We start from the raw sequence: 72,089 nt of genomic DNA on the forward strand, positions 1-72,089 counted from the left end.
TTTTACCACCTAAACCATGAGGTCTCATTTTGTATGGTAACGTTGATGTTGCTTCAAATCATAGAATCCCTATAGTGCCCAAGTAGGCCATTTGGCCCATCTGGTCTGTACCAACCCTCTGACAGAATAACTTACCCATGCCCTCTCCCCTGCCTTATCCCCGCAAACCCTTACATCTACCATGGTTAATCCATCTAATCTACAGATATTTGGATGCAATGGGATAATTTAACTTGGCCGAGCCACCTAAATGGCAAATCTTTGGACTGTGGGAGGAAACTGGAGCACCCAGATCCCTGGCGCTACGAGGTAGCAGTGCTAGCCATAGTGCCACTGTGATACAGCTTGTAAAGTATCTTGAAATCTAAGTATAGTGCATCTGATAGTTCCTCTTCATCAAGGTTGTCTGTTATTTGCTCAAAATCCTCCAATAAATTTGTCAAACATGATCTCCTTTCTAAAAACCAACCTATGTGACTATATTAAGATTTTCTAAGTGGCCACAATAACCACTTTTATAATAGATTCTAGCAATTTCCTGAGGATAGATGATAAATTGTTTGAAGTTTTCTGCTTTCTGTCTCTCCTTTTTTGAGTGTTGAAGAAATATTTGTAGAGGATGAAATCCTCATTTGCACACAGTCAGATAACTACAGGCATACCAATACACATTCTGTACTGCTCTACGTTCTCATGTAACACAACAGACCAATAAATGGGAGCAAGAGTGGACCATTTTGTTCCTTTTGTCCACTGATAATGATCTTACAGCCATGTTCCAACAATATTTCAAATGTAGAGAAAGAAAAAAAGACAATCAGTCATTCAGTCCTACTAAAATATTCTGCTTAGACCATAATAAGACCATAATACATAGGAGCAGAATTAGGCCAATCAGCCCATTGAGTCTGCTCCCCATTTAATCATAGCTGATATTTTTCTCATCCCCATTCGTCTGTCTTTTTCCCGATAATCCCTGATTCCCCTTTTCAGTCAAGAACCTATCTATCTCTGTCTTAAAGACACTCAGTGGCCTGATCACCACATTTTTAAATAGCAATCTCGAATAATTCTCAGTTTTCTGATTTGGCAAAGAATATCTCAAAAAAAGACTGATAAATCACCGCAACTGTGCAATATTGGTTAAATCACTTTCTTCTCATTCTTCCTTATATGAACAGATTATTGGCGGTGTTGTTCTTATTGTGTTCCTGGTTTTGCTGACAGTCATCCACTTTCTTCCTCAATGCATTCATAAGTCATATTATGAGTTTGAATATAGTCGTATGTGTCAAAAGAAGAGTGAAACAATGATCATGCTGGAATTGAAAGATAAAGCAACTCAAAATGCAAAGGAAGAGAGTGCCAAGGAGATCGATGACATGTTTTGCCCTGAACCAAAGAACGACGAGGAGCAAAGCCTCACGGAAATGGAAACTTGCACGTGATTAGAATGACATGGCTTCCCTGTGAAAGAACAGCAATCGTTCTTCTTGCTGTTTAAATCAACAATTTAACTGCTTTAATATATATTCCACTACACTGCTGCACTTGTTGGGAGGGCATACTCATAAGTTAAGTACTTCTTCCCCCAGACCTTTCAGAAGGTAAAGATTGGATGAATTCGAGCTGCAGAATGTTTCTTATGTACTCCTGGCATGAGGTGGATATGCCGGCGTTGGACTGGGGTAAACACAGTAAAAAGTCTGACAACACCAGGTTTAAGTCCAACCGATTTATTTGATAGTAAATTCACTAGCTTTCGAGGTTACCCTCTTCATCAGATTCACCTGATGAAGAGGGTAACCTCGAAAGCTAGTGAATTTACTATCAAATAAATCGGTTGGACTTAAACCTGGTGTTGTCAGACTTTTTACTCCTGGCATGAAGCCAGGAAAGCTAACGAAGCAAAATCCTGACCTTTCAATTGCAACTCTGCTCAGCAATGGAGGTGAAGGAGCTAATGGGGTATACCTTATGAGAAAAGTAATCGTGGTCAACAATCCCTGAAAAGAGGAATGAAGTCCGCCAGCTGTGTACCCAACATGTCCAACCAGGAGTAATGGGTATATGGTCAGAGAAAATTCCTCCTTACACCTGCTGCACACCCCCTCCCCCTCTCTTCCCCTCCCCCCTCCTCTCACCTTGCCCCCCCTCCCATTCCCCCCTCCTCTCCCTCCCCCTCCACCCTCCTCTCCTGTCCCCCCTCCTCCACCCTCCTATCCTCCCTCCTCCACCCTCCTGTCCCCCTTCCCCTCCATTCACCCTACCCTCCCTCCCCTCCCCTCCCCTCCCCCCCCCGCGACCGGTTGTCTATTACTGCACCAATATAGCCACTGATGCACATCAAGGATGCATTCTGACCCAGGGTGTACGTTCCTCTGGTATCACTGTTCCTGCACTGGCTGCACTGTTGTTCATGATGGGAAGCAGAGAATTATCCTGGTCAGGATGATGAAAATTCAATCATTCAGCTTTTTCTGTGCTCTGACTTCACCAGATTTATTAGCGAAATCGCAAATGGTCCGTTTTCTTTAAATTACCTGACTATTGCATCACAGCAAGTGTGTAATTTAGTCACCCGACAAACTCTGGAACATAGACCCTTAGATCGGTTTGTTGTGCCCTTATAGAAGCTGAAGCCCTAAATACTTTCTCTCCGTCATTACGGAAAAATGTGTCTTTATATCACGTGACTTTCAAAACACAACCGAAATTTGCTTCTCAGCACGATGTTGGAAATGTAAAATTACATTGCTTGTCCAAAACATCATAGAAATTCCATCTTTAAATTGAATGTTTCCCTATTGTATAAATGCATATGTTAATAACTTTGCTACACCATTGTAGACAATGCATTCTCGAATGCCCTGCTGCAGTGTTATATCATAAAATTAGCAACCGGTACTATTCGCCGAATGTATCCAAAACTTGCTTGCCAACAAGAGTGTCGGAAATGTAAATTTAGGTTTCTTGGCTGCAGTGCGAAATGCATTATATATTTGTTTATGGCTTGTTTACACCTTCATTATAAACGCAATTGCGCCAAAAGAAAAAATGTATTCTTAAATTCCAAATCTGTTCCATCGGATAAATTGTATTCTTGAGGCTGCTTCCATCAATACAAAAACTATAATTTTAAATAAACGATATGAAGCGTTATAAAAAATATGTAGCTAAGTTTCTTTTTCACTCCATGAAAGAAAAATATCTTTAAGCTCTTTGCCTGTATCATTGCATCATGATAGAAAACTTGCTCTCAAATTGCGCGCTGCCCAATGCTGAGCATCAAATGTGAACAAAGGACAAAGAAAATTACAGCACAGGAACAGGCTCTTGGGCCCTCCAAGCCTGCACCGAGTATGCTGCCCGACTGAACTAAAACCCCGTACTCTTCCGGGGACCGTATTCCTCTATTCCCATCCTATTCATCTATCTAACAAGACAACATTTAAATGTCACTATCATATCTGCTTCCACTAGTTCCCCTGGCAGCCAGTTCCTGGCACCCACCACCCTCTATGCAAAAATCTTGCCTTGTACATCTCCTTTAAACTTTGCACCCTGCACCTTAAAACTATGCCCCTTAATAATTGACTCCTCCACCCTGGGAAAAAGCTTCTGACTATCCACTCTGTCCATGCCTCTCACAATCTTGTAGACTTCTATCAGGTCATCCCTAACTTCCCACATTCCAGTGAGAACAAATCAAGTCTCTCCTCATTGCTAATGCCCTCCATACCAGGCAACATTCTGGTAAATCTTTTCTGTACCTTCTCCAAAGCCTCGATATCCTTCTGCCAGTGTGGTGACCAGAATTGAACAGTATATTCCAAGTACGGCCTAACTATGGTTCAATAAAGCTGCAACATGACTTGCCAATTTTTAAACTCACTGCCCCAGCCAATGAAGGCAAGCATGCCATGTGCCTTCTTGACTACCTTCTCTAGCTGCATTGCAACTTTCAGTAACCTGTGTACCTGTACACTGAGATCTCTCTGCCTATGAACACTCTTAAGGGTTCTGCCATTTACTGTATATTTCTTAACTTTATTAGACTTTCAAAAATGCATTACCTCACATTTGTCGGATTAAAATCCACCTGCCATCTCTCTGCCCAAGTCTCCAACCAATCTATATCCTGCTGTATTCTCCAATGGTCCTCATCGCTATCTGCAAATCCACCAACCTTTGTGTCATCCAGAAACTTACGAATCAAACCAGTTACATTTTCCTCCAAATTATTTATATATATTACAAACAGCAAAGGTGCCAGCACCAATCCCTGAGAAACATCACTTGTCACAGACCTCCATTCAGAAACACACCTTTCCACTGCTACCCTCTGTCTTCTATGAGCGAGCCACTTCTATATCCACTTTGCTAGCTCACCTCTGATCCCAAGTGACTTCATCTTCTGCACCAGTCTGCCATGAGGGACCTTGTCAATGGGCTTACTGAAGTCCATGTAGACAACATCCACTGCCCTACACTTATCAATCATCTTCTTCACTTCTTCAAAAAACTTGATCAAGTTCGAGACACAACCTCCCCTTCGCAAAACCATGTTGCCTCTCACTACTACATCCATTTATTTCCAAATGGGAATAAATCCTGTCTCGAGCCCTCCTTGCTCCTTGCTTAAGTTTCTTTCTCTCTGGAATTCTCTGCCCGTTGAAGTGGTGGAGGCTACCTCGCTAAATATTTTTAAGAAGCGGGTTGATGGGTTTTTGATAAGAGAGGGGATTAAGGGTTATGGGGAGAGGGCGGGAATGTGGAACTGAGCCACGACAGATCAGCCATGATCTTATTGAATGGCGGGGCAGGCTCGAAGGGCCAGATGGCCTACTCCTGCTCCTATTTCTTATGTTCTTATGTTCCTTATATTCCACACTTGCTTCATGTATTCCCAGCCTCCTAGCTTTGACAAATCATTCCTTTGCTCATGTCTGCGTGGGTTACCAACCACAGCCCAAACATGTGCAGGTTAGGTTGATTGGCCATGCTAAGAAATTGCCCCTTAGTGTCCAGGGATACTTAGGTTAGAGAGATTAGTGAGTATAATATGTAGGGATATGGGGGGTAGGGCCTGGGTGGGATTGTGTTCGGTGCAGACTCGATGGGCCGAAGGGCCTCTTTCTGCGCTGTAGGGTTCTATGATTCTATGATTCAATTCGTGTTGATCAACTATCAGACCCTGTTCACCTTTGCAACATTGGCCTGCTGTTTTTTAAAGCTATCAATATGTCGTATCTTCAAGTTCTCAGAAGCTATCATTGGCCAGAAATGTTAACCTTTTTCGAGCTGGAATTGTGCACATAATTTTCACACTTGTGTATATAATTTTCAGAATTCTAGGGTGTAGATACATGCAGGGCCTAATAAGAGCTTCAGCGTCCAGCTGTCTGTTCCTGGAGTTCAACAACCAACATACACCTCAGAGAAAAAAGGAAGTGTATTCATATATTGCCTTTCACAACCAAAGCACCGCACAGTGAAGGAAATAACACTGAGATGTAGCTATTGCTGTAATATAGAGTAATAATAGTCAGCAGGCTGTGTCCGAGTAAGTGAGTAGCTTAGAGGTAAGGAACTGATACCAGTGAATCTGCTGAGATGTGAACTGGCTACGTGATAAACTGAACATTGCAAAATCATTGCGTGACAAAGCTTGCAGTATTTAGTCAGTGGAAAATGTCCACTCGTCGGGTAAGCTCTCCCTGCAGAAAGTTGAATAAACGACCGGAACCTGTTCCCGAGTCTCTTCTGGTGGTGATTGAGTTGACCTGGGCTGCCATCCTGGAGTTTGCTTTCTGGCATCTGGAATCCTGGCCTACTTATATTTCTAGACCTATCCTTTAGTCCGTTAATTGCCCACTGAAAATATCCGTTAAAAGCAAACAACAAATTGTTTGTTTATCAATGATGCCCTCATCTCGTGAGAGAATTTTAAAGCCTTTACAGAAAGTTCCAAAACTACACACCAGGTCTACTTCACATGTAGTGCTGAGTTACTTCCAAACTACTGTCTGTGAGAAATTCCAATTTGGAGAATGATATATTTTTAAATTGCTGAGACTGTTAAGCACCACAATGGCAGTGAGCAGATGACCTATCAAATGAGTTGAAATCTGCAGAGCTTCACACAAAGCCACAATTCAATTTTCAGATGTAGGTATTTATAGAGCTGCAGAACTAAGTGTTATTAGTTACCCTGCAGTTGGCTATGCAGAGTCAAAACAGTTGGGCAGTAACCTCCTACCAACCGATACATAAAAGATTCTAACGATTGCATAATTATTTGATAGATGCTCACATCTGAAATCTGGAAACGATTTTGCCTACATGCAAAATTCGGTGTAGAAGTTGTCCATTCGGTCCCATGAATTTTCTCCACCTATTAATCACTGTGGTCTCTCTACATCCCAATTTAAATAATGGAGTGATGTTACCTACCTTCCAATTATTTGGAACTGTTCCAGAGTCTATGGAGTCTTGCAAGTTGACCACCAGTGCATCCATTATTTCAAAAAGTTCCAGACAGGGTAAATGCAAAAAGAATATTTCCGATAGTGGTGGTGTCTGGAACCAGGTGTCATAGTCTGAGGGTACATGTGTAACTGTTCAGGACAGAAATAAGGAGACATTTCTTCACCCAGAGAGTTGTAACCCTATGGAGTTCACTATGACAAAAATTGCTTGATGCCAAAATATTGAATGTTTCCAAGAATAAATTGGAAATATGGGGGAAAGCAGGAATAGGATATTGAGTTGGCTGATGAACCATAATTATAATGAATCGGGGAGCAGGCTCAAAGAGCCAAAAATCTTCCTCCTGCTTCTATTTTCTATGTTTCAATGGTTAGCTAATAGTGTGGTGGAAACAGGGATGCAATGGGGAGAAAACAGCATAGTGATATTGTCACTGGATCAGGAATGAAGAGATTCCAGGGTCAGAATGCCACTCCGGCAAGTGGAAATAAAAACCATGAAATCATTGTATATTGTTGCAAATACCCATCTGGTTCACTGCCAACCTTACTGCCACCATTGATTCCAGACCCATTACAATCTGTATGACTCTTAAATGGCCCAAAAAGCCATTCTGTTCAAGGTAAATTGGCCATGGGCCTTAAATGCTGGCCCAGCCAATGACACAGCACATGCAATGAATAAAAATAAATGCCTCTCCCAACTCTCATAGGCTGTGTGTACTATAGCTTAATCATTCGTATTTGGTACTTAAACATCCAGTAAACATCATCCGCCCATCCATCCATCCATCTGTTCAGGAATCCACTGGCCCATGGGTCCATCTGCCCACCCTGTGTTTTTCCATCCATCCGTCCCTCTGCCCCCCATCCATCCATCTATCCATCTGTCCGTTCATAGAAACATAGAAAATAGAAGCAGTATTAAGCATTCGGTCCTTCGAGCCTACTCCCCATTCATTTTGATCATGGCTGATCAAAAAATTCAACATCCTGATCTCCCCTTCCTCCTATTTCCCTTGATCCCTTTAGTCCCAAGAGCTAGAGCTTTCTCCTTCTTGAAATTACACAATTTTGTCCTCAGCTATGTTTTGTGGTAGTACATTCCACAGATTCATTGCTCTCTGGGTAAAGAAAATTCTCATCAGCTCAGTCCCAAAGGATTTACCCCTTATCCTCAAACTATTCCCTTTAGTTCTGGACTTCCCTGTCATTCGGTTCATTCTTTATGAATCTACCCTCACTAATCCTGTTACAATTTTTTAAGGTTCTCTGAAATCCCCTTTCGCTTTTCTAAACTCCAATAATATAGAGTCATAGAGGTTTGCAGCATAAAAACTGGTCTTTCAGCCCAACTTGTCAATGCCGCCCTTTTTCATTAAACCCCTAAGCTAATCCCAATTGCCTGCATTTGGCCCAAATTCCTCCACACCCATTTTACCCATGTAACTATGCTTTTTAAAAGATAAAATTGTACCTGCCTCTACTACTACCTCTGGCAGCTTGTTCCACCCTCTATGTATAAAAAATTGCCCCCCTGGACACTTTTGTATCTCTCCCCTCTCAACTTAAACCCATGCCGTCTAGTTTTAGACTCCTCTACCTTTGGGAAAAGATATTAACTATCTACCTTGTTTGTCCCTCATTATCTTATAGACTTCTATAAGATTACCCTTCAGCCTCCTACGCTCCAGAAAAAAAAAGTCCAGTCTATACAGTCTCTCTTTGTAACTCAATCCATCAAGTCCCGGTAGCATCCTAGTAAATCTTTTTTATGCTCTTTCTAGTTTAATAATATCCTTCCTATAATAGGGTGACCAGAATTGTACACAATATTCCAAGTGTGGCCTAACCAATATCTTATACAACTTTAACAAGGCGTCCCAACACCTGTATGCAACATTCTGACCAATGAAACCTCATGCCGAATGCCTTCTTCACCACTCTGTCCAACTGTGATTCCACTTTCAAGGAACTATGAACATGTACCCCTAGATCTCTTTGTTCTGTAACTCTCCCCAATGCCCTACCATTAACTAAGTCCTGCCATGGTTCAATCTACCAAAATGCATCACCTCGCATTTGTCTAAATTAATTGTAATAGCATCAGTCTCTCCTCAAATGACTGTCCTGCCATCCCAGGAACCAGCCAGATAAACCTTCACTGCACTCTGTCCATAGCAATGACATCCTTCCTCAGATTTGGACACCAAAATTGCAAACAATACTCCAACATCATATGTAATTACAGTAAAGAAAGGATAAAAAAAACCCAGCTTAGTTCAGAGAGGCTGTCTCTTCCTATTAAAACAAAGAAAGTTGAGATCATTGTGGTCTTTGAAATGATGAGTGGCTTTCGTCAAACAAATGGGGGAAAAGCTCCACTGTGGAATCAGTTGGTAACTCAAGAATGTACAAAGATCAAAGACCTCTCCCTTTACTATTCAGATAGTGAGAACTTTTTAAATGCAGGGTCATTGAGTGTGGAATTCACAGCGTCTTTTTTGAAAATGAGAGAATAAATATGTGAAAAATTAAAAAAAAAACTTCAGGAGAAAATAATGACTGAATTAATAATTATATACGAAACGTCTTTCACAAGCTCAGGCATTTTCAAGAACATTTGCATTGGATTGATTTATTATTATCTCATGTATTGGGTTACAGTGAAAAGTATCACTTCTTGCAAGCTGTTGGACAAAAAATTGTACTGTTCATAAGGTATATGGGGGAGAAAGAAATTATAAAATGCAGAATATAGTGTTGTAGAGATTTTGCTGAACTGGGCTATGTTCACAATCCTTCGTAGTTTCTTGTGGTCTTGGTCAGAGCAGGAGCCATACCAAGCTGTGATACATCTGGATAGGATTATTTTTATGGTGTGTCTGCAAAAATTGGTGACATGCCGAATTTCTTCAGACTTCTAAGGAATTAGAGGCATTGGCTAGATTTCTTAACTGTACCATCGATGTGGAGGGACCAAAGCAAATTGTTGCTGATCTGAAAACCTAGGAAATTGAAGTTCTCGACATGTCCACATCATCACCATTGATGTAGACAGAGGAACGTCCTCCATTACGTTTCCTAAAGTCAATGACTGACTCCTTCACTGTACTGACATTGAGGGAGAGATTATTGACATCGCACCATTTCACAAGGCTCTCTGTCACTTTCCTGTACTTTGTCTCATCATTATTTGAAATTTGACCCATTTCAGCAAGCTGGAAGCTGGATTTGCAGCAGAATTTGGCCCCTTATACACAATCATAGGTGTATATGGAGTATAGTAAGAAGCTGAGGAAACAGCCTTGTTGAGGATAATCGTGGAGGAGGTGCTGTTGCTTATCCTTACTGATTGCAATCTATAGATTAGGAAGTCAAGCATCCAATAGCAGGGGGAGAACCAGATTCATTTTTATGTAATAATGGTGTTGAAGGCTGACCTGTAGTCAAAAATAGGAAGATAATATGTGTCCTTGTTATCCAGGTGCTCCAGGGTTGAGTGTAGGGACAAGGAGATGGTATTTGCTGTGGACCTGTTGCAATGATCAACAAATTATAGTGTGTCCAAGCAATCCAGAAGACTGGAGTTGATGTGTGCCATGACTAGCCTTTCAAAACACATCATAATGTTGAATGTTAGGGCCATTGGGCAGTAGCCATTAAGGCATGTTGTCTGGCTTTTCTTTGCATATGGATGGTGGTTATCTTCTTTAAGCTGGTTGCAATCTCAGATTGGAATAAGGTGCGGTTAAAGATTCTTGTGAATACCCCTGCCAGCTGGTCCATACATAATGGAAGTGTTCTCCCAGGGAGTCTATCCAGGCCAACTGGCATTACATGGGTTAACTTCCAAGAATTCACTACCAGCATCATAATATTGGAATGTTTTTCCTGTTGGAGGATTATTAATACCTTACAAGTTGTTTGGTCATATGCTGGCAACAATTAAGTGTGTTTGAAAGGAAGTGAAAACTGGTCAGGCAAGAGGCAACTTATGGTGGCTTCCTAAGAGAAAGATGGCTATCAGAAGTAAGGTATTGTGTAATTGGCGTTGCTGCTATCAAAAGAGCCGTGCTGGCAACAGTGAATAGGAGGAGAGAAGCACAGGAGCAGGAATCAGCCACTCTGCCTCCAGAGCCTACTCCACTGTTCAGTGAAATTGCAACTGTTCTGATTGTGATCTTAACTTCCCGTTCCTGCCTGTCTGCCATAAGCCATGACTCCCAAATGGATCAAAATCCGCTTTTTGAGAAACACCAAGGGATTGCTTGATCCTGAGTGTTCTACTTTTGCGACACTATAGGAGAGATGCTAATGTGTAGCATTGTAATGGAGGATGGGTGAGCGATACGGGAAAGGCATTGAAAAAGGCAGATCACCTGAAGGAAGATGAGAAAAGAGAGCAATTTCCATAGATTGATTAAAAAAGATGTTGGAAACATGTGCTCCCAAAGAGGCAGCAACAACCTAAAAATGATCAGATGCAGAGGGAAGCTTTTAATTGTATGGAATGAAAAATGAATATTGCAAAAAAAATAAAATCATCATCTCATTGCAATATTGCATTTCAATATGCATTTATATCAATAGTATTTTAGGTTTTCCCACCCATGTTCCACAAAAGCATATTCCCCATTGCGAAACCATGTAAAATACGTTTGTAAAATGGGTTGAATGTAATCAAAACGTCCCAAAGTCTTTCATTGGAAGGTGGTGAACAAACAAATCATTCCTGCGGAATCATGTTTTTGTTACATCATTCTGACCATGAAGCTGCCCTTCCACCAATAACAATGAACACCGCTTTAAAGTTAATATATTAATGTTGCAAGTAGGCTTACATTAACACTGTAATACAGTTACTGTAAAAATCCAGCAGCACCACACTCTGGCACCTTTCGGGTACACTGAGGGAGAATTTAGCATTGCCAACACACCAATCCTGAACGTCTTTTGGACTGTGGAAGGAAACCGGAGCACCCGGAGGAAATTCACACAGTGACCCAAGCCTGGAATTGTACTAAAAGAGATGGTGGGAGAAATAGCAAATGCATAAGTGGTAATGTATCAAAATTCACTGGACTCTGGCATGTTCCCACAGATTGCAAAACAGCAGATATGAAGCCAATGTTTAAAAAAGGAGGTAGACAAAAGAGGGGTAACTATAGGCTGGTTAGCTTAACTTTTGTAGTAGGGAAAATGCTTGAATCTATCATCAAGGAAGAAATAGCAAGACATCTGAATATAAATTGTCCCATTGGTAAGACACAGTATGGGTTCACGAAGGGAAGGTTATGTTTGACTAATTTGGTGGAATTCTTTGAGAACATTATGTGTTCAGTGGACAATGGAGAACCTGTGGATGTGATGTATCTGGATTTCCAGAAGGCATTTGACAAGGTGCCGCACCAAAGGCTGCTACATAAGATAAAGATGCATGGTGTTGAGGGTAATGTATTACCATCGATAGGGGATTGGTTAACTAACAGAAAGTGAAGAGTGGGAGTGAGTGAGTGTTTTTCTAATCCAGTTAGAACATCAACGAGGATCAAAACAGAAGGAAAAATGAATGTCTGGTAATAGGGGAAAAGCAAAGAAAATGAAAGGAACTGACAGTCATTGGAATATCTGGTTCAACTAAAGCTACTACAATAAGAAATTGTGAAGGTTTTTGTTTCTTCTTCAGTTGGTATAAAATACAATATGTTGAAGAATTTTGATGAATTATCGCAGACTTGAAATTTTAACTCAGTTTCTATCACCAATGCAGTGACCAGACCTCATGAATATGTAGCAATTTTTGTTTTTATTTCAGATTTTCAGAATCCAAAGTATTTCATTTTCACATCAGTAGCTTTAGTTGGTCGTGCTTTTTCTAAGAGCTCAGGACATATAGTTGCTGAATTCTTAGCTGCAGCAGCTGAAAGAATCCGTAGTTTATACAGTTCTGGAACCATACATTTTCATTTCTCAAATGCAAGATTTGAATAGCAAATAGGACACATTTTTGTTTTAACTGGCCAGTTAGCGTGCTGGATCCTTTCAGGAGGTAATGGCATTAATGGTATTATCACTGGACTAGTATCCAGAGACCCAGGGAAATGTTCTGGGGACCAGGCTGCGATTGCCACTATGGCAGATGGTGAAATTTGAATTGAATAAACATTTGGAACTTACATTCTAATAATGACCATGAAACAATTGTTGATTGTCATAAAAACCCATTTGCTTCAACAATGTCCCTGTATGGAAGGAAATCTGCTGTTCTTATCTGGCCTAATCTATAAATGACTCCAGACCCATAATAATAAATATTGGCCTGACCAGCGACAGCCACATCAAATAGACAGTCTTTTTTTAAGAAAAAATGTCTCGCTGCTTGCTAGCAGTTTCTACCTTGCCCCATCTTACAATGTGCAATCTCAGGAACCACATTGAGACCCTGCTGCTTTCCAGTGGGTTCAATGTAAAGCCAATTCAGTGGGCAAGACGAGGATTACACCTTGGTATCCATTTCAACCACGACGCCCATTCAACATGAACACATTTGCTTGATCCAAACTAAAATTTAATGAAAGCAAGCACAAATGAGCAAAAGCCACAGCAGAGGAAAAGTATTAGTACATCTTATATTTATTAAAAAATCTCAGATTGACAATTATTACTATATGTTCTCTTATCTTTGTCTCACCTATGTATGATTTTTGTAATTATTTGTTTACCGTCTTAACACAAGCATATTCACAACCTTCCTTTTCTGAAAGATGCTCCTGCACCTGTATTAAATTTGTTAATATATCTTCCTGTACAGTTATTTGATCTGAAGGGAAATTGGTATGTATTGGGTCTGCTGAAATATTTTCCTGTGCTTTTAATAGATCTTGTGAATGTGTCGGTACTGGAGTTCCCGAGGAATAACTGCACACCAGTTCGGGTAATTTCGACAAATTCAGATCTGCATAAACAAGAGTTTCACTATTTGTGGGAGAAGGGTCATTCTGCAAGACAAGAAAAACAAAAGGACCACAATGAACACCTGGAAGAATACCTTGGTAGCTAACAGAGTCTTCGTTTTGAGTGGTGTTACCATCGTTTAATTTTCTGCACAAAGAGGATTACTTGAATACCTCATTAAATCATGTGTTGATGGTAATAAGCAATTAGAAAACCTAGAAGGTGGACTTTGGTGAATCTACCACCTGACCACCAATATATTCCAACCCCAATAAATTCAAAAGTGTTTAGTTCTCTTTTTGCCTAAATTGGGAGAATTTTTATCATAACTCCATTGTGAATTTGAGTAGACAAGGTTGTAAGGGAGTCATATGGAATGTTGGCCAAGATATAATGTTGGAATTGTAGAAACAAAACTGGTGAGGTCACAATTGAAATGTTGTGTGCAGTTCTGGTCACCATATTAAAGGAAGGATGCAATTTGTCTGGGGAGAGCACAAAAGAGGTTTGCAAGAATGTTGTCAGAGCTAGAAAAGTTTAGATATGAGGAAGGACTGTATAGGTTGAGGCTATTTTCCTGGGAACAAAAAAGGCTGAGAAGTGACTTGACAGATATGTACATAATTAAGAGGGGAAGTAAGAGAGAGGACAGGATCAAGTTGCTTCCCTTGGTGGATAGCATGGTCACACATTGGTTAGCACTACTGCCTCAGAGCATCAGGGACTGGAGTTCAATTTCTCACTTGGGTCACTGTCTGTGTGGAATCTGCCTGTTCTCCTTGAGCCTACATGGGCTTCCTCCAGGTACTCTGGTTTCTTCCCACAGTCCAAAAAGTGTGCTGGTTAGGTGCATTGGCCATGCAAATTCTCCCTCAGTACCCAAACAGGCACTAGAGTGTAGCAACTAGGGGATTTTCACAATAAGTTATTGCAGTGTTAACACAAGCCTACTTGTGACATTAATAAATTAAGTTAAAAACTCAAACCTAACTTTAAAACTAGGGGACTTAGATTGAAGATTAGTGGGGTCGGTATAGAGGGGACATGAGGACGAACTTCTTTCGCAAAGGGTGATGGGTGCCTGGAATTCACTGTCCAAGTTGGTGGTGGAGGTAGAGACCCTAAACTTTCTAAAAGATACCTAGATCTGCACCTTATAAGCTATAGGGCTATGGGTGGGGTGCAGAAAGGTGGGATTCAAAAGGATACATTGGCACATTTGGAATGGTATAGACAGGATGGGCTGAATGACCTCCATCCATGTTAGTTGGGGAGTTTCACTGATGACTGGCCACTGTTTAGCACCATTGCAGACTTTAAGTACCGAAACAGTCCATGGACAAATGCAGCAAGATGAATAATAGGAACAGCTTCAATCCCACAACCCTTCTATCACTTAGATAAACAGGGCTAGCTGTGGGAACACAACCACCAGAATCCATCCCCTCCCAGCTCGCCCCACCCCTGTGTCCCCCACAACTACCCCCCTCCCCTCCCCCTACCCCCCCGCCCCCCCCACCCCCCAACCCTCTCAGTCAGGCTGCATCCTGTCTTGGAAATCTATCATCATTCCTTCACTGTCACTGGGTAAAAATGCTGGAATTCAATCCCTAATAGCAGTGCGACTACCTTCAACTGTAGGACTGGAACACAACAGCACAGTGGCCCACTGTTTAACATTGCTGCTCACAGCGCCAGGGACCTGTTTTCGATTCCAAGCTTGGCTAACTGTATGAAATTTGCACTGTCTCCTCGTGTCTGAGTGGGTTTCCGTTTACACTGTGAAAGGCCATGCAGAATTGCCCCTTAGTTTACCCCAAGATGTGTTGGTTAGGGGGATTAGTGGAGTAAATGTGTGGGGTTAAAGGAATGTGGCGTGTTTCGATTTTCATATTCTGTCGGATAATTGGCGCAGACACAATGGGCCAAATGGCCTCCTTCTGCACTGTACGAATATGTAAGATTATATGACTGCAGATGTTCAGAGCAGTCAGGGATGGGAAATAAATATTGTCGTAGCCCATGAATTGATTTTAAAAGTATATTTTAACTTACCGTCTCTATTCAGAGTTGGAATGTATGAGCAGCATCTAATGCAAATTCATAGAAATGTCTAATATCAGAGAATCTTACATCTTTTGTACTTTTTTTATTTTAACGCCAAGGATTTTCCGGTCACACCTGCCCGAGACTGAAAATCTCTGAACTCCAAAGAACCTCTAGATGTTCCAAATTATCCCTCCTGCCTGCAACGATTGCCGTGGCAGGCAGGACTGGAAAATTTAATTTCCACTCCAGTTTTATGATGTGGTTCAGGAAGATTTAATCTTGCAATATTATGATCAAATTGTTATGTAAATCATGTGAGTCAATAATAGACAGTCTTCGTTTCAACCTGCAGTATCAATGTAAGATAGCCGCAATACAAATATGAGTATTAATCAGTTAGGGCGCTATTTTAGTTCTGAGTTTTAAACAAGGAATTTCCATTGCAATCCTGAGTTTCCATAGCACATTCAGAACCCAATGGGCTTTTCAAATTGTCAGAGATTTCTCAGATAACATTAGTTGACTCTGAGATCGAAGAGCAGAATTTTACAATCAGTCAGTTCCTTTTTCGATTTCATTCAATTGCTTAAACGACCTTGTTGGTATTATTCCACCCTATCGCTTCAATTAACATGAGGAAGCAGATCTTCCAAAATTACCAAAAAAGCTTTAAATACTTCCTTCTCAGTATTTCCTGGGGAAGATTGTTGATTCCATGTGCCTTGCCGACACCTTTTCCCATCCATTCAATGAACACAATTCATTGAAAGACATTTAAACCACTCAACAACTTCTCTCGGCTCAATTTTCAATTCTTTCAACTTGTTTCTGATAATGAAAAGTTTGTAGAATGGCAGGAAACTGGCTAACCACATGCATCGACATTGACCAAATCAAATAAACATTGTGCTGAAAGTAGAATTCTATATCACCTTGTACGTTTGTTTTCGGCTGAACCCGGGAGAACATTTGAGATAGAACCAGTCTGCGCAAGTATCTGGAATGAAATGATAAAGATAAATTGTAATGTAATAGTCTAACTTTCAACAAACTTTGGAGTTGACTGTTTTAAAGTAAGCGGACCTTTCATAAAACCTATGCTAAACTGCAGTCAAACATTTCAGGAAAAAGGTGGACATAATGAATAACAGATGAGATTGTACTAAAGCACTTTGAGTTTCATTAAATCAGAAATTAGCTTGTAGCAGCAACTTCTAAATGTTGTCAAGGACAATAGAATAGAAGGATAGAATGCTGCTTTTGGTCCTGCAATGTTCTACCGTCCATTGTGAATAAAGCTGACTTCGGCATTACCTCCATTTTCCCTCTTAATTCCCATAATTTTCATCCAATCGGACTCTCGGTATGTCAGTTTGCGTTAAAAAGACCATGCACACATTCTGGATGCGTTTCTTGCATTCTGCTGACCTTACATAGGTTCAGGGATTTATTTCTAAGCACGTTACTCACTGATTCGCCGTTTAAACAAGAAGCAGCAGCCCAAGAACACGATCCCAATTGCAACACCCAGAGCGATGCCAATCGAAATCTCAATTGCAGTCTGTGAGCCTCCCTTTGCTCCCTCATCATTTCCTACCAGAGAATGTTGGTTATACTTAGATGATTTGGACACCTCCAAATTAGGCATCAATTCAACACCAGGGAAAAAAAAAAATCAGACTAAATATTTCAGTAAAAACAATGCGCCATATAGCATAAACTTTAATAAAATTGAAATCAGTGGGAAAATAAGTTAACTGATTGACACAGAATTAGGTAATGGATAGAGTTTTTAATTGTTTTCAGACCGGGGGTTGTAAAAGCATTATTCTCCAATGTTTTGTACGCATACCAATAGAAGTTAAAATGGTGTCAAGGGGATGCAAGAGTTACTCCCGCACGAATCATTAAAGGTGAGAGGCTAACGTAATTATGTCGTTATTAAAGCCTATCGTATGCAAAATGGTACAAGTTGGGGCATAAGTACAAAAGCCAGAAAGATTGATACATCTAAAACTTCACGAATTTGGTGTTGGATTCTGAGTCGCACTCTTTAACAAATATGTGAAAATATTGAAGGGGACCCAGAAGATATTTAATAGAATGGCCCAATCAATGAGGGATTATCGTTAATTATATGTTCTTGAGGATATGGCTTGTTCTCCTTAAGTACAGAAGAAAAGAAACAGGAAAATTCCATCATGCTGTGCTTAAAATCGCGAAGCTGGATCTGTAAGGTTGATAACAAGACGGCACCGGTTTAAGGTGACAGGTTTCTTGCGCGAGTGTGTAGGATTTAGAACATGTTGCCAACACGGCGGAAATACATTCAACCATAGCTTTGAAACGGGAATTGAGGGGAAAGTGCTTGGACGAAAAACAATTTCAGAAATGCGAGGAGAGTGTGAGCTTGACAAACTTGATTGGTCTTTGAAGAAAGCCTGAGCAGACTCAATGGACAAAATGGCCTCACTCAGTGCTTGACAGCTGTGCAATAGGCACTAGTGCCTACAGCAAAGCAATACGTAGCATTTAAGGCATCATTAGGAATTGGCATAAAATCAGCTATGTCTATGAGAATTCACAAGGAAACATGTATGTCTAAAGGACCATATATACAATTATTTATATTTCACTAGATGTCTAACAAGAGCAAAATAGTACATAGAGAATCCCTACAATGCAGAAGGCGGCCATTTGGCCCAACGACTCTAAACCGACAACAATCCCTATCACAGTAACACCACCTATTTATACTGTTAATCTCTCTAAAGTACACATCGTGGGCATGAAGGGACCATTTACCATGGTCAATTAACCTAACTTGCACATCTTTAGACTGTGGGAGGAAACTAGCGCAAGTGGATCCACGTCGAATGTACAAGCTCCCAAGGCCAGAATTGAAGCCAACCTGTGGCGTTGTGAGACAGCAGTCCGAGCCATTGTGCTACCTTTACAATTGCTAGCGGACCTTTTAAGGGTCCATCACTTCCATTCTAGCTGCACAACCATAGTTCGTGGGTTTCCTCCCACAGCTAGAGATGTGCAGGTTGGACGGAGTGTTCGTGCGAAGTTGCCCTTTTGTGTCCAAAGATGTGCAGGGTGGATTAGCCATGGTAAATGCACGGGGTTGCAGGGATAGGGCAGAGTTGGTCCTGGGTAAGTTGCTCTTTCGGAAAGTCGTTGCAGACTCCGTGGGCGGAATGCCCTCCTCCTGCACTGGTGTCTGTAGGAAAAACATGAATTTTCGTCGAATTTCTATCCGCCTAATCTAATCTTCATGATATTTCCCATAAAAAAGTAAATGCGATGTTAAAAAAAACTTTCACATAACCAGTGATTCGGGTATGGAATGAATTGCCTGGAAGGTGGGAGGCAGGTTCAATCGAGGCATTCAAAAGGACATTAGATAAAAAAGGATATTAAGTGAATGGAAACAACGTGCAATGCTACAGGCAAAGACGCCAAGCCACGATTCTCATCACTCCGCAAATACAGTGTGCCGAGTAACCTCCTTTTATACCCTAACAATTTTCTCATTCTGTGGTAACGCTGCATATTTTTCTTTTACTTTTATTTTTATTGTCCATATCTGAATCTGTTCTGGCACTATTTCGAGCAGTTGGCTTCAAACTATAGCAATTCGTTAAGTTAAGAAAAATGAATTTCCTCACAGTGCGGTATATGTAGTCGATAATCATAGATACAATCATAGAACCCTACAGTGCAGAGAGGCCCTTTGACCCATCCAGTCCGCACTGAACACAATCCCACCCAGGCCCTACCCCCATATCCCTACATATTTTACCCACTAATCTCACTAATAGGGTTTTGGGGAACGATACTACGTAGTAATGATGAATTAGGACCAAGGCAAGTTTAATTAATTAAGGATAGCCAGCACGGATCTGGATGAAGACAGAGTGCGTCTAAAGAAACAATCTGAACTTTTTGATGAAGTCGCAGAGGAGTTTAATGCAGCAATAGTAGTGCCCGTTGTTCTCATGGATCTTTTAAAAAACCGCCAACACCCCGCTTTATAAAGAGCAAAATTCACTCTGCTGCTGACCTTCCGCACTCTCTTGAAGGCGTTGAATACGCTCGTAAAATATTATGTCCAAAATGGGAGCCCATCGATGTAAACATGCTATTCAATAAATGCGCTCAGTAAATGGAGTTTCGATGCAGAGCGATGGAGATGCAAAGTTAATCTGAAAACACACCTGTATGTATGGCGGCGTCTGCATCTGTTTGGTTGACAGCAGTCAGGTTGGACTGGTGCTGCGCTGTCGAATTGTATAGCGCCGTTTGCTTGGAGTCTCCCTCTATTAGTGTTGTCCAAATAATGGCAGAAATTCCTAAAGTGACTAGATAAAAAGTGTTTAAACCACAGAGCTAGATGGCTAGATTTAAACAAAATAAAGCTAGTCACCATACACACTATGACCCTTAACAGGTTCATTCAAATTTCACAACATTCCCACTCAAACCCAACAAATGAATCTAACACAAGTTTGTCGATGTAGAAACCCGCTTGCAAATTTCCAATTTTTTCAGCTTTCCATCCTGCAGACGGTTGCTAAATATCAGTGGGAGGAGGAACCAATCTAACTTTTTGACCAATATTTTCCTACATGATGGTTTTTTTGGGGAATAATGCGTTTAATACAGATTGTTTCTTGACGTTATTTTGGTTTGTTTCAACAAACGATGGTTAACTGATTGAACCTGCAGGAATTCTGAACCAAATGCTTAGCGCCTACCCCCAATAAATGGCACAATTTCACCTTCCCCTATCGTTAAGCCAACGACACAGAAATAGCAAAAATCGGGATTCTACTAAAAAAAATCTCTTCTAAAAGCAACATTTCTTTATTGATTAGTCACAGACCATTTTTGTTTTGGCGACAACTATTACAACAAGCTACAGAAAACTTAGCAAGTCTACATAGTTTGATATTGATACAAAGGGCTGCAAGAGAACAGGTGTTTGCTCAGATATTTATGCCTGATGAAATCTATGTTTTCCCTGGAATTTATATTACCTTCCCCTTTCGACCCTGTTCAAAAAAGAGCAGGCAAATGTAGCAATTGGTGAGTAGGATCTACAACACCAACTGGCCAAGAATTAAACTCCAAAATGCACGATTTTCACCGCGAGAAATGGGACTCACACAATATCATTTGGTAGCCGTAAGTCAGGTTGCTTGGATCCAAGGATAATGGCAGCCAGAGCTCACAACCTCATATACTCATGAAAGATTATTTGTGCCGCACAAGGCATACTTCTTTCAATGACGATGAACTGCATATTTTAAATATATAAATAGCCCTGACGTCACAAATTTGCTCATTTACTCAGCGTTGCAGAATTGACCTGAGACTTGTAGTTGAAATTTCACTCATGCATTTCTCTCGAAGACTAACTGTAAGGGTAAAAGGCCAATTTACCATTGCTGTCTATAAGGTAGTGCCTCCATCAGTGCAGCCACTCCCCGCTCTCTTGGAAGTTTTGTTTTGATTCTATAGCTAGAAATAACAGAATAAAAATGTTTGTTAGCTTACGAAGACGATGGAGCAGTGTGAAACTGCCCTTTTGCTCCATAGAATCCTCACAGTGCAGGAGGCGATCATTCGGTCCATCGAGTCTGCACCAACACTCCGATAGAGTATCCGACCCAGCATTTGCATGGCCAATCCATGTAACCTACACATCATTGCACTGTGAGCGGAAACAGGAACACGAGAGTAAACCCACGCAGACGCTGAGAGAATATACTAACTCTGTACAATCACTCAAAGCCGCAATCAAACCCAGGTCCCTGATGCTGTGAGGTAGCAGCGCTAATCACAATCACTTTTCCAGTGGCTGCTCATTTTTCTTAGATCCCATCGCACTCTCCCACTTGGATATAGATAATGCGAAATAACCTGCACAATGCTAAAGCGAGAGAGAAAGGAGGAACCAGGGATAGAGAGAAAGTGGTGTGTGTGTGTCTGGTGGGGTCTGGCGGGGGAAGCGGGAATGAGCGGAAAACACCTGAATTGCTACAATAAAGTGACATGTTCAGGGCTGGCAGGAAGTTGGGGGGAGAGGGGTGGTGCTTCAATGTTATGAAACATCTCCCAATTTATCGAAATCAGGATGACGTGTGATTTGGACAAATTGAGGTTGATACGAATTGCGTCGGAACTGCTGCCGTTCTCCTTTTGACTGGGGAAATCGCGTGTTTTCTGGCGATCCACAGCTTGTTAATGCAACTCATACGCCATGATGTATATGGTAAAGAGAGTATTGCTTAACCTGTTCGATAGCTTCCCGATCAAGTAGCAACTATGGATCCCCAAAGGAGAAATGCACAAATGTTACACTGACGCCACAATCGCAACGACAAGGGTCCAGTAGGGAATGAATTAAATTAATTTTGTATTACTTGGAGATTGGTAAGAAAGTATTGTAAGACTTGTTTTCGACTTGTTTTCATGTATCCCAGACAGATGTAAGACTTGTTTTTGTGTCTCCCAGACAAAGAGACTGCAGCTGTCTTTGCTGTTGTACACATATCTATGATAGTCCTTCAGAAATGTAGCTGACCCAGCTGGTATCTATGTTTGTGTCTTTAACATTACGGACTTCTGCCTAACGTAGTGAAGCTTGCATGCCATAAATATATTCATATATATTTGTTATGTACTGCTTATGTGTCATGTACCAACATATTATATGCTCTACAACCTGTGAACATAAAATTGTTATACTGGCCCATTAACTTCAACTTGTTTTGCCAGCCTGTACGTTAGCTAAGGGCTAATCACACCACTGACAATTGCAGCTTTGAGATAACCATGAAGACCCGCCGAGGCAGCTATGTTCCCACAATGGAGGACAACCCATAGCCTGGGTACCTGCTGAGAATGAGAAGATGCGTATGTGACTGGGGTGGGGGAAGGTATAAATATGTGATCTTAATTTGTGTTCGGAGAGAAGCCTGGGGAACTGCTGTTATGTACCAGGTGTATCTCCCAAAAATTTTGAATAAACTTGCCGTACATTGACTCACAATTGGTCTCAGAGGCATCTTTTACCTACAACAAAAGGTTAAATTCATTGTGTAGTGAAGGTCTATATCACTACGGACCAGTGTAAAAGGTAATAGGCCCTAGGTCACCTGAAATCCCATATAAGAAATAATTTGATATGGTCAATAGATGCAATCTATAATTCCAGGAATGTCTTGTAGGTAAGTAGATATTAGATGCTGAAATGTTAATCATTTTGTCATTCACATGATGCCTTTTGAACAGGATCCACATAAAAATGTTGCTGGATTTTACCCAAACTGAGGCATCCTACCTGAGGCTAGCAATGGGCTAGATATAAGAACATAAGAACATAAGAAATAGGAGCAGGAGTAGGCCATCTAGCCCTTCGAGCCTGCCCCGCCATTCAATAAGATCATGGCTGATCTGTCGTGGCTCAGTTCCACTTTCCCGCCCTCTCCCCATAACCCTTAATCCCCTCTCTTATCAAGAACCCATCAACCCGCTTCTTAAAAATATTTAGCGAGGCAGCCTCCACCACTTCAACGGGCAGAGAATTCCAGAGATTCACCACCCTTTGAGTGAAGAAGTTCCTCCTCAACTCCGTTCTAAACCGCCTCCCCCTTATCTTGAGGCTGTGCCCCCTAGTCCTACTGTCTTTTTTGAGCGGGAAGAGTCTCTCCACCTCTATCCTATCCATCCCATTCATCATCTTATACGTCTCAATGAGATCTCCCCTCATTCTTTTAAACTCTAACGAGTACAAGCCTAGTTTATTCAGCCTCTCCTCATAGCTCAATCCCCTCAACTCCGGTATCAGCCTAGTAAACCTCCTCTGCACTCCCTCCAGGGCCAAAATATCCTTGCGCAGGTGCGGCGCCCAAAACTGCACACAGTACTCCAGCTGCGGCCTCACCAATGCCCTATACAGCTGCAGCAAGACCTCCCTACTTTTATATTCAATCCCCCTCGCTATGAAGGCCAGCATCCCATTCGCCTTCCTGACCACCTGCTGCACCTGCAAGCTGGGTTTTTGCGACTCATGCACAAGGACCCCGCGGTCCCTCTGCACCGTCGCCTGCTGCAGTTTTTCGCCAGTTTTATGCAAGCAGGCCTACCTGTGCAAATAAATCCATTAGTGTGTGAGTATGCATGTCCAAGTGAATAACTGTGCACGTGTAAGTGGCTAAGCATATGAACCATTCATACGAGTAGAAGTGAACTGGTCAGCATTAGTAGCTATGCATTTGCAACTCAGCATGCACAACATTTTTTGAATTTACTTTAATGATTGACTTCCAGATTATTGCCACTTACTTTTAGACCAGTTTTCCTTCACATTCAAGCTTCTGCTCTTACCCAGAAATCTATGTTCCCTCTTCCTTGTAGTATCAGCTAAAGGGAACATAATTTATTTGTCCACTTTATGTAAAGTTGTCATAATCCTAGACGGCTCTATGAAATTTCCTGTCTATCTCCTTTGCTCCAAGGAGAACATTCCCTTCTCCTCTACTCAATAATAAGCCCTCAACAAGGCAACCACTTTGGTAAACCTCCTCAGCATCCATTCAGAGTCAATGATGTATTTCCGAAAATGCCATGACTAGAATTGGATGCAAAACTCTAGTTACGTCCTAACTGGGGCATTGTAGAGGGTCAGCATAACTTTCCTGCTCTTTCACTTGATATCTTAACTCATAAAGCCAAAGACACATATGTTTTGCTATCTAGTCTCTGAGAGTAATCTGCCATCTCCAATCAACTGAGCACCAGAATTCCTAATCAGAACCGTATAGAGGTGGTAATACCTCTCTCTATCCCTTCAACCAAATACATATCACTTCAGACTTAATTATATGAAATTTTACCAAAATCCTGTGTCCCCATTCTGCTAGCCTGTCTTTGAAATTTTGCAATAGTTTGTATCATCCTTGCTGTCTGTCAAAGTTCGCAACAATGGGCAAATTTTGAAATGTTACTAGGTGTGTACCAATGGGTAGGCTAAAATATTTATGCACTTATGAATATATAGAGTGGTGTGTGTGTGTGTGTGTGTCTGTGTGTGTGTGTGTGTGTGTGTGTAGGATGTGGCAATGATGTCGTTAGCCTATTTGGGAGACAGAACAGTACCAAAAAGAGTTTTTGTCTTAATTCATTTTTGGTCTGTGGGCATCAGTGGCTGGGCCAGTATTTATAGCCCTTGACCTAAGAGGCTTAAATTTCAGAGACCAGGCAAAGATGGCAAATTTTGTGTCTAAAAGGCCTGAGTGCACTAGATGGGTTTTGAGGACAATCACTTCATTTGACTTTCAATTGCAGATTTTCATTGAATCAAAATTGGAACCCGGGTTCCCAGAGCATTGACGAGTCCAGTAACTATTGTAATATATCACTGCCTTTATGCCACAAAAAAATGTCGAACAGATTAGAGCAGCCCTTAAAATACAAATAAGCATACTTGTAACCAACACTCTCGGTAGAATAGTTCCAGTAGAGATCTGCATTGTAGCTTTGTCTAATGTTTTCTAAAATGTGAATGAATGCCTGGAAATACCATTTGCAGCAAATCAGAGAGCAGAAACAAAATTAAACTGTTCCAGGCTTGGTGTTGCACAATCAGATGGATAGTGAAAGGCTCAAATCTGCCTTAATATTAAGAATTGTATCAGCATGACATTGTACCGTTATGCCATCGACAGCAGTAACTTCTTGGAACCATGCTGACAATTTGGGCCAATTATGTGATGTATAGCCATAGTGCCCCGTGAACTGTTTTCCTCAGTTTTACTCAGGGCTGTTGCAGAAAACTTGTCAAACCATCCATGTAGCTTAAGTGGAAACCAGTTACATGTCGAAAACATGGCAGGCTAAGTATTTCCTGGAGGATTGATCCTATTAATTCAGCATTACTAAATGAAACTTTCAAACCGCAGGTGAAGAATCAGGTATTGAATCACTCCAATGCAGTCAACAGGAACATTGCATGTTCGTAGGTGACGACACGTGAATCCTAATTTATCTGCCCCCTTAAGCGGAAACAAAATATTCCTTGCCACTATTTAATGAAAACCAAGCTAGTTCATCCTGGCATGATACACACTTAACCAACATTACTAAAGCAAATAATCTGCTTCTTGCCTCACTGAAGCTTGTTGAACCTTGCATCGACTGGCTGTTTACATATCAAATGTAATGAAATGATGGCAAAACAGGATTAGAGAGTAAAACAGGACAGAAGAAATTCCTCAGTAACAAGTCTTCCTGGTTCTTTTGAATCTCAAGAAAAATAACTGCAAGAAACTTTGAGAAGGAACGAGATGGCAAAAGTCACAAGTATGACTTTCCCATTTAGCATGGGTTGCAACCCTAGTATAAGGTGCAAAACCATCCTCCCTTCCTACAGTTGCAAGTACTGAGAATACTTGAAGTATAAATAGCGTTGCCACAGTGACTTGACTTCAAACCAATAGTGGTTATTTTAGTGCAGCCATGGTTCAGGTTAGGGCACACACTCATGTTAAAAACTGGTCGATGTATAATCCTAGGGTTGTGTGTGCCTCTCTGTTCTGGATTTTCTTAACTCGGAAAAAACTTTTTTTCTCTCTCCCATCAAGTGTTTTTATAATTTAAAAACATCAATTAAATTACCTTCAATTTTGCATAATTGTGGGAATTAATTCTAATTTGTACAACATGTTAGCGCAATCCAACACATTGAACACAAATGTGTCAGAAGTGAATCCGCATTGATCCCTTCCCAAAACAATACAAACCACAGCCAAAAGCTGAACATAACAGTACAGTTGGTGTCTGATGAAAGTTTTATATAACTGAAATATAAATTTTGCCTCTTGAAGGGGTTGAGCTATGAGGAGAGGCTGAATAAACTAGGCTTGTACTCGTTAGAGTTTAGAAGAATGAGGGGAGATCTCATTGAGACATATAAGATGATGAATGGGATGGATAGGATAGAGGTGGAGAGACTCTTGCCGCTCAGAAAGGACAGTAGGACTAGGGGGCACAGCCTTAAGATAAAGGGGGGGCGGTTTAGAACGGAGTTGAGGAAGAACTTCTTCACTCAAAGGGTGGTGAATCTCTGGAATTCTCTGCCCGTTGGAGTGGTGGAGGCTACCTCGCTAAATATTTTTAAGACGCGGGTTGATGGGTTTTTGATAAGAGAGGGGATTAAGGGTTATGGGGAGAGGGCAGGAATGTGGAACTGAGCCACGACAGATCAGCCATGATCTTATTGAATGGCGGGGCAGGCTCGAAGGGCTAGATGGCCTACTCCTGCTCCTATTTCTTATGTTCTTAATCATTTTATTTCACCGTTTAGCTGAAGTCAATAATCTACTCATCGTTCTAGCATTGTATTTATACATTTGCTAAAGATTTAACTATTTATCTACCTGGGCTGAATGAACCCCATCTTTCCTGTTTTATTCTCTGATTGTATTTTGCCATCATTTTATTATATTTGAAATATGGTCACTATTGTTACATAGGACATGTGAAAGTGAGTGTATGTAAGTTTCTGCAAGTTTCAATCAAGCCTTGCATCCATTACTGTTTCTAGTCCATTAGCATGGAAAAGAAAATCTGATTTCCCTTTCTTAGATTCAAGATGATGGCTTTATAGTTCCCAGAATCATGGAATCATGAAAACTTTGGCTCAGAATGAGACGGTTCAATCCATCGGGTCCCACGATGACTCCAATTGGCCATAGTACCAGCTGACATAAACTGCCTATGACGTCTGTAACATTCTGCTCCCTGCTACACAAATTATGTATCTCATTAATGTGGTGAATCTGAGTCACCAGTACAATTACTTGGGAGACAAAGATTATGATTTGATTTATGACTGTCACATGTATTAGCATACAGGACGTGCTATACAGAGCATACCATTCATAGAGAAGGAAACAAGAGGGTGGAGAATATAGTGTTACAGTCATAGCTAAATTGTAGAGAAAGATCAACTTAATACAAGGTAAGTCCATTCAAAAGTTTGACAGCAGCAGGGAAGAAGCTGTTCTTGAGTTGGTTGGTACATGACCTCAAACTTTTGTATCTTCTTTCCGATGGGAGAAGTGGAAGAAAGAATGACTGGGGTGTGAGGGGTCCTTAATTATGTTGCCTGCTTTGCCGAGGCAGCAGAAAATATAGACAGAGTCAATGGATGGGAAGCTGATTTGCGTGATGGATTGGGCTATATTTACAAACTTTTCCTTCACCTGTAAACTCAGTCTTTTCTTTCCTAACCTCCTGCTTTCCAGTTTTTTCACAGCTAGATTTCATTCTCTTTCCCCAAGCTTTCAGCTATTGACATTTTGTGACTAGGTTACATCTTTAATATTTGAAATATTCTTCCCATTATCTTCTCTTTGCACTACTTTTGTCAGGTAATATTATCCTGGATTCAGCCAAAGCATTTTACAGCAATTTTATTTTGTCCTAGATGCTTATTTCTCTTATTCAATTCCCTTTAAAACAGACAGTTCATCTTCCAGCCTAAGGCCAACTTTCAGGCTTGATTTGTTAACTTGAGCATTGTTTCCAACAATACTATACCTTATTGAGTTTTTTGAGAAGGTGACCAAAGAGGTGGATAGGGGTAAGGCAGTTGACGTGGTATACATGGATTTTAGTAAGGCGTTCGATAAGGTTCACCATGGTAGGCTTCTGCAGAAAATGCAGATATATGGGATTGTGGGTAATCTAGGAAGTTGGATCAGGAATTGGCTATCAGATAGGAGACAGAGGGTGGTGGTGGATGGTAAATATTCATCATGGAGTGCAGTTACGAGTGGTGTGCCTCAGGGATCTGTTTTGGGGCCACTGTTGTTTGTAATTTTTATTAATGATCTGGATGAGGGTATAGTTGGGTGGATTAGTAAATTTGCTGATGACACCAAAGTTGGAGGTGTGGTAGATTGTGAGGAAGGGTGTCATAGTCTGCAGGGAGACTTAGATAGGTTGCAGAGCTGGGCCGAGAGGTGGCGGATGGAATTTAATGCGGAGAAGTGTGAGGTAATTCACTTTGGTAGGAGCAACAGATGTGTCGAGTATAGGGCTAACGGGAGGACTTTGAATAGTGTGGATGTACAGAGGGATCTAGGTGTGTGTGTACATAGATCCCTGAAAGTTGGGAATCAAGTAGATAAGGTTGTCAAGAAGGCGTACGGTGTCTTGGCGTTTATTGGTAGGGGGATTGAATTTAGGAGTCGCAGTGTAATGTTGCAACTGTACACTACTCTAGTGCGGCCGCACTTGGAGTACTGTGTGCAGTTCTGGTCCCCGCATTACAAGAAGGATGTGGAGGTGTTGGAGAGGGTGCAGAGGAGGTTTACTAGGATGTTGCCTGGTATGGTGGGGAGGTCCTATGAGGAGAGACTGAGGGATCTAGGGTTGTTTTCGTTGGAAAGAAGGCGGCTAAGAGGGGATCTTATTGAAACATATAAGATGATTAGAGGTTTAGATAGGATGGATAGTGATAGCCTTTTTCCTCGGATGGAGAAAGCTAGCACGAGGGGGCATGGCTTTAAATTAAGGGGGGGTAGCTACAGGACGGATGTCAGGGGTAGGTTCTTTACCCAGCGGGTGGTGAGGGATTGGAATGCCCTGCCTGCTGCAGTTGTAAATGCGTCTAGTTTGGGGGCGTTTAAGAGATCTCTGGATAGGTTTATGGACGAAAAGGGATTGGTATAGGCTAGTGGGTCATTGTTTTTGTAACTGGTCGGCGCAACATCGTGGGCCGAAGGGCCTGTTCTGCGCTGTAATGTTCTATGTTCTATACTATATGATCTGGTGAATATTCTCATTTTTTGTTCTTATTGTTGCACTGAGGCATTAGCAATATTTGGCTTTTAGTTTTAAACCATGTTCTGGTTTTCTAATAGTTTGTAACTGTGGGCTGCTCAGTCAGCCATTGGCAAAGTGAGTCAAGATCTTAACCAAGGTGACCTGAAGACAATGTTTGCATTTGCTTATTCATTAACTGATTTACCTGACCCCAGTTGACCTGACTGCTGATGGTCTATAATTTGCTACAGACTGTTTGGATGATGGTAGCAAAGAATCACAAGCACTTTTTGCTTCTCTTCATACGATAGCCTATGATATCTCAATGCTTAATTGACTTCACAAATATGGATGTAACAGTCGTACCACATATGCAATGTAGTTTGATATGATCTTGAAAGATTTTCTTATCAATCTCCTACTCCGTATTCACATTTTCAGTAAATTATGACAAATGACACATTTTGCTAATCAGGTTTTGCATAATTTTTGTAGTATCTGTTTTGTCTTTTGCATGTTTTGTTTTGATTATTGATAACACACTTTCTACAAAAAAAAACCTTGTGAGTTAAAATCCCACTTGAGCTCATATCATACGTTGATACATCTGTACAGTGCCATGAAATATGTATCTGTCAGGGACGACAAGGAACATTTGGGAATTATATTGCTCCATCAAGCATGTTCCATTCCAAATACTTCACAGTCACACAGTCTGCCCGATGTCATCTTCTGCACTGAGTGAGAAACACATCATCGAGCTTATGACTCACCAAGAAAACCTTTTACTGTGTAACAATATATCTGATATATAAATGCAGCACATTTATGCACTGGGCCAGTCTTTAATCTTCTATTCTAAAACTCTGGGCCTTAGACATTGTGTTTTTTTTCCTGTTTTGTTTTCTGTTTCTGCAGCTGACGGAACAGTTTGTGGATGTTGATAAGATCAAACGTTCAACTAGAAATGAAACCTGGGTTCAGCATTTCTGTCCTCTAATTGTAGCAGAGGAAAATAACAATAAAGTTGTAAACATTTCGACAAATAATGCTACGCTGCGATATATTCAAGCTGCATACTGAGAAAAAATCGTTATGGTTAATTAGGTTTTAACAAACTATGAAAGATCTGAGTGCATTTACAGTCAGAGAAGAGAGATACGCGATAACACCAAACAGTTTCAGGTCCTAAGCTGTTTTTCCCCTTGTTACCTTGAAGCAATTTATTTTATTGTAACCAAGATATTGGTGTTGAAATATCAGCCTGAGAACTCAAAGCAGTTTTTTTTTGCAGAAGACTGGTTGAAAAATGCAGTTATAGGGCCATTTAACTTTTGCAGTGCTTGACCTCTGTATCTACCCTATATAAACCTATATTCTTACAGTCCACGAATGAAGGGATTGGATCATTCCAGTCCATTGTTCAACCCTATTTCAAGTCATTCCACATGGAGCTCCACTAATTCAGGCCTGCAAGAAAACCTGCCAAGTTTTCAAAGTGAAAATAAAAAACAGAAGATGGTGGAATTGTTCACCAGTTCAGGCTAAGGAAAGATCATCGAGTTCAAATTTCAGATTGATTAACTTTCAAATATCTAGGTCAAGAAATATATAATGCAGACGAAGGAAAACAGTACATTTTATAGAAAACTATACTTGCCCCAACTTTCATGAAATTATGACGCAACTCTGTTTTAATCTGTATCTATTTTGTGAATAAACTTTGCTAGATGTTATATCGTTGTCAGCCTCCACTACCCAGGACCAAATTATGTCTCTTTACTTTAATTTTAGAAGTATAGAGACATTAAAAGTAAAAGCAGGAATAGACAATTTGGCCATTCAAACCTGCACAGCCATTCATTTTGATCATGGCAAACCTTCAAAATTAGTATCTTAATCCTGAATTCTCCCCATATCACTTGATCCCTTTAGCCCCAAGAGCTATATCTAATTCCTTCCTGAAATCACAGAATGTTTTGGCCTCAACTACTTTCTGTGGTAGTGAATTCCACATATTCACCACTCACCGAGTGAAGAAATTTCTCCTCACATGAGTCCTAATTTGTTTACTCCTTATCCTCATGTACTATGATCTCTTGTACTAGGCTGGGTTTCTCCGGTCACGCTCGCCGGAAAGTGGAGATTCCCATCCGATTTTAAAACACCTCTACCACCCTGTCTCCAAACGCACCCCCCCGCACCCCCCCCCCCCACCCCCAGCCCCCACCCCCCACCTCCACTAGAGTTCCAGTGGCAGGCGGGATGAGAGAAGACTCCTCCATCGTTGGGAACATTCTTTCTGAATTTATCCAGGTAATCATGTTGGAATTTTTAAATTTCTGTGAGATCTCCTCTCACTCTTCTAAACTCCAGTGAATATAATCCTAACCAATTTCATTTTTCCTCATATGACAAACCTGCCATCCCAGGAATAAACCTTTGCTGCACTCCCTCGATAGCAAGCACAACCTTCCTGAGATAAGGACTCGAATACTGCACGCTATATGTATACACGCACACAAATGCATACATACACACACACACACATACACACACACACTCACATTCAAACACACACACAAGCATACACACCCATTCAAACACAAACACACACCCACAAGTATGGATATATACATACAGACAAACATACATGCATAAACACACACATGCATAAAACACACAGAGGCACATGCAAACCATACAGAAGCATACTCACCCATTCACACATGGACATACACATGCACATACGCACAACCTCAAACAAATACACACACGCATTCATGCGCACACAGGCACACATAAACACTAGCACATACACACCGATGCTCGCACAAACACATATGCATGGATACCCATACATGCATATGATAACAGGCAAACATACATGCATAGACCTTTACTTCGCAAGGTAACAGATGATCTAATACGGGGTAATATTTGGTCATAAGGTCATAGATTCATTGAGGTTTAAAGCATTGAAACAGGTCCTTTGGCCTAACTTGTTCATTTCACCCAGTTTTAGACCCCCCTGCCACTGGGAAAAGACGTTGACTATCGATCTTACCTATGCCCCTCATTATATAAGCTCCTCATTATATATACCTCAATAAGACCCTAAGTCTCCTGCGCTCCAGGGATAAACATTCCCAGTCTATCCAGTCTTCAAAACGTGAATGTGTTTCAATCATACCCAAGCTGTGAAATTTGATTTCCGATTGGGCCTGGAATAAGTTCTTAATTTTTCAAACAATTGGGCCTCTTGCAAAACTACTCACTCTCATGAGGCCCAAAAGTTATTTGCCTGATAGAAAAGACTTTAAAAAGGGAATGAATTGAGTTTGTATCTGACAACCAGTGATTGATAGGTCAAGTCAGAATTTATTTGTTTAAGAGTGAAAAAATGTGCAATGAAAGTTAAAAAACTAGATTTAATACGACATAATATAAAAAGATGTTCATCAAAGAAGAAAGTACTGAAAAAAACACAGCAATCAAGCAGCATCTGTGGACAGTGCCAGAGTTAACTTTTCGAATCTATTAAAACAGGCCTTTGGCTCAGTTGGAAGAATCACATTAGAGATCATCTATTATCTCGAACAAGGGCAGCAGAGTCCTCGGGAAATCAACAACAACAGGTTCCACTGCAGCTCATATATCATAACGACTTTGAGATATATTGTCAGTCTTTGACCCTCGCTGGGTCAAAACCCAGAAACTCCCTCCTTAACAGGACTGTGGGTCGACTTAGTAAACTGCAGTGGTACAAGAATAGAGCTCAACACGACCTTATCAAGGGAAATTAGGATGGGTAATAAATAGTGGCCACCAATATACATTCCTGATTTTCACTGGAATATATATTGACATCATATTGGTCAATTTCACCTCAAGGATGCCCAAATCACATTATGGTTTAAATTAGCCGATTTGGCCTGTCGTCGAAGGGCTGGCTGATCTTTGGAGAGCGATCCACTTAGTTCCACTCCCCTGTTATTGGTGCATATTTTGCGTTTCTAATTTACATGTAACGTTCACTTTTAAAAGCTACTGTTGAACTAAAATTCACAATCCTTTTTGACATGTTCCATCTAAAGTTACTTTATGTTCTTAAGCCGTCGTCACATATTCCACATTCCCCTTTCTCTCTGAAATAAAAGCAAAATACTGCGAATGCTGGAAATCTCAAATATCAGCAGAAAATACTGGGAAAACACAATAGGTCTGGCAGCATCTGGAGAGACAAACAAAGTTAACATTTTGAGGTCTTTTGAGTCTTCTTCAGAGTTCTGTACCAGACCTGCTGACTGTTTTTCCAACATCTGCGCTTCCCGTTCGGGGCTTTATTCCTTCATGTAATTATGCTCTTTTAACCAATACCTGGTTTGTTCATCTGATTTTTCTGTCCAAAAGTGAGGTACAAAGAAAATTGAGCATGGTTTGCATTGGTGTTGTTTTCATGTCTAAATGGTAGTTCCCCCATTCGTTTAAAATCTGAATGCGTGTGAGAATTACGGTCAAAGAAGCTCAGCTGTTTATTTCAGTCTGAGTTCGGTCAATCACCGTACAGATTCTAAGGACAATAAACACACTACCTTCTTCTGGAGCCAGCTGAAGCTCAGTCAGGGTACTCACTGAAGGGCAGCACGATGGCGCAATGGTTAGCACTGCTGCCTCAAAACAGCAGGGACCAGGGTTCAATTCCCCGCTTGGGTCACTATGTGGAGTCTCCACGTTCTCTCCATATCTACGTGGCTTTTGTCTGGGTGCTCCAGTTTCCTCCCATGGTCTGAAAGATGTATTGGTTAGGTGCATTGGCCCTGCTAAATTCTCCCCCAGTGTACCGGAACAGGCCCTGGAGTTGGTGACTTCAGGATTTTCACAGTAACTTCATGTAAGCTTGCATATGACACTAATAAATAAACTTTAGTCTGACAGCCGTAAGTTGGAGGTGTAGACTTAATGGGAACATGTAAGGTGCATTTGACAGGATACAACCTTGTCCAGGATAATCATGCTAAACAGGCCTGATAACATTGAGTTCAATGCGGGGGTGTACATGCGGGGGTGAACAACGGTTTGTCAGAATGCCACTACCTATTTTGACCTGACAACGAATTCGCACATCTAACCATAGTTATTTATAACAAAGTCAGATTGGACTGTAATATTGTACAGAACACATTTTTTTTCCATGTACTATTATTTGTCAACCCATCTCAAATTTTCCATTCAATATTTAACTGATGTGAATGCTTTGCAACAACAATTTATTTTTTTTTGCATCTTCAATAAATGCAGGACATGAAAGTGGCCCTAGTTCATGAGAAAAATTTGCCCTTGGTTTCCCCATCCATTTCCTCTAGTGGTGGAGGCTGCTTCGCTAAATATTTTTAAGAAGCGGGTTGATGGGTTTTTGATAAGAGAGGGGATTAAGGGTTATGGGGAGAGGGCGGGAAGGTGGAACTGAGCCACGACAGATCAGCCATGATCTTATTGAATGGCGGGGCAGGCTCGAAGGGCTAGATGGCCTGCTCCTGCTCCTATTGCTTATGTTCTTATGTTCTAACCCCATGACCAGCGTGTGTGGTCAGGTTCACTGGAGGGATTATTTCTCTGAGGTGTGGGCAGCAATGGGTGAGTGTGTGCAAGGAGGTTGTGTATGTATAATTGTGTGTGGCTGTCTGTGTGGAATGTTTCTGTGTTATTCTGTTAATGTGATTCCAAATAAACCTGCTGGACTTTAACCTGGTGTTGTGGGACTTCCTACTGTGCCCACCCCAGTCCAACACCAGCATCTCCACATCATGTATTCTGTTGCGGTGTGATGAGAGGTGTTTGTGCAGTCTCTGTGGGGGTGCGTATGGGGCTTGGACTGCATGTGTAAACCCTCTGTCAATGCTCACCACAGACAGCCAGAAAACTGTTTACCAAGAATTCTGCACAGATGAGGCTTGAGAGGAAATTGTTGACGAAGATGTATGAAAATCCTACAAGCAATGGACCAGCATATGCAATTTCGAACTGATTGAAAATTTCACTCCTGGATTCATTGAAGAAAGCTAAGTGCATTAGAAGTAGGTGGCCTTCAAATAAAAGCAAACAGCTGTGAATGGTGGAAATCGGAAATAAAAATAGAAAAAAAACGTTGCATTAACTCAGCAGCTCTGCCAGCACCTGTGGAGATAGAAACATAGCTAATGATTCAAGTACAAATGACGCTTCTACAGACATTCTGATGTCAGGGTTTAGACAAATTGCTTGGCAGAGCGAGAAGGAGCTTTTTGATGTAGTTGGCCAGTGTAAGGGGGCATTGCCACTTGCTGCATACTTTTAGTCTCTGCTCTCACGTCGAGCTGGGTATGACTTGATTGAGTATAAAAATTATGAGGGGAACAGCTAGAGTCGATAGGATAAAATTATTTCCTGTAGAACCAGGGAGCAAAATGTGTAGGAGCAACATGAGGAAGAGCATTATTACGCAGAGGGTGGTGGATGCCTGGAATTCATTGCCTGAATTGGTGGTGAAGGCAGAGGCCTAAAACTGTTTTAAAAAGTACATGGATCTGCACCTTAAGCTCTGTAAGCTACAGGGCTGTGGGCCCGGTGCAGGGGGATGGGATTTGAAAGGGCACCTGCTTGTCCTTAGGCTGGTAGAGATTAAATGGGCTAAATGGCCTCCTTTCGTGCTTTATCATTCCTATGGTTCCATGCTTCTACCTGCAAAGTCTGGAAATGGTGGCTGGGTAAACCATGATGAACAGGATTACTTCCCAGCTTGATCTTCACTCAAGGACGTGGATGGCACTCCTGTCTAACCTGCACTGTGACTGCACTATTGTTCTCATGTATTGGCTTTCACAAGGGCACTTCTGAACAATTTGTGTTTTCATCACCAATTTCTTGTGTTTGTCGCAGGGGCAGTTACAGAGAGGGGGCAAGTGTCCCAGTCCACTCATCACTGTCATTCTATGGGATTGAGAGATGTTCCATAGACAGCATTATTCCACACCATCTGCCAAGGCAAATGCATTCATCTCTACTCAGCCTGTGGTGAAGATTAGAATGGGGAGTAATAGATGAGAGTGCATTGCATTTGACCAAGAGAAGGATGGTTATTGAGAAACAGCTGTGGGAACTCCATCTCCGGGGAGAGAGAGAGAGAGAGACACTTCCATGCTCCCCTGGGCCTCGATGCTGGACTTTGAATGTGACAAACATTCAAAATGGATTTCATTTTCTTTGAATAAATGTTGGGCATCTTAAAGATTTTGCTAAGTCATGGGGAGACAATGCAGGAATGTTTGCAGTGTGTGTGCTCTGTGATGATTCAAAGTTTTGAGGGTATGGGCTCCTCCACTGCCAAACTGGCCAACATCTTGGTGAATCACATAGAGCACCGCTCTAAATAGGTAGAGAAGCAGCAACCTGATATGCAGAAAAAAAACACATCTCTGTTCAAGAACTGTTCAATTTTACTGTTGGTGCAGAGGTTGGAAAAGCATTTTGAGGGAGCAGATCTACATAAGACAGCGGGATAGAAGTTAAACGTGTGTGGTGAATGCTGAACTGGAATTTAACCTCTATTAGACAGCATGTAAGCATGCTGCGTTCTGATCACGTTATTAAGAAATATTTACCAAGGTTTTGGAGAAAATGCAAAGGATGATTTCAGAAGTGCATTAACATAGATATCAGGGAAGGAGTTCCAGGCTGGGTCTATTTATCTTTGAATAAAGAAGTCTGGGGTATAACCTCATGGACACATTTAAAATTAAGTAAGTTTTGATGGAGTGAAGAGCGACAGAGCATTTCCTCTTACGTGGAAGAACATAACTAGAGGTCATCAACATAAGAGATGATCATCCATAAATTCAATAGGTAATGCAGAAGACAATTCTTTATAGAACAAATGGTGAGAATGTAGAACTCTCTAGCACATGGGAGAGGAGGCAGAGGTCATGGGTTGCAGGGCGGGTGAGGGTATGGTGTTGGGGGGATATTGTTGAAGAAATAGAAAATATGTATTTATATATGTGCAAGGTGGGAAAGGAATTTGTGTATGTTTGGTGTGCATAGAACATATGTTTGCCTGATCCCAAGAAGGAAACAGATTGAAAACCATTTACCATAAGACCATAAGAATTAGGAACAGGAACAGGCATTAGGACACTCGAGCCTGTTTTGCCATACAATCGAAACATGGCTGATCCAATATTCCTTTGCTTACTTTTCTGCCCTTTCCCCATAACCCTTGGTGTCCTTCCTGATCAAAAACCTATCTATCTCAGCCTAAAATATATACAATGACTTTATCCCCTATGCTCTCTGTGGGAAGAGGTTCCAAAGACTCACAATTCTCTAAAATAAGAAATTCCTCTTCTTTTCAGTCTTAAATCGGTGTCCCTTTATTGAACCTCTTCCATGAAGGGAAACATCCTCTCAGCACTTACCCTTTTAAGCCCCTTCACAATCCTACATATTGCAATGAGATCACGTCACATTCTTCCAAATTCCAATGAGTAGAGCACCAATCTGTTTAACATTTCCTCTTAAGGCAATCCTTCCATACCTAATGAACCTTCTCCGAACTGCCTCAAAGGAAATAATATTTTCGTTAAAAAAGCCTCATAGTACCTTGTGCAATTGCAGCAAGATTTCTTTACTCTTAAGCTTCAAATAAGGGCCAACATTCCATTAGCCTTCCTGATTATCTGCTGCACGTGTGTGCTAGTTTTCTGTGGTTCATGCACAATTACTCCAAGGTCTCTTTCTATTACAATTTTCTGTATTTTTTTCATTAAAATAATATTCTGATCCTTTGTTTTCCCTTCAAGAATGAGAACTTTACATCAATATCTTTTTGCAAGCTGTTTGTTTCCTTTTCACAACTTACAATTCAATTTATTTATGTGTCATCTGCAAACTTAGCTACAGTACTTTTGTTTCCTTCCTCCAAATCATTAATAAATGTTGGAAACAAGGGTAGTGCCCACTGCAGCCTCTTTCATGGAAGCAGTGCACGTCTGGCCTTTATAGCGAGGGGGATAGAATATAAAAGCAGGGAGGTCTTGCTGTGACTGTACAGGGCGCTGGTGAGGCCGCAGCTGGAGTACTGTGTGCAGTTTAGGTCGCCACACTTGCGCAAGGATATTTTGGCCTTGGAGGGAATGCAGAGGAGGTTCACTAGGCTGATACCGGAGATGAGGGGGTTGGACTATGAAGAGAGACTAAATGGACTGGGTCTGTACTCGTTGGAGTTTAGAAGGATGAGGGGGATCTTATAGAGACGTATAAGATAATGAGGGGGATGGATAGGGTAGAGGTAGAGAGATTCTTCCCGCTCAGAAAGGACAGTAGGACTAGAGGGCACAGCCTCAAGATAAGGGGGGGGGGGTGCAGTTTAGAACGGAGTTGAGGAGGAACTTCTTCACTCAAAGGGTGGTGAATCTCTGGCATTCTCTGCCCGTTGATGTGGTGGAGGTTACCTCACTAAATATATTTAAGTCACGGGTAGGTAGGTTTTTGGTAGGCAAGGGAATTAAGGGTTATGGGGAGAAAGCGGGAAAGTGGAACTGAACCACTTCAGATCAGCCATGATCTTATTGAATGGCGGGGCAGGCTCGAAGGGCTAGATGACCTACTCCTGCTCCTACTTCTTATGTTCTTATGTCTGAGGTAATTGATCGGGTGCTACTGAAATCCTTCAGTTAGGTTAGCCTAACCATAGACAGTAATCAACTGCTCCTCCTGCATTTTTGTCTCAGATACTTTGGCTAATTCCTGGGCTGTGTGGATGCAGGAAATCCGCTTGCCTGTGGTTAACATGTACCCGAGCTCTTATCTCTGTTGAACAGCTCTTAGATCTCGTAAATTAGCAGAAACACTTGCAAAGCAAAAAATCTTGCACCTCGTTTCCAAATAGAATATAGAAAAGTTTTTTTGTGAGAATTGAACACTATTGCGATATTAAAGATTTAATGTCCACTGTAGAGGGCAATGTGAATATTGGGCTTGCAAGAATGGCAGAGAAACAGCTCATGAGAGCAAACTGTAAAAACAGATTAACCAGGTTGCAGGGGTGCGAGTCTAGCTGAGTATGAGATAATGTTCTCATTTGTGCTAACAAATAGCGTATCCTAAAGACATTAGGCTTATGTTCTGATGGATGGAGTTGTAAGTAGTAAATATGTATTTTAGTAGGATGTTCTTTCTTATGCAGCAATTCCTGTAACTACTCATTTTTGAACGAATAAGATGATGTGTGCTTAAGTCTAGACATTTTTGATTGAATCAGATGATGTGTGTTTAAATTTTGTTTGAAATCACATCTACCTGATGTGATTATAAACTGTATAAAAGGGGTCAGCCTTGTTGCTTCATGTGCTTTTTACTAACTGACTTCCAGCACTGAGTGGAGTTAAGTAGTAAAGGTTAGCCAGCCTACATATGCAGGACAAATAAAGAACTTTGATTCCGACAACGGCAGGTGTTTGCCTTTGTATCAAGGATGGAAGACGCTCGCAAAAAGCGAACGTAACAATAGGCGCTGCAGAGCAGAGTTCCAACATATACAGATGTTCTCTGAGGTGGACTGAATAAGCAATCATCTGGGTGTTGGTAACATGAGACGGACAGGCCCACAAGGTAAGATTAATCTTGGTCTCTCTCACTGAACTAATACTCAGTCGACTGAGGCCCTGTATTGACAGAACCCGGAGATAACTTATGTCCTTGAGCACTGACTAGTCCTTCACCTGGCGGTTTGAGTCCTCCGAATGGCCTGGTGGTTTGAGTCCCCACATTTATTTGTTGAGACACCAGAGGTTCGATTCCCCCTTTTAACCTCAAGGCCAGTACAATTGAGGTTCGAGTCCTCTGAAGTAACCTGATATTTAAACTAACTAAAATATGGGTCAGGTCCTTGATAAGGCAGTGGACAGAAACCCCTGAAACACCCTCTGTCTTCAGCACCCGGCTGAGGAGAAAAGTTAAGATGGCTGCCGAGTTGCCTGAATAAAAAAATTAGGGAACGAAAATTGGCTGTTGGGGGAACCTGGGGATGTGTATTAAAGCCAAAGACACTATTTGGAAACAAAGTGCGTGAAGTAATTGGAAAGTATTAATGTCCCTTTGGAGAAAAAATACTAATGAACTAATTGAGAAGTCAAAACTGGCCAGTTGGGAGGACAATGCACGTTGAAGGGGGATAAGTGAATGTGATAATGAGGGGTAAACCCAAATCCTGGGAAATTTTGAAATGGGAAGCAGAAAAGAGATAGAGCAGAACAAGAGAGGTTAGAAAGGGAAGATAGAGATAAGAAAAAAGGATTAGAAAGACAGGCCAAACAAAGAAAGCATAAGAAACGTGAGGTATCTCCTGACTTATCTGGCTTGTCAATGTTGTTCGAAACAAATGACACCGATGACCAAGATGATACTGGAGCCTCTACCCAACTGCTCCTTTCGGCCTACCTGTGCCATTGGCACCAGCACTACCTGCCCTGTCCGCCATTCCTCCGGCTTATAGTCCACCTCTAGTTAATCTCCAGTTGCCACTGGCACCATCGCTGGCAATGGCTTTCCATGATTTTCCTTCTAGCGTGCACATGCCATGTTCTTTTATGAACCAATTAACACAATGTAACCGAAGTACAAGTTAGAATTAATTCAAATCATTTTACATCAGAACATAAGAACATAAGAAATAGGAGCAGGAGTACGCCATCTAGCTCTTCGAGCCTGCCCCGCCATTCAATAAGATCATGGCTGATCTGAAGTGGATCAGTTCCATTTTCCCGCTTTCTCCCCATAGCCCTTAATTCCCTTGTCTATCAGAAATCTATCTACCCGTGACTTAAATATATTCAACGAGGTAGCCTCCACCACTTCAACGGGCACAGAATTCCGTGATTCACCACCCTTTGAGTGAAGAAGGTCCTCCTCAATTCTGTTCTAAACTACACCCCACCACCACCCTCCCCGCCCCTTATTTTGAGGCTGTGCCCTCTCGTTCTGTTTTCTTTTCTAAGTGGAAAGAATCTCTCTACCTCTACCCTATCTAGCCCCTTCATTATCTTGTAAGTCTCTATAAGATCCCTCCTCAGACTTCTAAACTCTAACGAGTACAGGCCCAGTATATTTAATCTCTCCTCATAAGCCAATCCCCTCATCTCCGATAACAGTCTGGTGAACCTTCTCTGTACTCCCACCAAGGCCAGTGTCACCTTTTGCAAATAAGGTGACCAAAATTGCACACAGTACTCCAAGTGCGGCCTCACCAGTGCCCTGTACAGTTGCAGCAAGACCTCCCTACTTTTATATTCTATCCCCCCTCGCTATAAAGGCCAACATTCCTTTCGCCTTCTTGATCACCTGCTGCACCTGCAGACTGGGTTTTTGTGATTCGTGCACAAGGATCCTCAGGTCCCTCTGCACAGTAGCATACTGCAGCTTTTCACCCTTTAAATAATAATCCCTCCTCCTATTATTTCTACCAAAGTGGATAACTTCACATTTGCTAACGTTATACTCCATCTGCCAGGCCGTCACCCACTCACTCAGCCTATCCAGATCTCTCTGCGACTTTCCACACCCTCCATGCAATTCGCTTTTCTGCTCATCTTTGTGTCATCAGCAAATTTCGTTACCCTACAGTCAGCCCCCTCCTCCAGATCATCAATGTAAATGGTAAACAGTTGAGGCCCCAGCACTGATCCCTGCGGCACTCCACTACTCACCAACTGCCAATCAGAATAGCACCCATTGATTCCAACTATCTGCTTCCTATTAGACAACCAATCCTCTATCCACGCTAACACCTTACCACCAACTCCGTGCACCCTAACCTTTTGCAGCAACCTTTTGTGAGGCGCCTTATCAAACATCTTCTGGAGATCAGAAGGGCATAAATTCAATCATTACAACCCGCCCGGTTGGTGACCGCTTGGTAACATATTTGGAGACCGAGGAGAAATGATAGTACACCTAGGAATCATTATCTTGGTTGTGTTGGTCAGTTTATTTGTTGTCAAATGCCTATATAATTATTTGTCCTGTTCTTCCAATGACCCCTGTAAAATGATTTATGAGTTAATTATCATGGAATGATAAAAGGAAGAAATGAGATATTAAAGAGTTAATATCCACTGTAGAGAGCAAGGTGAACTATTGGGCTTGCAAGAACGACAGAGAAACAGCTCATGGGAGCAAACTGACAAAACAGGTTAACCATAGGCTCCAGATTGCTGGGGTGCGAGTCTAGCTGAGTATGAGATAATGTTCTCTTTTGCATAACAAATAGTGTATCCTAAAGACATTAGGCTTATGTTCTGATGGGTGGGGATTGTAAGTAGTAGATGGGTATTTTAATAGGATGTTCTTCCTTATGCGGCAATTCTTGTAACTACTCATTTTTGATTGAATAGGGTGACGTCCTTAAGTCTTGTTTGAAATCACATCTACCTAAGAACATAAGAACATAAGAAATAGGAGCAGGAGTAGGCCATCTGGCCCTTCGAGCCTGCCCTGCCATTCAATAAGATCATGGCTGATCTGAAGTGGCTCAGTTCCACATTCCCGCCCTCTCCCCATAACCCTTAATCCCCTCGCTTATCTGATGGGATTGTAAACTGTATAAAAGGGGTCAGCCTTGTTGTTTCATGTGCTTTTTACTAACTGACTTCCAGCACTGAGTGGAGGTTAAGTAGTAAACTTTAGCCAGCCTACATATGCAGGACAAATAAAGAAGTTTGATGCTGACAATGGTTGGTGTTCACCTTTGTATCAAGGATGGAAGAGTCTCACAAAAAACAAACTTAAAACTATGAGTTACAAAACATAGAAACATGAAATATCATGTGTTTTTTTCATGTGATGTTCATGTCTCAAACAGTCAGTTATTTCGCAAAAGAAATTCCCTTCAAAAGTTACACAAAAAGCAACAAGCTTCCCTGCCCCCCACCTATACAATTAACAAAACAATGTTTGGAATCATAAAATAAAACTGGCTGTTCAGCCCATCCAAACTCCAGTTTTGCTTCACACAGAGTGATATAGCACTAATTGAAAATATTAGGTCCCATGTGACTGTGCCAGATCTTTGAAGACCTATTTGCACCCAGTAAAATTATTTTTCTCTCCTCATGAACTTTCATATTGCCCTTTCAAATTTTTTATCCAATGATAATTTTAAAGCTACTATCATAGTTAAGCCTCTGCAGCCATGAGTAGTGATGGACAATTAAGCAACTCAATGGAGAAAGAGTAACCACAAATATCCCCATGCTCAATGATGGAGGAGCCCAGCAGATCTGTGCAAAAGTTAAGGCTGAAATTCACAACAATCTTCAGCCAGAAATGCGGAATGGATGCCTCATCTCGGCCTCCAATGGATATAGAGTCATGGAGTCATCGTGAAATACCATACAAAAGCAGTCCCTTCGGTCCAACTCCTCCATGCCGACCATGTTTCCTAAAGCAGACTAGTCTCATTTATCTGTGTTTTGTCCATATCCCTCTAAACCATTCCATCCATGTTCCTTTCCAAATATCTGTTAAATGTTGTAATTTTTCCTGCCTCTGCCACCTCCTTTGGCAGTTCATTCCATATAGTACCATCCTCTGTGGGAAAAATTCCAGATCCATTTTAAATCATTCCACTCTCACCTTCAACCTATGTCCTGTAGTTTTGGGCTTCCCTATCCTCAGGGAAAGACATTTGCTAGTCACCTTATCTATGCCGCCCCTCATGATTTTATCAAACTCTATAAGGTCACCCCTGATCCTCCTAAGTTCCAGGGAAAAATGCCCCAGGCTATCCAGTCTCTTCTTACAATTCAAGCCTCCCAATCCTGGTAACATCCTTGTAAATCTTTTTTAAACCCTTTCCAGTTTAACAACATCCTTCCTATGACATGACAATCAGAATTGTATGCAATACTCCAAATGTAGTCTTACAATACCTTGTAAAGTTGTGACATAACGTCCCATTTTTCTCAATACTCTGACCAATGAAGGAAAGTGTGCCAAATGCCTTCTTCACCACCCTGTCTACATGTGACACCACTTTCAAGGAACAATGTACCTGCATCCCCAGGTCTCTCTGTTTGACAATACTGCCCCTTAGTCCCACATTGGTTTATCTTAGCAAAGTGCAACACCTCGCATTTATTCTGTGATTCACTGGCCCAGCTGATCAAGATTGCATCATAGTCTCAGATATCCTTCTTCGCTGTGTGCTACACCCAGCGTTCAGATGTCAGTTCTCATCCAATTAGATTCACTGTACGTAATATCAAGAAACGGTTGAAGGCTCTGGATACTGCAAAATCTATGGGCCCTGATAATATTTCAGCAATTGCACAAAAGACTTGTGCTCCCGAAGTTGCCATGCTCTAGTCAAGCTGTTCCAGTATAGCTACAACATTGGCATCTACCCAGAAATATGGAAACAATGACCAGTTATGGCCTGCTCACTGATGCTCAGTTTGATTCCCTCCAGGGTCACAGCTCCTTTGCAGCTTTAGTTCAAGCATGGATAGAAGAGCTAAATTTCAGAGAGATGTGTTGACAGCGACTGCCTTTGACATCAAGGCAGCATTTAACAGGAGCCCTAGTAAAGCTGCAGTCAATTGGAATCCACTGATTCGAGTCACACCTGACACAAAGGAAGATGGTGTTGGTGTGTGAAAGTCAATCATCTCAGCTCCAAGACATCAATGCAGGAATCCCTCAGGGCAGTGTTCTAGGCTCAACCACCTTCAGCTCATTCATCAATGACCCTGCTCTCATCATAAGATCAGAAGTGGAATGGTTGGATAAAAGCACAGTGTCCAGTACCATTAATGACTCCTCAGACAATGAAGCTGTCCCTGACCAAATGCAACAAGAAACAAACAATATTGAGGTTTGTGCCTACAAGTGCCAAGTGACATTTTTACCACGCAAGAGCCAAGAAATGGCCAGCTCCAACAAAAATAGAATCTAACCATCAGCCCTTGATATTGAATGACATTACCATCACTGAATCTCCCACCAGCATCATTCTAGGAGTTTGCATTGACCAGAAATTAAACTGGACTGTGGCGACAAGAGCAGTTCAGAGACTGGAAATCCTGCAGTAAATACATCACCTCCTGACTCTGCGAAGCCTGCCACCATCTATAAGGCACAAGTTAGAAATGTGATGGAATATTCTCCACTTGTTTGGATGAATGCAGTTCTGACACTCAAAAAGCTCAACACCATCCAGGACGAAGCAGTCTGCTTGATTGCTAATTCTTTCATAAACCTTTAATCCCTCCACAACCAACACACAGTGGCAGCCATGCGTACCATCTACAAGCCGCACTGCAGGAATTAACCAAGGCTCCTTCGGCAGTAATTTCCATAACTGTGATCACCATCATCTGGAAGGACAAGAGCTTGAGGCACGTGGGAACACCACCAGTTTCTCTCCAAGTGAATCACCATTCTAATTTGGAAATGCATAACATTCCTTTGCTCATTGGCTTAAAATCCTGGGATTTCCTTTCAAACAGTGATGCAGGACTACAGCGTTTGAAGCAGGCTCATTACATATTCAAGGGCAACTGGGGATTATCAGCAAATTTTGGCCTAGCCAGAGATGCCCACATACTGTAAATGAATAGTTGAAGAATTGCTAAAATTTTACTGCCTCACCCATCCCAACTAAAGGTTTGCAGAATGGAATTCTCCGTTGGCCTTGGGCGGGATTTTATGAGCCTCATACAAGTGAGATTGCATGACTCTAAATGACACAGTTGGGGTTATCCATTTTATTCCAGTTCACCTTTGAGCAATCCAATCATTAACCACCCCTTCCACCTTCATTCCATCACTGTCAAAATCTGGGAGCTCTCTCCCAACAGTACCATGGACGTACTTACACCACAGCAACTGCAGTGGTTCAAGAATACATCTGACCACCACCTTCTGAAGGATATTTAGTGATGAGCAATGAATGCTAGCCTATTCAGTGGTACCCAGATCCCCCGAATGAATGAAAATAAATCCATTTTGAACTGATTAATGTTTCCACTTCTATTATCCTCAGAGGATTACCACTTGTGGCATAAAATTGTCCCTCCTCAAATTGCTGCTGTTTCTTTTGCCAAATCCTCACTGATACTTGGACTTTGTACTTTTGATTGTTGACAACAGTTTTTCTGATACCACCTTCATTAAAGCTATTTGAGTCATGTACACGTTTACCAAATTTCCTCCCAATCTCCTTTGTAGCAAGGTGAACAACCCAGTCTTGCTTGTGCTAATTTTATTACTAAAGTCTTCCATTCTGGAACCATTCTGGTGAATATGCTGTATATCTTCCCAAGGAACATAAGAACATAAGAACATAAGAAATAGGAGCAGGAGTGGGCCATCTAGCCCTTCGAGCCTGCCCCGCCATTCAATAAGATCATGGCTGATCTGTCGTGGCTCAGTTCCACTTTCCTGCCCTCTCCCCATAACCCTTAATCCCCTCTCTTATCAAAAACCCATCAACCCGCGTCTTAAAAATATTTAGCGAGGCAGCCTCCACCACTTCAACGGGCAGAGAATTCCAGAGATTCACCACCCTTTGAGTGAAGAAGTTCCTCCTCAACTCCGTTCTAAACTGCCCCCCCTTTTATCTTGAGGCTGTGCCCCCTAGTCCTACTGTCTTTTTTGAGCGGGAAGAGTCTCTCCACCTCTTCTATCCTATCCATCCCATTCATCATCTTATACGTCTCAATGAGATCTCCCCTCATTCTTCTAAACTCTAACGAGTACAAGCCCAGTTTATTCAGCCTCTCCTCATAGCTCAACTCCCTCAACTCCGGTATCAGCCTAGTAAACCTCCTCTGCACTCCCTCCAAGGCCAAAATATCTTTGCGCAGGTGCGGTGCCCAAAACTGCACACAGTACTCCAGCTGCGGCCTCACCAATGCCCTATGCAGCTGCAGCAAGACTTCCCTACTTTTATATTCAATCCCCCTCGCTATGAAGGCCAGCATCCCATTCGCCTTCCTGACCACCTGCTGCACCTGCAAGCTGGGTTTTTGCGACTCATGCACAAGGACCCCGAGGTCCCTCTGCACCGTCGCCTGCTGCAGTTTTTCGCCACGTAAGTAATAGTCCTTCCTACCATTATTCCTACAAAAGTGGACCACCTCACACTTGCCAACATTAAATTCCATTTGCCATTTCCTGGCCCTTTCACCCAGCCTATCTAGATCCTTCTGCAGACTCTCCACACCCTCCGCACAATTTGCTGTTCCCCCAATCTTGGTGTCATCAGCAAATTTCGACACCCTACACTCGGTTCCCTCCTCCAGATCATCTATATAAATGGTAAAAAGCAGAGGCCCCAGCACCGACCCCTGGGGCACTCCACTAGTCACCATCCGCCAATCCGAATAGCACCCGTTGACCCCCACTCTCTGCCTCCTATTTGACAGCCAATCCTCTATCCACGCTAACACCCTACCCCCAACTCCATGTCCCTCGACGTTCTGCAATAACCTCTTGTGAGGTACCTTGTCAAACGCCTTCTGAAAATCCAGAAAGACCACATCCACCGGCTGTCCTCTATCCACCGCCCTAGACACATCCTCATAGAACTCCAGTAAATTTGTCAGACACGACTTCCCTTTAATGAAACCGTGCTGCGTCTGCTCTATCAAGCAATTCCCTTCAAGATGCCTCGCAATTTCCTCATTAATGACGGATTCTAACATTTTACCTACCACAGACGTTAAACTAACCGGCCTATAATTCCCCGCCTTTTGCCTGGCACCCTTCTTAAACAACGGCGTAACATTAGCCGTTTTCCAATCTTCCGGCACTTCCCCGGAATCCAGCGACGTCTGGAAAATAACCACCAAGGCATCCACTATCACCTCCGCCATTTCTTTCAGAGCCCTCGGATGCATTCCATCCGGTCCTGGGGACTTGTCCACAATCAGCCCCTCCAGTCTGTCGAGCACCGCCTCTCTAGTAACAGTAATGTCATTAAGACCCTCCAGTCCTACCACCTTTCCATCGCTATCACCCGGCAAATTATTCACGTCCTCCTCCGTGAAGACAGAAACAAAAAAGTTATTCAATACCTTAGCCATACCCCCATCCCCTACCACTAGGTCCCCTTTCTCATCCTCTAAAGGACCAACGTTCACCCTAGCCAGCCTCTTCCTTTTTATATATTTATAAAAACTCTTGCTATCCTTTTTTATATTAAGCACTAGCCCAGCTTCATAGTTTCTCCTACCCTTCTTTATCAACTTCTTTGTCAATCTTTGTTGACATTTAAACCTCTCCCAATCCTCTTCTCGCCCACTACTCTTAGCTACTCTAAATTCCTCCGCTTTTAATTTAACACTTTCCTTCACCTCCTTCGTTATCCAAGGCTTATTACCTCTCCTCCTATGGTCCTTTTTGACCATCGGAATAAATTTTCGCTGAGCACCAAGAAAGATCTCCTTAAAGATCCTCCACTGCTCCTCAGCAGACCCTCCCTCCAACGCGCTCCCCCAGTCCACATTCGCCAATTCTTCTCTCATCCTACCGTACTCCCCTCTATTCAAACAAAGGACGCGTGTCCGGGAACCCACTTTCTCCTCCTCCATCTGCACCAGAAACTCCACCATACAATGATCACTCTCTCCAAGAGGATCCTTCACCGCAAGGTCCCTAATTCTACCCGCCTCAGACACTAACAATTTTACGAACCTGTGATGACCAGAAGATGTGAATATAATATACTAGTTGGGACCACTACATTTGCTCTTCACTAGGCACGTGTCATCGTAGTCCAAATATTCAAATGAATTTGAAACACTTTTGAGATGTTGGAATGAAAGCTGATCACGATACTGCCTTGCGAACAAGGATCTAAAACAGTTGCCAATAATTTGTCCATGAGTTTAGTTCATATGAAGATAGACAACGTTAAAAATGAGGCAAATTCAAGTCTCTCACTTTAAAAATAATAACCTAACCTTTTCCTTGACAAATTGCTTTCAAGTCTAATTCTTTTGCGCCTATTTTGTAAAATTCTGTTCCATTATAGTTATTTATTTCCATCTCAGAAACGTGCTGCATTTGAACATTTTCCGACATACACCTACAACTGAAGATCGAGTAATTTGTTGCTAACACCAAGCATTTACCAAGAAACGTAAATTCTCGTATCGACCTTCTCAAATTATGTATACTTTTGCGCCCTCTATAGGTTTAGCTAAACCTTTTCACTCGATGTGGTGACCATGCACGGCACAACTATTTTAAACATATCAGCATTATCCTCAAGGTGATCTTGCACAATTGCTTTCTAAAATCAAGCTGAGCAATCTGTGCCAGGCTCTGTGCTCCCAGGTTGCTTAAATAGACCATCCTTTCCAAAATATCCGACCTCGTCGAGTGAACATGTCGCAAGTGTCAACATTGCAGCATACATTTCTTTTTAAGAACATCCCAAAGTTAAATGTTGAATTTTATAATCCTGGGCTATCAGATATGCTGGTTTTAGGAATCTTGAAAAATAATTACTTTGCTATTCGTTATATATTTTGTATCAATACGCAAACTACTACATTGCCTCGGCACTCACCTTCCCATAGATCAGCCTGGAAGACAGAACATAGTTTATGACTGAGCCGCAGATGTACGTAGGTTGTTGTCTGTGTGCCTGTAGTAGATTTCATGCTGATTTCATGCTTATTTCATGTTGATCAAAAATAAATTATGGACAATGATTGATCCAAGAAGTGTTGTCAGGAAATTCTACTTTCATTTCATCCCTGTTTCGAAGTTGTCAAAGCAATGCCGTGTAAATATCCAAACGAATCCATGAAATTAAATCTCTCTCTTATGATTAATTTCTGCCCATAATCCCTTAATTCACAGAGACAAAATATCTGCCTATCCCAGGTTTAAACAGATCTAATTGTGAACCATCTGGGGTAGGTAGAGAATTCCAAAACTTCACAGCACTGTGAGCAAAGAAATGTTTCATAAGAACATAAGAACATAAGAAATAGGAGCAGAAGTAGGCCATCTGGCCCTTCGAGCCTGCCCCGCCATTCAATAAGATCATGGCTGATCTGTCGTGGCTCAGTTCCACTTTCCCGCCCTCTCCCCATAACCCTTAATCCCTTCTCTTATCAAAAACCCATCAACCCGCTTCTTAAAAATATTTAGCGAGGCAGCCTCCACCACTTCAACGGGCAGAGAATTCCAGAGATTCACCACCCTTTGAGTGAAGAAGTTCCTCCTCAACTCCGTTCTGAACCGCCCCCCCTTTATCTTGAGGCTGTGCCCCCTAGTCCTACTGTCTTTTTTGAGCGGGAAGAGTCTTTCCACCTCTATCCTATCCATCCCATTCATCATCTTATACGTCTCAATGAGATCTCCCCTCATTCTTCTAAACTCTAACGAGTACAAGCCTAGTTTATTCAGCCTCTCCTCATAGCTCAACCCCCTCAACTCCGGTATCAGCCTAGTAAACCTCCTCTGCACTCCCTCCAAGGCCAAAATATCCTTGCGCAGGTGCGGCGCCCAAAACTGCACACAGTACTCCAGCTGCGGCCTCACCAATGCCCTATACAGCTGCAGCAAGACCTCCCTACTTTTATATTCAATCCCCCTCGCTATGAAGGCCAGCATCCCATTCGCCTTCCTGACCACCTGCTGCACCTGCAGGCTGGGTTTTTGCGACTCATGCACAAGGATCCCGAGGTCCCTCTGCACCGTCGCCTGCTGCAGTTTTTCGCCACGTAAGTAATAGTCCTTCCTACCATTCTTCCTACCAAAGTGGACCACCTCACACTTGCCAACATTAAATTCCATTTGCCATTTCCTGGCCCATTCGCCCAGCCTATCTAGATCCTTCTGCAGACTCTCCACACCCTCCGCACAATTTGCCTTTCCCCCAATCTTGGTGTCATCAGCAAATTTCGACACCCTACACTCGGTTCCCTCCTCCAGATCATCTATATAAATGGTAAATAGCTGAGGCCCCAGCACCGACCCCTGGGGCACCCCACTAGTCACCAACCGCCAATCCGAATAGCACCCATTGACCCCCACTCTCTGCCTCCTATTTGACAACCAATCCTCTATCCACGCTAACACCCTACCCCCAACTCCATGTCCTCTGACCTTCTGCAGTAACCTCTTGTGAGGTACCTTATCAAACGCCTTCTGAAAATCCAGAAAGACCACATCCACCGGCTGTCCTCTATCCACCGCCCTAGACACATCCTCATAGAACTCCAGTAAATTTGTCAGACACGACTTCCCTTTAATGAAACCGTGTTGCGTCTGCCCTATCAAGCAATTCCCTTCAAGATGCCTCGCAATTTCCTCCTTAATGACGGATTCTAACATTTTACCTACCACAGACGTTAAACTAACCGGCCTGTAATTCCCCGCCTTTTGCCTGGCACCCTTCTTAAACAACGGCGTCAATCCTCAATGCAGCTTTGACTAGCTGATCTTTTATCATCAAACTGGGACCTCCTAATTTCAATTCCCCAGACAGTAAAAATGATCTATCAAATCAAACAATCAAATTCCTTCAGAATCTTATAGGTTCCATTCAGGGTGCCTGTAATAGGATAAGAGCTGACACATCACTGGGAGCTTGTAAATTAGAAAAGATTGGAGAGTATGAAAAAATGGGATGTGAGAAGAAAAGTTAAGTGTGAGGTTAGCAACATTTCCAGTGCTTTCAGCTCTGCCACTGGCCATACCCTCAGTGATAGATGTACCAAGTACGGCCAGAACAGATTTCACCAAATGGGTGAGCACATGCAGATGCCTGTATGTGCTGTTAATGTATCTTTAAGAAATGTATTTATTTTTTAAATCATGAATTCTGCAGTTGTAAGCAGACCTTTTCTTTTTGTTCACCCCATTGTTGTCAGGCTGTCTGCTAGAAGTCCTTTTATAGCTATGTAATGGCTTAAATGGGATTTTGTTTATTTTTATTCTGGGATCTTTTGTGACTTTGCATTTGAAGGGGAAGATTGTTTGACAAGTCAAAGTCAGATGGTTCATCCCCAGGAACAAAATTGAATGAATCATTTTCAGTTTTAGTTTAGAAGAGGTTGGACAACAAATTGGACAGCAGTGTTTCTTTTTCTCCCTGGTGTTGGAAAATCTGCATTTAGCTAAAAGCAGGGTTCCTGATCTTCCTGCAGCAGAACATTTGTGCTTTGGTAGTTGGCTTGACTGAGTCTCCCTGGTGTTTTTGGAAGCTGTTCTGACTCCAAGCTTGTCGGTGCGTACCTCAAGAGAACTGCAGCATTCAACCAAAGGACTAAATTCCAGTATTACGTGAGCATTAGTCTTTGCTGTGTTAAACCTGTGGAAAGGGTTTTGTTCATATGATTGGTTTGATTGGGGCTGTAAGGGGAAGCTGATGCAATTTTTGAGAAAACGGGCTGACAGAGCGGGAAAATCGAGAAGTAAAATATACTGTATAAACGCTTTGCAGGGGCAGGTGCTTAAAAAAAAACAAGTATGAAATCAGTTGCTTGCGATCACAGTACCAGTAGTCATGGGTCGGGTATGATAAAGAAACGGCTACTACAAACCATAAAAAGGAGGAATAGGCGCCAAAGATAGAACAAGGGAAGAGAGATGTAGGAGGGTGAAGCTAGCTGAGCAGTTCACGATAAGGGAGCGTGGAAACCAAGGACAGAACTAGCTGAGCAGTTCACGATAAGGAAGCGCGGTGCGTGAGCCAATTAACAAGGGAAGGGAGATGTATGATAAACTGCATAGGCATATAAGGCAGAATCATGTATTGTGTGTGTGTGTGTACCTGCGGGACTGCACCCTTTCTTGCAAGATTGAATAAACTGACGTAGAATGACTCCGCCGTGTCTTTGATTTCAAGAGCAGGGGGGGGAAAGGGAAGTGGGATCGGTGTCCCCAGAGGTGTCTCTTTGGATGGGCTCGACGGTTGAAACCTAACGGTGACAACTAAGCCAATCGAGTTCCCCCCCAAGGATTGAGTCAGTTGCTCGGGTGTAATCCATACAAACTGACTGGCCTCGGGTTGGGTACCTCCTACTTCTCACACAAGACCATTAGTGGATCTTCCTGGAGACCAGGTATCACCAAAAATGTCAGCCAATACAAAGACTCACGAAAGTCAGCATCTCAGTTTGAAGACATATCTTTTATTTAACCAATGATCATTGTGAGAAATTATTGGACAGTACAATACCTTGAAGGCCCTGATCTGCTCAATAACTTTGACATACAATGCTTAGGATAGATCAATTATACATTTCTATTATCAAATTCTCTCACCTTTCAATAGCTTTGAACCAATCATCTTCAAAACAAATAAATCATTAATAACACCTGTCATATACTTTAGCCAATTGCATTTTAACCTCTGACATAATGGGACCTCCTTGGTCTGTAGAACCTTAATGTTTTCTGCTCCTATTGCTGACTCAACTTCCCTTATTGCCTTAGCGTCTCCAGGTGCCGAGCTATGAATGTGAAAGTTAACATTCCCATCAGCTCTTACTATGTTACTGGCTTAACCAGAGAAATGCAGGTTCCCACATCTGAGAGGGCATTATCTTATGAATTATGTGCAATTTAATCCTATATAGGAGGCTGCCTTGAGAAGACTTCCGCTGATAAAAGATTGGTTTTATTTTTTCGAAGAACACAGCCTGCTTGTATATGCCCCCATATCATCATGCCTTGCACCTGCCTGCCTTTGGCTAAAGTTGACAATTACATTTACAAATATAGCTAGCATACATTTTAAAATCAAAAAATTCATGTTTAAATCAGAATCACTTGTTTAAATCTCTTACACGTGTGTGTAAACTGACCCTTTGTTTGCTTATAAATGTGATTTAGAGTAATTTAATTCAATGCTGGTAGTCCTGTTAGTGCCTTAATTGCTTTATGATTTTAAACTTCCATAACAAAACAAGCGATATCCTACAAAAGAGATATTTCCTATATATTTATTAAGGGTTGTACAATATCTTGACTTTTTTTCTTGTTTGCAATTGGCAAAAGCTATTGCTAATTTTTATTCTTTTCATGTTAATTCTATATACTTTGTTTGATTAAATTCCTTAGTGGGCCAATTGAGTCATATCTGAAGTGAAATAGGTCATGCTCATCCTAGCCAAATTCAAAGTGTAAAACACATGATCCAGGCGGACTTCATGAATGCTATGGAGTTTCTGACCTGAATTGTAAAAAATGGGAGCTCTTTTGCAGATTAGAAATCTATATTTCTTGACTGATTTAGGATTGTTGAACTCAAAGACAGCGAGTGATGAGCATAATTGTGTTTTCTTTTCAGGTGATGTATTTAGGTTTAAATAGGGACTGTCTTGTGGAATAATGTCTCTTCCAGAGACTAGAAGTTCCTGGATGTGGAAGAAGTCATGTGGGGTGGTTTACAAAAGGTGACTACAATAAAGCTTTTGGAATTGACAAAAACATTGTAGTTAACATAACTTAATGGTGTAAGGAAGGGGGAGATAATTGTAATGATATCTCAGCATTTAAAATAGCCAGAAACACAGTCAGAATCATTGGGAATAGCTAGAGTAAAATTACAAATGGGACAATTTGAACATGAAAAAGAATTAAAGCAGCTTGAAGTAATGGAACAAGAAAGAGTCTCAAAAGCAAAACAAAGGGCTGAAATTGCAGCAGGCAAAACAAAAGAAAAGGAAGAACAAAAGCACAAGAAATGAGACTGCTTCAATTGTAAGCAATGGAAAAAGAAAAAGAGAGAAAATTTGAACTTTAGAAACTGGCAATAAAACTGAGCACCAGTTTACACTGGCGGAGGTAAAGGGAAAAGTACAGTTTGAATATAGTGATGAGGAAGATGAAAAACAACAAGAGCATCATAGTCAAATGTTTGGTAAGGATCTATTTAAATATGTCCAAGCATTGCCAAAGTTTCAAGAGAAGAATATAGAAGTCTCTTTTTACTTCATTTGAGGAAGTGGCTAAACAAATTAAATGGTCACAGACCATATCAGCATTACTGATTCAAGCAAAGTTGGTTGGTGCAGCTAGTGAAGTGTTTGCATCACTATCAGAGGAGATATCTGGTAAGTATGATTAATGAAAAAAAAATCTTGGATGCATTGAACTGGTGCCAGAAGCCTACAGACAATGGTTTAGAAATCTAAGGAAAGAACCTTGTCAAACATACATAGAATTTGAAAGGATCAGACAGAGTAATTTTGATAGTTGGATAAGGTCTCCAAAATAGGTCAGATGCATGAAGCTCATTGAGTAGACTGCCATGATTTCGGCAAGCCTTCAAGCCTTTGAAATGCAGAGTGAATCATATGCTTAATACATCAGCTGCTGAATTGAAACTGAAGTTGAAATTCTTGTATCACAAAAGCCTGATGTGAGGACTAAATGCAGTAAGAAAGCATGATAACTATGGCATCCTCAATTGAAATCAAGTTTAACGCACCATATGCTTTACCTAAGATGTCATCAACTGTCAGTGTCGGGTTTCTTTCTGCTTGTATGACTTGGTTTGGTGACCATATATCAATGCAGGTTCAAATTCTATTCTCACTAGAATTCCTGCAGTGCAGAAGGAAGGGTCCATTGAGTTGGCATTGATAAGGGCAGCATGGTGGCACAGTGGTTAGCACTGCTGCCTCAAAGCTCCAGGGACTGAGTTCAATTCCCAGCTTGGATCACTGTTTATGTGGAGTTTGCATGATCTCCTCATGTCTGCATGGGTTTCCTCTGGGTGCTCCGGTTTCCTCCCACACTCCAAAGATGTGCGAGTTAGGTGGGTTGGCCATGCTAAATTGCCCCTTAGTGTCCCAGGATGCATAGATTAGAGGGATTGGGGGTAAACATTTGGGTTACGGGCATGGGATTGTCGGTGCAGACTCGATGGGCCAAATGACCTCCTTCTGCACAGTATGATTCTATGATTCTATGACAATGATCCCATCCAGGCCCTATCCCAGTAACTCCAAATATTTTACCCTGATTAGCATGGCCAATCAATCTATCTGGCACATTTTCAGTGTGAGGGAAATGGGTGCACCCAAAAGAAACATACAGACATGGGGAGAATGTACAAACTCGATACAGCCCACAAGGCCAGAATTGAATCTGAGTCCTTGGTGCTGTTTGCCGACATGCCACTCTTGGATTTTTTGATAACCTATATGGGTGAGACCAATGGGTAAACTCATCCACGACTTTCTCAATCATATCAAGTTCGAGTAGACACTGAAGTTCATGTTCAATCTGTTTCCCAACATGAAATAGTATTCCCCTACTGGAGCTTATATTGGGAACTTCATCAAATTGAACCGGAACATGTTCAATTTGACAGGACCAGTGATGCCGTCAGTACAGAATTTGCAAAGCAAATTGTGCAAGTGGCAGTGCTCATGTGCTGCTGTGTTGCAGTCATTTGGCAATTCTTTTGGGAAAAATCATCCTCTTAGAATTTGGGGGGTGGGGTGTAAATTCCACCTGTCATCTTGGGAAAGAAGCCCAGGAATGTCTACCTGAACAATAATTAAGGGATTAATTGCCACTTACATTGTCAGCTTGTGCTCATTAAGGAAGTTGCATGGGTATTTGGTGGATTGCTCTAATACCCACTCCTAATGGTGATCAGCTGTTTGAGAGTAAAACACCACTACTGAGGATTTCAAGTTCTACCTAAAGGTGTTTAAGTTTCCTTTGGACTTTGATTTCTGTTCGGGCCGTTTCCCACTTCCCCCCCCCGCCCCCACCCCCAGCTTCCTATTTAGGGGGCTGCCCCTCTTAATTTGTCCCTAAGTTAATTTGAGTTAGTTTTGCTCGTTTGGCTAACAAGAGCTACCTAAAGGTGTATCACTCTGTACCTTGTTATAGAAAAACATCGTTACCCAGTGAAAATGCTTAGTGTAATCTCCATCTGTGACAGCATGAGGGGAAGATTTAAGGTTTGAGTGTCACAGAGTTTCAAAAATAGATGGTTCAAATGTGATTTTTCAGTGGCAACTGCTTGGTTATGACACATTCTGAAAATAGACAGAATAGGTACATGGCATGTGACTGATGAGAGTGGTTTATCGATCCCAGAGAATGATCAAACAAATGCAGCCAACCTCTGCACCTTGAAGTGGTTCAAGTGACAAGTTCTGATTTTCTTATAGCAATCTTCTTCACCCTTTGTTATTTTCCTTCTTAAATCAGCTGAAAATTCAGAAAGCTCATTGTCCGCTCCTGTGTGAGGGCTGTGGCTATATCACTATGAGTAACTATTGGTATACCTTTCTCAGGGGGCTGATAGTTTACAACTGTGCCAATCAATTGGTGGAACATATTTATTCAATGAATACAGGAAAGATAGCCAAAATAGAAGGATGATCACCTCCACCTTGTGCTTCATTTTGACTCAATATTAGTACTTATTAGTTTGCCATCACGTTCCCTCGGTCACTTTTAGTTTACCTGATGATGAAGGCCATTTACTAGCCTTTACCAATAGTAAAGATAAAGGGTACCCAGGGTGCCCAAAGAATATCTGCCATTGGATCAAGAAAGTCTGTAGTCTACTGATCTCTATATGGGAGTCAAATCTTTGTGGCTTTTACCTTTCCCCTAATTCTTACGCTTTTTATGCTTTCCAGAGAGAGATAAAGAACAAGAAAGAGAATCAATGCTGCGCTAATACATATTGTGAAAATTTCTATTTATTAAAAGCTCTTATTTCTCATAGTTATGATGGGGGAACACCAATACCTTTTCAGATTCACAGTAAGGTCAAACAAGGTTGTGTGTTTGATTCCACCATTCTGGGGATATTCTTCTTTTGCTGTGGCATATGCCTATCCTTCATAGAGAGACAGTGGTCAGAATTATTCAGCCGTTCATGCCCCATTGCTGCTGTCAGTGAGAATGAAGAATTTGGCACTCAGCAAAATTTCATTCCCTGCAGCAGGATTAGGGATACCAGCTGTAGGTTACATTGGAGAATCTGGTCCTGTGTCTGCTATGGTGATCTAGTTGATGACATTATTGGATGGGGAGGTCCCAAAATAGAATGCTAGCTCAAAAAAACTATAACTTTATTTTTAGAAAATATGGATGAATGGAATCACAGGATTGCCAAATAGCTCTCAACAACAGAAAAATATTATTTAAAATGAAAAGTTTGTGTATAATGAAATATTCCATTACTCCATCAATATCATCACAAATGTATGCAGATTTTAAGGAGAATACAGATTGTATAATATATCTTATACTATTATGTTCTCAGTAAATACTGAAACCCTGTAAACCAATAGGCCAACGGTCGCCAGACACATCCTACTCTGAAACCAATTGATATTCCCCTCAATTCTCCTTTCAGTATTCCTCTGGCTTGAATTGCCACGTGCATCAAACATCCAAATAAACTCTCAGATACTCATTCACACTAATACAACAGTACTGTTTCATCGGCTTTATTAAGATGTCACCAAACTTTTAATTTACCTTTGATTTCTGGTTCCACTCCCCCTCCTCCTCCCCCTCCACACCACCTGTAATACCACCCCCCCCCTCCACCCCTCCCCACCCTCAACCCACCCACAACCGGTTAGTGCAGTTGTTTCTTTAATTCAGACCACTTTTCTAGTTACTTTGTTTGTTCTGAACAGAACCTTGCTCAAATTCCAATTTTTTTTTGTTTGTTTGACTTCAATCTTCCTGGAACTCCTTCCTTCATTCCCTGGTTTCTTGTACTATCAGATTTTTAATTCTTTGGTAGCAGGTATTTTCTCTAATGAAGCTACTACTGTGTCTAGTTAGAACTCAAAACATATCTCTAACATAAAGGTGGACCCTGGTTGCCATGCAACAGCTCAGTCATTCTCTAAGCTCTCTTTGTTTTTAACATCAAAAGCTCTGTATATTAAAGATATGTGTTGAAACAAAATGAAAACCCAAAATAGAAAATAAATAAGTAAATCTACACAAGCACTTTTGTTTAACACATACTTAAGTAGTGTTTTACTCTTTCTTACACAGAAACACTTACATCAAACTCACTTAAATCAATAACTTCCTTCTAATAACTGGCAGTAGAAAAATAGATTATTTAATACTTCCTCTGCTTACTGGTACCCTCCACTTTGAAACAAATATGTCTCCATAGCCATGAATGTTTCTTATCATTTTCCATCCACTGTACACAAACCTAACAGCACACATTTCCAATGTCATAACTTATTAGATAAAGTTTTCTCAAACATTTGAACCATGGAACCCCAAGTAATCTCCCAAGGGCATTGAGGAACCCAAAACATTCTCATAACATTAATAAAAACCAAAAGAGAACATACTGGAAAATCCCAGCAGGTCTGGCAGCACCTGTAAGGAGAGAAAAGAGTTCACATTTTGAGTCCAGACAACCCTTTGTCACATCATAACATTAATGCTCCTTTTGGTGTGACAAATTATATGTGAATGCAGAAATCAAATTGAACAAGTATTTTCCAGGTATATCTAGGCATATGTTGGGAATTAGGAAGAGGCACACAGTTGCAAATACATTTGCCAGCTATGTGGCCCCTTCAAGTTAACCTCTGGCCAAGTCATCCTCCCAAGTCCCTAATGTTAATTCTTGTAACTTGTATAAATGTTAGGAATGGCTAACGTGATAATAATTGAAAAGTTCTCTTGTTTAAAAAAATACTTAGTTCTTACCTTTGTCATTTTAATGAAACAAATTTAACTGCAAATTTGATCCTTTTAATGAAAATGTGCTAACCCCCTCACACTCATATCTCAAACATTCATCTCACATGACGTCACCCCTCTCTCAGACATATTCACCCATCTCTCACACATGCACTTATCCCTCTCTCACACACACTCTCCGCTTTTCCTCACACAGACACTCACCCCTTTCTCAAACACACTTCCGCCCCTCTCTCACATATGCACTCACCCCTCTCTCACACACATTGCCCTCTTCTTTATCCATGTACTCAACCTGTCCCTCATGGACAAACTCAGTCCTCTCTCACACATGCACTCATCCCTCTTCCTCATTGACTTACCCTCATAGATGAACTGAACACTCTCCCTCATGCCTGCATTTAGCCCTCTCCATCGTACATGTACTCACCACTCTACCACTTTGACAAAACCACTACTCTCCCTCATAGAGAAACTCACCACTCTCCCTCAAAGATGAACTCACTCCTTTGCTCATACGCACACTTAACCCTTTCATTGATATGATCACTCATCACTCTTCCTCACAAATGAGCACACTCCTCTCCCTCATACATGCATTTGCACCTCTCCATGCACTTTTTCCTCTGCCTCACAGAAGAACTCATCTTTCCCTCAGTGGTCACGCACGCTTCCCCTCACAGACACATTCAGTTCTCTCCCTCAAAGAGGCTCTCATGCTTCTCTCTCATAACTCACAGCTCCCTCATACATGCATTGACCCCTTCCTCTAATACATACATTCTACCTTTTGCCTCATAGATGCACTCAACTCCCCCACCCCAACATAGATGCACTTACCATTCAACCTCAAAGTTGTACTCACAGTTCTTCTTCATCGGGACACTCAACCCTTTCCCTCATATATGCACTCACCCCTCTGCCTCATAGATTCGCTCACAAATCACTCCCAGAGATGCAGTTGCACCTCTTCCTGATGGATGCACACACAGCCTGCCTCATATATGTACTCCCCCCTTCCTCGTAGAAGCATTTACCTCCCTCATTCATACATAGATGCACTTGCCTCACTCCTCATAGATGTACTCACCCTCAAAGATGCACACTCACCCTCAAAGATGCACTCATGCTTCTCCCTCATTGATGCACTTGCCCCTCTTTTTCAAAGACGCACTCATCCCTTTCCCTCATACATGCGCTCAAGACTCACCCTCATAGATGCCATGACACTCTCCCTTATGGACGTACCCAGTCCTCTCCATCACACCCAGATTCACCCTTCACCCTTATAGTTGCATTTACTTCTCTCCTTTGTAGATGCACTTTCTCTACTCCCTTCTTCAGAACAATACATGGCAAATTTTATAAATACAATGATTTTAACCAAAGAATGGCAATAACCTCAACAGTTTTACATGAATCTGTATATGATATTATTATCATAATTCAAGTCTTTTGTTTATTTTTCTTCTGGTTCCATTTTTTAACTTGGAAAAAATGTTTTGTTTAAGTCTCCAACCCAATTGTCTCTTTCATTACTTGTAGACATGGTTCCACTCTCAAACTCATTTTCCAAATTCACATGCTGCAAATCCCATTTTGATTTAACAGAGTCAATTTTAGTGAGCATCTTTTGGTGCTTTTCCCAATCAAAATCCAATTCAAAACTGATCCAAGCCAAAAAGACAGGGCCCATACCTCCCATCTTAGGCTTGACCAAACAAGATCCAAGCTAACAGGATGAGGCGTTACACTCCATTCTGGGCTTGATCTGAGATACATCTTAGCCAAAAGGCCAAGATTGCTTCAGGTGGAGCTTCAGTGTAACCTTATTGGTTTCAAACAGGTGCAGGATCAATAACTACACTTGAGTTTAGCCCAAAAGCCAAGAATTTTTTTTCATATTTCAAAAATATTCTTTATTTATTTAAAAAAAGCTCTCAAATAAGCCATTGCAAAACAACATATCCAAAAATTACAAACAGTGCAAAAAATACATGTCATTTTTAGATTACATGATGCTCATTTACAGGACATTACAATCATTTCATTTCAGTACTTGGAAGTATATATATATATTCATTAGGTTTTACTGTGTGCTATTGCTTTTCAAATTAGCACTCAGTTACTCAGGCTGAGGGTATTCTACAGTTACTGGGCCTGCTTCAGTTGAAAGGCCTTACAGCGTGGCCTTTCCCCACTGTGCCTTTGTGGCGGCTGCCCCAAGCTTGAGCGTGTTCCTCAGCACATAGTCCTGGACCTTGGAATGTGCCAGTCTGCAGCACTCGGTCGAGGATAAATCTTTCAACTGGAAGATCAGCAAGTTTCAGGCGGACCAAAGTGCATCTTTCACCAATTTGATGACCCTCCAGCAGCAGTTGATATTTGTCTTGTGTGCATCCCTGGAAACAGCCCGTGTCACTGAGCTGCTCAGGATGAACCTCGACAAATACCACTGCATCTCACTCCAGACCTCCTTTGCAAAGGCACATTCACAAGGAGGTGCGTGACTGTCTCATCACCCCTGCAATTGCTTCGAGGGTGGTGATGTTGAGACCTCAGGCATGCATAAAGGATCTGATGGGAAGTGCCCTTCTCATCAGGTCTTGGTTCTTGTTTGTGAGTTCTGGTGATGAGGCATTCTGCCAGACGACACTGACCATCTGCTCAGGGAACCATCCGACAGGATCCACCATCTCCTTTTCTCTCAGGGCCTCAAGGACATTACCTGCTAACCACTGCTTGATCACCATGTGGTCAAAGGTATGTTTCTGGGAAAACTTCTCCACGAAGGACAGGTGCTGCGGTACAGTCCAACTGTTCCTTTAACTTCAATCTTATTACTCCATACAAATTGATTACAATTTGATTATAAATGCAGGGAGGTCACATTTCAGTTGTACAGGGTTGTGCTGAGGCCATGTCTGAAGCACTGTATGCTGTACAGATACACATACTTAAGGAATGTTGTAAATATGTTAGAAGCAGAGATTTGCTATATCAATATCTAGAATTAGCAAGTTGTCTCAGGATAGGTTAGACACGATAGGTTTATATTCACTGGATTTTAAAAGATTTCCAAGTGGCTTAATTGAAGCATTTGAAATTCTGAGGGGCTTTGATAGGTGGATGTGGATGTTTACTCTTTTGGGACAAGTTAAAACAAGGAGTCACTGCTTCAAAATAAAGGGTCACTCATTTAAGACAGCCTGTTTTTTTTCTCTCATTTAGCGACTGTTTTCATCTTTTCTCCAAAATAATTCCCAATAAGGAGACATACCTTGATTTAAAAAAGTGAATGATTCTGCCTCATTTTAGGTCTAATGCAGCAACAGTTCATTGTTTGTGAGTATTGCATCTAATTGTTGTGTGTGCCTGGCTATCCTAAAATAATGTTTATTAGTCACAAGTAAGATTTACATTAACACTGCAATTAAGTTGTTATGAAATTTCCCTAGTCACCACACTTTAGTGTCTGTTCGGGTCAATGCACCTTTCTATTTGAAGAGTTAAATGCAAAGGTCAGAATTTTCCTGCATTACCTCTGGTTGTTCATACCAGGGAGACATATGAAGAAAATCCTACATTTCAAAGTCATGGACTGAGATTCACTGGGTGTTCATGCCAATGTGATCTTCCGACTGATGGTATGCCCCTGTTGCAGGTTTGCCAGCAGCATGGGGTGAAATAAATGGGAAAGCTATTGGCAGTGTAGGACCATTGCTGGCAAGGCATACCATCATCTGCAGAAAAATGCGGTGGGGAGAACAGAAAATCCTACTCAATTATTTTTTGACCATTCAAACAAAAGTTTACAAATATAATCAAAGGTTTCTTATTGTGAAATTTCTGGATACTCATTTCAAGAATGTCTCGTCTGCAAAAAACACATATTTTAAAATATTTTTACTGGTTGCTTTGAGCTGTACTTCTGGTATTTGCTGTATGTTCACAGTTTGTTATGATCATTTTACTTGCTGGTCATTTGATGTTACACTGTTGGTTGGGGCAGCTGATTCTGGAACTTAAGGTAATAATAGTTGGATTGTCTTATCAGCATGCTCTTCAGCCACTTGTTTTGCTCTGTTTTCAATTTTATCCATAATAATTTTCTCTTCTTGTTCTCCAATCATGACAACATACTGATACTTGTAATGATATTTCTTTATTTCACAGCAAGTGCAATAATGGAGACAGTGGAATGATAGCAGTCCAAATAGAAATCCGGTAATTAGAATGCCACCAATGAACTGTTAAGACAAGGATGAAGAGATAAGCAAATATTAAAACAATAGTCATTTAACAGAAGAACATCAAGAAATTTTTTGGAACATGAACACAATCTCTGAAAGAAAACCAAAGAAATAAAATGAATTGAAAGGGTTAAAAAGAAATAGGAAATGGAGGTTCTTCTAAATCCACAATTTACATATACTGGTACTGAAAACAGAAAAACCATCAGAAGTCAGCAATATTATCCTTTTGGAAAGTTTCCTATACTGGTTCAATGATACCATATTTTAACCAAGGTAGTTGTAGATCTAGTGATCATGTGATGACATAACTACAAAAAGGGTCATGTGACAGGAGTGTAATTTTCCCAGGAGCATGGGCAAAGCACAAGGATGGAGTAGCTATTCAGTTAACAAATGGCATGTCCTGTTCTCAGTATTTGGGAACCCCTCGCTTCCACATGTTGTCATGAATTGGCTGGATAGCACAATGACTTTATTGCATTGATTCGCTCATCTTTGACAAAAATATAGCAGACAGTTGAGTAAAGTTTGAGGATTGATGTATTTACTGCTGTGCTGCATTATCGACAAATCAAAAAAACGTATAAGCTTACACCTTATTAAACATAACATTAAGCTCTGGCTCAGTTGAGAGAACTGAGGTATTTGTCAAATGGGTAGAAGAAAGAGAACCATAAATTAGTTCTAAAAAAAACATTCACCTTCCAGCAAAAATTCTTATATTTGACAGGCACATGTTTAATTTGACAAACCAAACAACAGATGAATTAATATAATCAGATGTGGCAATCTTGAAAACCTTAGCCAAGAAATATGCACCAGGCATCCTTAATGATGAGTTAGTCAGGGATTGAATAGTCTGCAGGATCCACAAAGATTATGCCCATAAGCAATTGCTGTGAGAGGAAGATTTAACACTACAAACAGCTATTATCATTTACAGTCAGAAATAAAGCAGCATAGATTTCAGGCGGGAAACAGAAGCTTTCATGATACAGAGCATGCCCTGCTCCAACTGTGTGGCCATCAACTTCTGAACAGAGCAACATGTTTAGCACATGATAAATGCTGCAATATTGTGCAAGTGGAATCATTTTGCAAAATGCTGCAGATCAAAACCACAGCCTTCCTCTGCGCCAATCATATTCCAACTGGTTAGTCATCCAAGATAGGAGTATTGTCAGCAAGGTGAACAAACTGAAACTCAGCTAAAACAGTGAAACCACTGAGCCTCCAATAACACTCTGCTCTAAGAGTGTTGATGCCATCACAGATAAGGGTGAGATCCTCATCACCCTCAACATGATTTGTAGCAATGCAAGACTGAAAGTAAAGATTGACCGTGGAGCAGACCTATTTCCTGCCAAATATTACTGGAACTAGACTCATATGCAGCACTGGAACCTAGTATCCAAGTAGGTCTTGTGGTTTATGGTGGATGAAGTAGGGAAAAGCTGAATGCATTTTGTACCTGAAGGGAAAGGTTTAATGGATTATGTACCTAGAATATGTCACAAACAACCCTTCATCATGCCTGATTTCCTTTAGCTTATATTGTTCCTGGTATCAATATAAGTTATTTGTTCATGTCTTACATGCTTTAACTTTCATTTGTATAAAGACAGATAGTTTAATGTGGCTGTTATTTTGTAGACTTTGTAAATCTTACCTATTTGTGTTAGTTAGACATTATTACACAGATGGTAGTTTACAACACCGACTTTTAACAGCAGCTGATGGCAGATCACGATACCGGCTTTTAACAGGAAGAGTCCTGCTGGGACAGCCACAATCGCACAAGTAACTTCAAAGAAGGGATGCGGATATCCTGTAGAAGGGGTTTCCTATGTCCTGCCTACAGGGCTATAATTCCTGATTAACTCTGGGCCACATCACGACCCAGGAAGGAAGAACTGGAAGTCTGGCAGGAATTGGAACTTTGAATCGTGATTCCTGCTAGAGCTCATAATGAATAAATATCCACTTGTGTTTGTGTTCTATGTCTGGTAAGCCTTAATCAGAGCCAGCTGCTTCCCAAAGCTTTGGGATAAGAACCACTGTATTTTGACTCACTTTCTCAGAAGTATTATTTTACCTACAATGGTGGACAAACCATCCCCACTGAAGGAGTGATCAATATCCACTGCACACAGGGCAGTTTCAACTTTCATATAGTTGACCAGCACAAAGACAATGGGTTTGATCTTACTGGTACACTGAGGCAGTTGATTCGCATGATGAGCTGGGAAAAGGCCAAAAAGTAATTGAGCACCATCTTCCTGGCACTGTTTTACCAGCAGGATCAGCTCTGTGCCCAGGAAGGGCACAAGCTGATTTGAATATTAATGATGTGGATATGATGTCATGATTAGCGTGGCTTTAGTGGGTGAGCACAGCCATTTCCAGCCTTCCAGATGCTTTATCCCTTATCGGCCAGAGGTCTTGCTGTTGAGAATTACTTATGGTCCCACTATGGCCATGGCATTGATGCCCCTTTGGGGAAGGGGCATGGCTGAGCAGTGCCCATCAGGCATTGTCAGCCTGACTGTGCCCATCAGGCAAGCTGGAAGCGCCCACTGTGCACTCTGGCAGTATCCACCTAGCACACTGGGACTAGCGGTGTCAGTGTAGCCCACCAATCACTGTAACTGTCCTGGGGCAGTGTCAAGGGGGTAGGTCCTTAATGGGGTGGGGTTATGGGCAGACTAATGAGGGGAAGCTCTGCAGTATGGTATGCAAGGGGGAGTTCTGCAGGGGAGGTATTCAGGGGGAGAAGTGATTGGCAGATGGGGATGATCAGCATGATGCTTTTAATGAAAACCAGCTTGGCATGAAGATGGAAAGCAGTAACTGGCCTGCCTGGGCAGAGTGGCAGCCAGTGCATCAGGAGCAGTAGAGTAATATTTCAGGAAGTGTGATATTCAACCCAAAGTCTCTGGTGAACTGAGGACTACCATGCACCCACCATTCATTAGCAATCAGATTTGCTGCTGGTCTGATTTCTTGGTGATGTGCCATAAGATTGGAAAATTTTAAATCTTTTGATTAGTGTTCATGAGATACAAATGTTATTTGCATCGCTTGCCAGTGAGATGACTAATTAGCTCTTGGTGAAATAATAATGCAACTTTACACTGTCAAATTTTGACTTTCCAGTTCCCATTAGGTTCTCGGCACCTACCCACCACCAAATTCATCATTTGTATCCTTATTTATGTTCTCTTTGTCCAATTCTAACCCCACCCCCATTGCATAAATATCTGCTGATTCTCTTCGTTCTCAGCCCTGATGATGTGTCATCTAGGCTCAAAACATTGGCTCTTATCTCTCTCCGCAGACGCTGTCAGACCTGCTGTGGTTTTTCATCACTTTCTGTTTCTCTCATCATGGCCGGGTGGGGAGAATTCTACTTAATCACCAGAAACAGTGTTCAGTTATGTAACCAGAAACGTTAACCCTGTTTCTCTTTCCCCACATACTGACAATTTCTATATTTCAGATTTCCAGCATCTACAGAATTTCACCTTTGTTTTAATGCAGTTGTAGTGATTGTTATATTTGTTTGCTGATCACTTTGTTTCTCTACCCTACAAAATCACAAGTTTCAACATATCCCAAATCATTTCAAGCCTATTCATATCCTTTGAATGCATTCACTCGTTCTAGTTTTATTTTTCTCATATCTAACAATGTGTAACTGTATTTCAATGTCTCTCTCTCGTTATGCCCTCTGTTGTGCAATTTGTGCCCTGTCAAAAACATCGCATCCCCAAATTTTCCACTTTCTCATCTGAGATATTATCCATCTCTCTGCTTCTCTCATTCTCAATGCCTCTGAAGCCCACTTTCATGCCTCTGTCATGCCCCGACTCAGTTCGCATTTGATGCTGATCTCCTTACCCTCTACAAACTCCTGATCAACAACTGCCCCCAACACCAACCCTCTCCCACTTGCACTGACTCTCACTCCCTATTACCTCTTTTCGAAGCTGACCTCCACCCTCAGTGAAATAATAACAGATTTGCATTACAGATTACTATGTAAATTTAAAACACGTGGGATTGGAGGTAATTTCTTCAAATGGATAGAAAGCTGGTTAGCAGATAGGAAGCAAAGAATTGGCGTAAATGGATCTTTTTTCTGATTGTGACTAGTGGGGTTCCGCAGAGATCTGTGCCAGGACCCCAACTGTTCACATTATATGTTAATGGTTTGGAAGAGGGAATTGAATTTATTATCTCCAAATTTGCAGATGATAATAAGTTGGGTGGGAGGGTGAGCGGTAAGAAGGGTGCAGAGGTAGTTCAGAGTGATTTAGATAGGCTGAGTGTGTGTGCATCTGCACAGCAGATACAGTATAATGTGGGTCAACATGAGGTTACCCACTTTGGTAGCAATAATAGGAAGACATTATGATTTTATTGGGTGTAAATTAAGAAATGTGGATACTCAATGAGACCTTGGAGTACTTGTGCATCAGTCACTGAAAGTAAGCATTCTAGTACAGTAGGCAGTAAAGAAGACAAATGGTATGTTGTTTTTCATAGTGAGAGGATTTGAGTACACGGATAGGGATGTTTTGCTTCAATTTTATAGGGAGTTGCTGAGGTCACAGTTGTGCAGTTTTGATGTCATCTGAGGAAGGATGTCCTTGCTATAGAGGGAGTGCAGCGAAGGTTTACCAGCCTGATTCTTGGGTGCTATTCTGATTGGTGGTTGGTAACCAGTGGAGTGCCGCAGGGATCGGTGCTGGGGCCTCAGCTATTTACCATTTATATAGATGATCTGGAGGAGGGGGCTGAGTGTAGGGTGTCAAAATTTGCTGATGACACAAAGATAAGTGGAAAAGCAAATTGTGCGGAGGGTGTGGAAAGTCTGCAGAGGGATCTGGATAGGCTGAGCGAGTGGGCAAGGACCTGGCAGATGGAGTATAATGTTAGCAAGTGTGAGGTTATCCACTTTGGCAGGAATAATAGTAGGAGGGATTACTATTTAAAGGGCGAAAAGCTGCAGCATGCTACGGTGCAGAGGGACCTGGGGGTCCTTGTGCATGAGTCGCAAAAACCCAGTCTGCAGGTGCAGCAGGTGATCAAGAAGGCGAATGGGATGCTGGCTTTTATAGCGAGGGGGATAGAATATAAAAGCAGAGAGGTCTTGCTGCAACTGTACAGGGCACTGGTGAGGCCGCAGCTGGAGTACTGTGTGAGTTTTGGTCGCCGCACTTGCGCAAGGATATTTTGGCCTTGGAGGGAGTGCAGAGGAGGTTAACTAGGCTGATACCGGAGATGAGGGGGTTGGATTATGAAGGGAGGCTGAATAGACTGGGTCTATACTCGTTGGAGTTTAGAAGGATGAGGGGGGATCTTACAGAGACGTATAAGATAATGAAGGGGATGGATAGGGTAGAGGTAGAGAGATTCTTCCCGCTCAGAAAGGACAGCTGGACTAGAGGGCACAACCTCAAGATAAGGGGGGAGCAGTTTAGAACGGAGTTGAGGAGGAACTTCTTCACTCAAAGGGTGGTGAATCTCTGGAATTCTCTGCCCGTTGAAGTGGTGGAGGCTACCTCGCTAAATATAGTTAAGACACGGGTAGATAGGTTTTTGGTAGGCAAGGGAATTAAGGGTTATGGGGAGAAAGCGGCAAAGTGGAACTGATCCACTTCAGATCAGCCATGATCTTATTGAATGGTGGGGCAGGCTCGAGGGGCTAGATGGCCTACTCCTGCTCCTATTTCTTATGTTCTTATGAAAGAAGTGAAAGCAGAAGTAGAGAACAACAGGACAATTGACTCACATCAGTCATTGTGAAATTTCTACAATCTACTAAGGAAGTCTTAGCAATGCAGTTAGAAAAGTATAGAATGTTTAGAAAAAGTCAACAAAGTTTTAAAAAAGGGAAATGCTGTTTGTCAAATTTGTTACAGGTTTCTGTGGATATAACTAATAGGCTATATAAAGGGGAACCAGCAAATGTACTGTAGCTGGATCTCCAAAAGGAATTTGATAAGATGCCATTAGATACAGTAAAGGTTTGGGCTTATCAGCCCTTCACCAGAGCAGGCTTTCTGGCAGCAGACGTGGCTTGTCATTGTCTACCAGCATGATTTTCAAATCCCTCTGAAGTCAATGGGCATTGACCATTGTTGCACCACCAGAGAACCCGCCGGGCTGGGGATGGTGGGGTTGTGTTTGACAGGACTGGAAGATCCTTCCATTGGGAAGGGTCAGTAAGTCCCACCCATTGAGTCATGGAGTTTGGAGTAATATATTAGCAGAGCTAAATTTTAACAGACAGAAAACAAAGCCTGAGCAATATGGGGCATTTTCAGGTCACAAAGATCAGTGCTGGGATCACAGGTTTTTAAAACTTATTCCACAAGACGTAGCCATGACTGGGTTTGCCAATCTTTGTTGCCCATTGCTAATTGCCCTTGTGAAAGTGCCATCTTGAACTGCTCCAGTCTACCTGGTATATTTGTGAATCCATAATTTAGACGGAAGGATTTTGAAGATGGTGTTGAAAGTAGTTTTTATCACTTCTTCTTGTATAAATTCACAGTGCTGATGCTGCCGCTTGTTGGGAGAGGGTGTGAAAACTTAAGATGCTGGATGGGGTGCCAGTTAAGCTGATTGTTTTGTCCTTGATGGTGCAGAAATTTCTTCAATAACAAGCAAAGACTCAACACCATGCAGAACAAATCAGCCTGCTTGACTGATATCTCATCCACCATTTTCAAAAATATTAACAAGTCTGATGGCTCAAGTAAATTCCAGTGTACTATGTTTTGAAATGTTTGTAGAATTCATCAGATGTATAAACTGGTCAAATATCTATAAATTTTTGAGATTGTATTGCCAGGTGGCACGTCTGGGCAGTTCCACAGATGGATTTTACACTTGCCAGGAAAAATAAAGGCAATAAATCACCAGATTTTGCAGTACTAGAAACTTCCAGAAACAAAGAAGGACTAACAAAACTTACTGTGCATGTCCCTTTATCTGTATTAATTGCATCTTAATAGCTTTGCCAATGGGAGATCAAAGATTCTTTGTTAATATGGATTGCCTTCCATGTGTGCCAATATCTCAGGGTCAAAGCCACTTATGAAAAGCCATGACCATAAGCTTGTCTGTTTGTTACTGCAGAAGAAGTCTGCAGAAGAATGCATCAGTAACATTCAGAACTGCAGGATATAACATCATCTTGCACTCTGCTCTTTTCAAGCCTGAGACCATATCGTTGTTGCATTTTTGAAATACATCTTTCAAATGTAGTCACATGAACATATTTTTAACTCATTTGTGATACTGGGCATTTACCAGAAAGTGTTGGAGGAGGCAAATTCTTTCTATTCAATTCTGATTTGAATTGATATGAATTACAGGAAATATACAAGCAGCCACATTATGGTGGGTGAGCAGTAATTTCAGCTGCCACGGAAGGTGGACACGACAATGGAGTCATTTAAAACACAGTTGGACACTGCAATAGTAGTTAGTAGGATTTGTATTGTGGTTGGGTCAACCTGAACATGCTTATTGAAATTCCAATCTCACCCAGACTAAAAAGTACATACAAAGTAACATAAGAAAATCGACATTTGCAATGGAGAGACAGCAAATGCCCACGTAAGAAAAATAGGTATTCTGGCAATAAATTTCTTCTCAGAATAATAAGTTTTTGCAGATATGCATAACTAAGTTAAACAAGTAGTAAGATTTGCTGACAATAATTAAAGATGTATCTGATAGGCTTGGG

The 72,089-nt window shown here is 41.5% G+C and overlaps 1 protein-coding gene across 4 annotated transcripts; it reads right to left on the minus strand.

Annotated features, from left to right (window-relative positions):
* Positions 1–13,173: 13,173 nt before the first annotated feature.
* Positions 13,174–50,003, minus strand: LOC145348520 (uncharacterized). 4 transcript variants are annotated; one of them, XM_080196707.1, is made up of 6 exons: positions 49,954–50,003; positions 21,063–21,219; positions 19,721–19,864; positions 16,968–17,090; positions 16,430–16,494; positions 13,174–13,492 (listed from the first exon to the last, which is right to left on the minus strand). In XM_080196707.1, exons 2-6 carry the CDS (start codon positions 21,100–21,102, stop codon positions 13,205–13,207), a joined length of 660 nt encoding a protein of 219 aa, XP_080052833.1. In that variant the 5' UTR covers positions 21,103–21,219; positions 49,954–50,003; the 3' UTR covers positions 13,174–13,204. The 4 variants fall into 4 exon arrangements, with proteins under 4 accessions (XP_080052833.1, XP_080052834.1, XP_080052836.1 ...); XM_080196708.1 differs by lacking the exon at positions 49,954–50,003 and having other exon boundaries at positions 16,968–17,130; positions 21,063–21,438; XM_080196710.1 differs by lacking the exons at positions 16,968–17,090; positions 49,954–50,003 and having other exon boundaries at positions 21,063–21,438.
* Positions 50,004–72,089: the final 22,086 nt, after the last annotated feature.

The sequence above is a fragment of the Carcharhinus amblyrhynchos genome, chromosome 9 (genome assembly GCF_965287045.1).
Source record: "Carcharhinus amblyrhynchos chromosome 9, sCarAmb.v2.hapA, whole genome shotgun sequence".
Classification (NCBI taxonomy): domain Eukaryota; kingdom Metazoa; phylum Chordata; class Chondrichthyes; order Carcharhiniformes; family Carcharhinidae; genus Carcharhinus; species Carcharhinus amblyrhynchos.

Bases quoted from the DNA above. Each gene is read 5' to 3' on its own strand.
- LOC145348520 (XM_080196707.1), bottom strand. From the start codon at position 21,102: ATGGAGCAAAAGGGCAGTTTCACACTGCTCCATCGTCTTC. The intron at 16,495-16,967 runs GTGAGTAACGTG...ATTTCATTCCAG, and splicing joins CTTGTTTAAACGGCGAATCA to ATACTTGCGCAGACTGGTTC. The intron at 13,493-16,429 runs GTGATATAGAAT...CTTGTCTTGCAG, and splicing joins GCCGAAAACAAACGTACAAG to AATGACCCTTCTCCCACAAA.